Source organism: Mesoplodon densirostris, chromosome 3 (assembly GCF_025265405.1).
Source record: "Mesoplodon densirostris isolate mMesDen1 chromosome 3, mMesDen1 primary haplotype, whole genome shotgun sequence".
Taxonomy (NCBI): domain Eukaryota; kingdom Metazoa; phylum Chordata; class Mammalia; order Artiodactyla; family Ziphiidae; genus Mesoplodon; species Mesoplodon densirostris.
This window is the reverse complement of record NC_082663.1, coordinates 131,185,267-131,256,465: the sequence shown is the minus strand read 5'-3', so window position 1 is coordinate 131,256,465 and position 71,199 is coordinate 131,185,267. Positions and strand designations below refer to the sequence as shown.

General features: G+C 49.5%; 4 protein-coding genes and 2 pseudogenes across 4 annotated transcripts; all 6 read left to right on the top strand.

The window, feature by feature from the left end:
* Nucleotides 1-3,498: 3,498 nt before the first annotated feature.
* Nucleotides 3,499-4,914, top strand: LOC132486025 (Golgi-associated RAB2 interactor protein 3-like; the record flags this gene model as incomplete). The annotated part of the gene is made up of 2 exons (XM_060092678.1): nucleotides 3,499-4,077; nucleotides 4,852-4,914. Coding segments are annotated over 2 exons (642 nt in total), but the record flags the coding sequence as incomplete, so codon positions are not given.
* Nucleotides 4,915-11,311: 6,397 nt separating this feature from the next.
* LOC132486875 (Golgi-associated RAB2 interactor protein 3-like) lies at nucleotides 11,312-21,185 on the top strand (the record flags this gene model as incomplete). The annotated part of the gene is made up of 4 exons (XM_060094442.1): nucleotides 11,312-11,890; nucleotides 12,675-12,737; nucleotides 14,690-14,702; nucleotides 20,890-21,185. Coding segments are annotated over 4 exons (951 nt in total), but the record flags the coding sequence as incomplete, so codon positions are not given.
* Nucleotides 21,186-25,398: 4,213 nt separating this feature from the next.
* Nucleotides 25,399-29,009, top strand: LOC132486874 (Golgi-associated RAB2 interactor protein 3-like; annotated as a pseudogene).
* An 11,380-nt stretch (nucleotides 29,010-40,389) lies between these two features.
* On the top strand, nucleotides 40,390-42,684 carry LOC132486024 (Golgi-associated RAB2 interactor protein 3-like; the record flags this gene model as incomplete). The annotated part of the gene is made up of 4 exons (XM_060092677.1): nucleotides 40,390-40,968; nucleotides 41,743-41,821; nucleotides 42,011-42,168; nucleotides 42,283-42,684. Coding segments are annotated over 4 exons (1,218 nt in total), but the record flags the coding sequence as incomplete, so codon positions are not given.
* Nucleotides 42,685-46,918: 4,234 nt separating this feature from the next.
* On the top strand, nucleotides 46,919-49,258 carry LOC132486873 (Golgi-associated RAB2 interactor protein 3-like; annotated as a pseudogene).
* Nucleotides 49,259-53,213: 3,955 nt separating this feature from the next.
* LOC132485895 (Golgi-associated RAB2B interactor protein 3-like) lies at nucleotides 53,214-53,738 on the top strand (the record flags this gene model as incomplete). Its single annotated transcript, XM_060092500.1, has 1 exon — nucleotides 53,214-53,738. A coding segment is annotated over one exon (525 nt), but the record flags the coding sequence as incomplete, so codon positions are not given.
* Between the last annotated feature and the right edge of the window lie 17,461 nt (nucleotides 53,739-71,199).

Genomic DNA, 71,199 nt, shown 5'->3' with positions numbered 1-71,199 from the left:
AATGCTCTGTACTGATGAACTATGCAAATTATGTATGCATGTGGAAAGCGATTCTAAAAATAAAAAAAATCATAAATGAGATTATGAAATCTCATTTCATACTGAGATTATGCATTCTTAAATGCCCATCATAAAAAAGTCTTTCCAATTTAAAAAAAAGTTGTAAATAAATTTCATGAGTCCATGAAAATCATTCAATTGTTAACAACAGTTGATAACAGTTGGATTAGAGTAACTGTTGATAACAGTTAACCACCGTTGGATTTGAGAAGAATGCCTCTGAGAACCATGTGTGTTTTTTGTTTTTGGGTTTTCTTTTTTTGCGGTATGCGGGCCTCTCGCTGCTGTGGCCTCTCCCATTGCGGAGCACAGGCTCCGGACGCACAGGCTCAGCGGCCATGGCTCACGGGCCCAGCGGCTCCACGGCATGTAGGATCTTCCCGGACAGGGACACGAACCCGTGTCCCCTCCATCGGCAGGTGGACTCCCAACCACTGCGCCACCAGGGAAGCCCCATGTGTCTTTGTATGAACCGGGGAGTCATCTGCTAGCCTTGCAATTCTCTGCTCATTCCCTTCTGTGACAACAGGGTCTACTAGGATGGAAGTTGGGTTTCCAGTAAAACTTAGGGACTTTCTCTGCAGAGCAAATTAAGTGGTAGAGGTGGAGGAGGTGAGAAATAAGATACGGATTCTGGGAGGAGTGGTAGCTTGGGAGGATGAGAGGAAGCCCTTCTCAGTTGCTCTGGTGGGTGGCTGGAAAATCCCATCTTGTGATTTCCGATACACAAAGACCAATAGATTGCGGGGATCAATGTGTCCTTGGAGTTCACTCTTGAAGCAGTGGGTCTTGGTAAGAGGAGAGAAAGAGCCATGTTCTCTAAGACCTGAGAGGGATTTGGGGGAAGCCTTCCGGAAATGTGAGGAGTTACGGGGTAGAGGAGGGAGATAAAGGGGAACTCTTTCCCAAGCCTTTGACTCAGAGCCCCAGATTTTCACTATGCCAGAGGCTGAATCAGCCTACTTAAAACAGCTTCATCTTAGGATTCTGTACCCTTGGCTTTACCTTTTGTCTTTCTTAGCGTGTATTAGGCATTCTCACTCCCTCACCCCAAAGGACTTCTTTAACGTGAACCTAGTTAGTCCACTATGCAGGGCGTTCGCTGAGCAGACCCACAGTTGACACAGTTTACACCTCCAGTGCAGTAGTAAAGTGGAGGTGGGGACTTGCCCACCGCAACGTGCCCTGCCTGGCACTTTCTCTGGATTTCCTTTTCTATCTTGACAGTTCATCAAGAGACACGTGCACAGATACCTATGTATTTCAAAGCAACAGGCATCTTCCTCTGGAGGGAGACATCAATTTGGGTAGTAAGTCAGTACACCCTATCAGATCAAGGCCAGTATTTTGGACAGCAATATTCATCACCATGGTAGCAATTCTGCAGCTGCAAGTGCAATGAGGCAATGGATGGTTGATTACAGACTGACCAATGTCCCAAACTTCAAGTCTGGCAACACACATACATACTAGAAAGGGTTTTTTTTTCCCTACAGCAAAATAAGGTCCTTCACAGGATTGTTGAAGACGTGCTATGGTGGGAGGCATATTGAAGGCAGTGTCGTGGCTGGCACAGCAAGCGTGATGTGATGCTGGGGAACACAGCAGGGGCCACGCCATGCAAGGCTTTGAGGTCCATTTAAAGGATTTTGATTTCTGACCTTGGAGGGATGCAAAGCCATGATATGTTTTCAATAGGGGAGTGGCCTGATCAAATGTGCACTTTGTGGAGGGTACTGTGGTTTCTGTGAAAAGAAGTATTTGGCTGGGGGGGTTGTTAATATGGGACTTTATGTGACTTCCTATTTTTGGCCACAGGATCTATATAATGAGGAGATTGGAGAGTATGTTTTGAAAGACACCGTTCCATTTGAAATATCCACGTGGGGTGCATTTCTTCAACGAAGGACTTGTGGCCCCAGCTGCTGGGGGTGCATCCCACAGAAAGCCTTCAGCTGGCAGTGAGTTTGGAAATTGCCTGGGTTCCTCACCCGAGGTGCACGGCAAGAAATGATTGACGTGGAGTGTGAAGGTCAGGCCATCGTAGCCCAACACAGACCCTCTCGGAAGGGTCACTCCAGTTCAAGAGCTCAGCTTCGGGCTTCCCTGGTGGCGCAGTGGTTGGGAGTCCGCCTGCCGACACAGGGGACACGGGTTCGTGCCCCGGTCCAGGAGGACCCCACATGCCACGGAGCGGCTGGGCCCGTGAGCCATGGCTCCGGAGCCTGTGCTCCGCAACGAGAGAGGCCACAACAGTGAGAGGCCCACGTACCGCAAAAAAAAAAAAAAAAAAAAAAAAAAAGCAGGGGTCAAGGAGGGAAGGATTGGGAGTTTGGGATTAGCAGATACAAACTACAGGATGGATAAACAGCACGGTCCTACTGTAGAGCACAGAGAACTATATTCAGTATCCTGTGATAAACCATAATGGAAAAGAATATGAAAAAGAATGTATGTATACAAAAAACTGAATCAGAAATTAACAGAAGAAATTAACACAACACAAATTAACACAACATTGTAAATCAACTATACATCAATAAAAAAGAAGAAGGAAAAGAAAAAAAATACAAACCAAGTTTGGGTTCCCTTTGTGGGGAGGGAGCATGCAGAAGAGGGGCTGGCAGGGTTCTATTTCTTGCTCTGGGTGGCAGCTACAAGGGTGTTCACTTTCTTGTTACTCATTAAGCTATATTTATGGTTTCTGCACTTTCATGAATGTGTGTTATATTTCACAATAAAAAGTTTCTAAAACTGTAAAAAATATAAATATAAATGTAAATATAAACAAAAGTTAGCCTCCTTGAAAAGAGAAAATGGGTGAGAAAATTCTCCATATCCTGGAAATGACAGTACCAATGGGACTCTGACAGGTAGCACTCTTTCTAAGTTCCTGCCAGCACTGTGTTATATACGCTGGGGGCACAGAGAACAGCAATTCCCATAGGATGCCTGCCCTTAGCAAGGACACAGTCCACTTCCAGGATTTTATCCCCAGGACATCATTCAGCAGAAGCACGAAGATGATCCCTGCAGGGAGATTTGTAACAACAACAAGACTGGAAACCACCCAGATATTTACAAAAGCAGGAGGGTTTTCTCAACCTTTTGATTACAAAGACTATCCAGCCTACCCACACCTATACCCTGGCAGGGTCAGCCTGTTCCCTATGGACATGGTGGTTGGTTTAGGGGGAGGCTGGTGAGCCTGCCCCAAGGGGGTGGGGACTTGGAGGCTCAACCAAGGGGTGTGCGATGTGATGGTGACGGGTCACAAAGGACTTGCGGTATAAATATGGTCGGGCCAAGAGACTCTGGCAGAGTCCTGCAGGGAGGTGACGAGTTGCTTTCGTTCCCTCTCTCTCTCCGAGACTCAATTTGTGGCTGGTGGCTCTGTCTTGAACGAAGAGAGCCATGAGCAGTGGGAGTTCACCTCATTACATGGCCAATAGCTACTGTTCAGTGGGGGTGTTGAGGACCTCCATGGGGGTCCTGCAACGACAACTGTACGAGGGAGGAGAGTATGACATTTTCAAGTACGCTCCCATGTTTGAGAGCGACTTTATCCAGGTCAGCAAGGAAGGAGAACTGATTGACCTAGACATCCGCGTCCGAAGGGTGACTGTGGGCGTCGCATCCACCAGCCCCCTCTTCCCACTACCTGACGTCATGCTGCTGGCCCAAACAACGAAAGTCTGTGACGAGCATGTCAGATGCGCCGGGATCACCAAGGGGAGAGGTTGCAAGCCCCTGAAGACCCTAGAGCTCACCAGGCTGCTTCCCTTGAAGTTTGTCAAGATCTCCATCCACAACCGTGAGAAACAGCAGCTGTGCCTGAATCTTGCTACCGGCCGTACTTTCTATCTGCAGCTGTGCCCCTCTTCCGATGCACAAAAAGACCTCTTTTCCCATTGGGAAAAGCTTGTCTATATCCTGAGACCACCGGTAGTCAGTTACAGCAGTACCCCGATGCTCCAAACTGGAGATGCAGCGACTACAGAGGATGCCAAAATCCTAGTGGGAAGCACCCACAGAGACTCAAGAACCCGGGGCAGGGTGCTTTGGGAGAGCAGGGCCTTCATAGCCTTTGGTGCTCTCTGAGACTCGCCTGGGAAATACCTTCTATTGTTGAAAAGGGTCAGGGACAAACGAGCTATCACTATGGGATTCACCACACTGGAGAGGTTCCGAGTGCTTCTCCACCTTGTCCCACAGGGCTGAATTTCAGAGAGACCTTAGGTATCATATCAGCTGCACTGGTCTCATCACCAGGGCTGTAATCCCTTCTACAGCATCCTGATTGTCTGGTCGCTTCTTGAACACTTACCCCAGCCCAGGTAGTCTCATCAGTTGTGGAACATCATTCACAGTTAGGAAGTCCTTCCTTCGTTGTGTCTCCCCGTGACGCCGACATGCTGATTCAAATCAGCCCAACCCGTGTAGTCACCAAAATGCAGAAGGTGTGCATCCCTTGACCCAGGAACCCCACTTCTAGGAGTCTGTCCTGCAGAGAGAGAAGCACAAGGGTATAAAATTAAAGTGTATATCATGGAGAATTGTATCAGTGCTTTCCCTGACCCTGGGACTGTTCAAGTAAAATGGAGTGGCCGTTTGACAGTGGTGCAGTAGATGGGATCTTGCATCCAATGGGAGCTTAGACTGGGTGATTTCAAAGGTTATTCTAAGTATAAGCCCTTGAGTTGCTCAGCTCCAGGAGGAGAGAGGAGCAGACAGTTCAGATCTCACTTTCTGTCATCTCTATCTTACCTGATTCTCCTCCCCTTGGCTCAGACCACAGAGCTCCACAGAGAAAGGGATCAGGATGAGGCTGGGATTCACAAGCTTCGTGACGTGACTGGACCCACAAAAAGCGCCGAAGGATCAGCAGGAGGGATGACCGTGGGCCTGGCGGGAGCCACCATCAAGGATCCAGGAGAAATCGGATCCGGCGAGGCCATTGCAGGTGCCCCCATAGATCAAGTGCAGCCGTGAAAAGCGCCGAAGTATTCAGCGGCAGGAATAACCATGGGCCTGGAGGGAGCCATTATCAAGGATCCAGGAGAAAGCGGAGCCGGCGAGGCCATTGCAGGTGCCCCCCAAGGACCAACTGCAGCCGTGAAAAGCGCCGAAGGATCAGCGGCAGGGATGACCACCGGTCTGGCGGGAGCCACCATCAAGGATCCAGGAGAAAGTGGATCCGGTGAGGCCATTGCAGGTGCCCCCCATGGATCAACTGCAGCCGTGAAAAGCACCGAAGGATCAGCGGCAGGGTTGACCATGGGCCTGGCGGGAGCCACCATCAAGGAGCCACCATCAAGGATCCTGGAGAAAGCGGATCCGGCGAGGCCATTGCAGGTGCCCACATAGTTCAAGTGCAGCCGTGAAAAGCGACGAAGTATCAGCGGCAGGAATGACCATGGGCCTGGCAGGAGCCATTATCAACGATCCAGGAGAAAGCAGATCCGGCGAGGCTATTGCAGGTTTCCCGCATGGATCAAATGCAGCCGTGAAAAGCGCCGAAGTATCAGCGGCAGAAATGACCATGGGCCTGGCTGGAGCCACCATCAAGGATCCAGGAGAAAGCGGATCTGGCAAGGCCATTGCAGGTGCCCCCCATGGATCAACTGCAGCCGTGAAAAGCGCCAAAGGATCAGCGGCAGGGTTAACCATGGGCCTGGGGGGAGCCATTATCAAGGATCCAGGAGAAAGCGGATTCGGCGAGGCCATTGCAGGTGCCCCCATAGGTCAAGTGCAGCCGTGAAAAGTGCAGAAGGATCAGCGGCAGGAATGGCCATGGGCCTGGCTGGAGCCACCATCAAGGATCCAGGAGAAAGTGGATCTGGCGAGGTATTGCAGGTGCCCCCCATGGATCAACTGCAGCCGTGAAAAGCGCCGAAGGATCAGCGGCAGGGTTGACCATGGGCCTGGCGGGAGCCACCATCAAGGAGCCACCATCAAGGATCCTGGAGAAAGCAGATCCGGAGAGGCCATTGCAGGTGCCCACATAGTTCAAGTGCAGCCGTGAAAAGCGCCGAAGTATCAGCGGCAGGAATGACCATGGGCCTGGCGGGAGCCATTATCAAGGATCCAGGAGAAAGCAGATCTGGCGAGGCTATTGCAGGTTTCCCTCATGGATCAAATGCAGCCGTGAAAAGCGCCGAAGTATCAGCGGCAGAAATGACCATGGGCCTGGCTGGAGCCACCATCAAGGATCCAGGAGAAAGCGGATCCGGCGAGGCCATTGCAGGTGCCCCCCATGGATCAACTGCAGCCGTGAAAAGCGCCAAAGGATCAGCGGCAGGGTTAACCATGGGCCTGGGGGGAGCCATTATCAAGGATCCAGGAGAAAGCGGATCCAGCGAGGCCATTGCAGGTGCCCCCATAGATCAAGTGCAGCCGTGAAAAGTGCCGAAGTATTCAGCGGCAGGAATGACCATGGGCCTGGCGGAAGCCATTATCAAGGATCCAGGAGAAAGCGGATCCGGTGAGACCACTGCAGGTGCCCCCCATGGATTAAATGCAGCCGTGGAAAGCGCCGAAGGATCAGCGGCAGGAATGGCCATTGGCCTGGCTGGAGCCACCATCAAGGATCCAGGAGAAAGCGGATCTGGCGAGGCCATTGCAGGTGCCCCCCATGGATCAACTGCAGCCGTGACAAGTGCCAAAGGATCAGCGGCAGGGTTGACCATGGGCCTGGCGGGAGCCACCATCAAGGATCCAGGAGAAAGCGGATCCAGCGAGGACATTACAGGTGCTGCCAGTTTATCCTTGCAGGACATGAACCTGGTCTTGGCGGATGATGCCAGCACATCCTCGACGGTGGGAGATGGTCCAGAGAGCAGCATGAGCATGGTGTTGCCAGTTGCAGTCACAACCAGCAAGCGTGCTGCTGGAAGAGCTGAAGGGAAGGTCGCAGACCCCGTGGTCTCCACCTTGCAGACTGAAGGCTACATGTCTGAACGGGATGGAAGCCAGAAGGGCTTCCACCCCAGGGATGAAGCCTGGAGAGAAAAAAAGAAAAGAAGGACACGTCTTCATCGAGGAAAAGTTCCCATCACCGCAGGACACGTGAAGGTCACCACAGGACAGGAGGGGACAAGACCCAGAAATCATCCTCCCACTGGTCCTCATCTGGCCATGGAAACTCCAAAGTTGACAAAGGACGGGAGGACAGCTCGCAAACTGAGGAACAGCCAGTCCGCCACCAGTTCAGGGACTCTAAGTAAGACATCCAGTAAGATCCTCTCCTTCTTTAGGAGCTTCAGAGTCATTCCTGGTTCAGAAACAAGGCTCACACATGACCATTGAGAGGCAGACAAAGCCCCGGTTGGCTTCCATGTTTAGCACACATTTGCTAAAAGGGGAGAAAAAAACAAGGACATGATAAACACAAAATTCACAATACTGGATTTCTGTAGGGTAAAAAGAAGGGAGGGATGGTCTGGGAGGAAAAGCTCTTATGCAAAGCCGTATGTCCATGGGAATGTATTATCGTTTCCATTTTATTTTAACATCTCTGACATCAGGATGATTTTTATACTGCTGTCAGCCAAGTGGCAGTCACTGCCTTAGAAATATCTCAACCAATTTGTTTCACTGTTGTTTTCCTTTCAATATATGCACAAGAGATGGATGACAAAGTCTGAAAGAGATCTTTCAAGAACTATAAGATAAAGAAACTAAGGGACATAAATACTCACTATCCAGGAACACAAGAAAGGTTTAGAGGTATTGTTAAGGAATAACAGAATAATCCAAAATGCTCTGTACTGATGAACTATGCAAATTATGTATGCATGTGGAAAGCGATTCTAAAAATAAAAAAAATCATAAATGAGATTATGAAATCTCATTTCATACTGAGATTATGCATTCTTAAATGCCCATCATAAAAAAGTCTTTCCAATTTAAAAAAAAGTTGTAAATAAATTTCATGAGTCCATGAAAATCATTCAATTGTTAACAACAGTTGATAACAGTTGGATTAGAGTAACTGTTGATAACAGTTAACCACCGTTGGATTTGAGAAGAATGCCTCTGAGAACCATGTGTGTTTTTTGTTTTTGGGTTTTCTTTTTTTGCGGTATGCGGGCCTCTCGCTGCTGTGGCCTCTCCCATTGCGGAGCACAGGCTCCGGATGCACAGGCTCAGCGGCCATGGCTCACGGGCCCAGCGGCTCCACGGCATGTAGGATCTTCCCGGACAGGGACACGAACCCGTGTCCCCTCCATCGGCAGGTGGACTCCCAACCACTGCGCCACCAGGGAAGCCCCATGTGTCTTTGTATGAACCGGGGAGTCATCTGCTAGCCTTGCAATTCTCTGCTCATTCCCTTCTGTGACAACAGGGTCTACTAGGATGGAAGTTGGGTTTCCAGTAAAACTTAGGGACTTTCTCTGCAGAGCAAATTAAGTGGTAGAGGTGGAGGAGGTGAGAAATAAGATACGGATTCTGGGAGGAGTGGTAGCTTGGGAGGATGAGAGGAAGCCCTTCTCAGTTGCTCTGGTGGGTGGCTGGAAAATCCCATCTTGTGATTTCCGATACACAAAGACCAATAGATTGCGGGGATCAATGTGTCCTTGGAGTTCACTCTTGAAGCACTGGGTCTTGGTAAGAGGAGAGAAAGAGCCATGTTCTCTAAGACCTGAGAGGGATTTGGGGGAAGCCTTCCGGAAATGTGAGGAGTTACGGGGTAGAGGAGGGAGATAAAGGGGAACTCTTTCCCAAGCCTTTGACTCAGAGCCCCAGATTTTCACTATGCCAGAGGCTGAATCAGCCTACTTAAAACAGCTTCATCTTAGGATTCTGTACCCTTGGCTTTACCTTTTGTCTTTCTTAGCGTGTATTAGGCATTCTCACTCCCTCACCCCAAAGGACTTCTTTAACGTGAACCTAGTTAGTCCACTATGCAGGGCGTTCGCTGAGCAGACCCACAGTTGACACAGTTTACACCTCCAGTGCAGTAGTAAAGTGGAGGTGGGGACTTGCCCACCGCAACGTGCCCTGCCTGGCACTTTCTCTGGATTTCCTTTTCTATCTTGACAGTTCATCAAGAGACACGTGCACAGATACCTATGTATTTCAAAGCAACAGGCATCTTCCTCTGGAGGGAGACATCAATTTGGGTAGTAAGTCAGTACACCCTATCAGATCAAGGCCAGTATTTTGGACAGCAATATTCATCACCATGGTAGCAATTCTGCAGCTGCAAGTGCAATGAGGCAATGGATGGTTGATTACAGACTGACCAATGTCCCAAACTTCAAGTCTGGCAACACACATACATACTAGAAAGGGTTTTTTTTTCCCTACAGCAAAATAAGGTCCTTCACAGGATTGTTGAAGACGTGCTATGGTGGGAGGCATATTGAAGGCAGTGTCGTGGCTGGCACAGCAAGCGTGATGTGATGCTGGGGAACACAGCAGGGGCCACGCCATGCAAGGCTTTGAGGTCCATTTAAAGGATTTTGATTTCTGACCTTGGAGGGATGCAAAGCCATGATATGTTTTCAATAGGGGAGTGGCCTGATCAAATGTGCACTTTGTGGAGGGTACTGTGGTTTCTGTGAAAAGAAGTATTTGGCTGGGGGGGTTGTTAATATGGGACTTTATGTGACTTCCTATTTTTGGCCACAGGATCTATATAATGAGGAGATTGGAGAGTATGTTTTGAAAGACACCGTTCCATTTGAAATATCCACGTGGGGTGCATTTCTTCAACGAAGGACTTGTGGCCCCAGCTGCTGGGGGTGCATCCCACAGAAAGCCTTCAGCTGGCAGTGAGTTTGGAAATTGCCTGGGTTCCTCACCCGAGGTGCACGGCAAGAAATGATTGACGTGGAGTGTGAAGGTCAGGCCATCGTAGCCCAACACAGACCCTCTCGGAAGGGTCACTCCAGTTCAAGAGCTCAGCTTCGGGCTTCCCTGGTGGCGCAGTGGTTGGGAGTCCGCCTGCCGACACAGGGGACACGGGTTCGTGCCCCGGTCCGGGAGGACCCCACATGCCACGGAGCGGCTGGGCCCGTGAGCCATGGCTCTGGAGCCTGTGCTCCGCAACGAGAGAGGCCACAACAGTGAGAGGCCCACGTACCGCCAAAAAAAAAAAAAAAAAAAAAGCAGGGGTCAAGGAGGGAAGGATTGGGAGTTTGGGATTAGCAGATACAAACTACAGGATGGATAAACAGCACGGTCCTACTGTAGAGCACAGAGAACTATATTCAGTATCCTGTGATAAACCATAATGGAAAAGAATATGAAAAAGAATGTATGTATACAAAAAACTGAATCAGAAATTAACAGAAGAAATTAACACAACACAAATTAACACAACATTGTAAATCAACTATACATCAATAAAAAAGAAGAAGGAAAAGAAAAAAAATACAAACCAAGTTTGGGTTCCCTTTGTGGGGAGGGAGCATGCAGAAGAGGGGCTGGCAGGGTTCTATTTCTTGCTCTGGGTGGCAGCTACAAGGGTGTTCACTTTCTTGTTACTCATTAAGCTATATTTATGGTTTCTGCACTTTCATGAATGTGTGTTATATTTCACAATAAAAAGTTTCTAAAACTGTAAAAAATATAAATATAAATGTAAATATAAACAAAAGTTAGCCTCCTTGAAAAGAGAAAATGGGTGAGAAAATTCTCCATATCCTGGAAATGACAGTACCAATGGGACTCTGACAGGTAGCACTCTTTCTAAGTTCCTGCCAGCACTGTGTTATATACGCTGGGGGCACAGAGAACAGCAATTCCCATAGGATGCCTGCCCTTAGCAAGGACACAGTCCACTTCCAGGATTTTATCCCCAGGACATCATTCAGCAGAAGCACGAAGATGATCCCTGCAGGGAGATTTGTAACAACAACAAGACTGGAAACCACCCAGATATTTACAAAAGCAGGAGGGTTTTCTCAACCTTTTGATTACAAAGACTATCCAGCCTACCCACACCTATACCCTGGCAGGGTCAGCCTGTTCCCTATGGACATGGTGGTTGGTTTAGGGGGAGGCTGGTGAGCCTGCCCCAAGGGGGTGGGGACTTGGAGGCTCAACCAAGGGGTGTGCGATGTGATGGTGACGGGTCACAAAGGACTTGCGGTATAAATATGGTCGGGCCAAGAGACTCTGGCAGAGTCCTGCAGGGAGGTGACGAGTTGCTTTCGTTCCCTCTCTCTCTCCGAGACTCAATTTGTGGCTGGTGGCTCTGTCTTGAACGAAGAGAGCCATGAGCAGTGGGAGTTCACCTCATTACATGGCCAATAGCTACTGTTCAGTGGGGGTGTTGAGGACCTCCATGGGGGTCCTGCAACGACAACTGTACGAGGGAGGAGAGTATGACATTTTCAAGTACGCTCCCATGTTTGAGAGCGACTTTATCCAGGTCAGCAAGGAAGGAGAACTGATTGACCTAGACAACCGCGTCCGAAGGGTGACTGTGGGCGTCGCATCCACCAGCCCCCTCTTCCCACTACCTGACGTCATGCTGCTGGCCCGAACAACGAAAGTCTGTGAAGAGCATGTCAGATGCGCCCGGATCACCAAGGGGAGAGGTTGCAAGCCCGTGAAGACCCTAGAGCTCACCAGGCTGCTTCCCTTGAAGTCTGTCAAGATCTCCATCCACAACCGTGAGAAACAGCAGCTGTGCCTGAATCTTGCTACCGGCCGTACTTTCTATCTGCAGCTGTGCCCCTCTTCCGATGCACAAAAAGACCTCTTTTCCCATTGGGAAAAGCTTGTCTATATCCTGAGACCACCGGTAGTCAGTTACAGCAGTACCCCGATGCTCCAAACTGGAGATGCAGCGACTACAGAGGATGCCAAAATCCTAGTGGGAAGCACCCACAGAGACTCAAGAACACGGGGCAGGGTGCTTTGGGAGAGCAGGGCAAAGCTGGTCCTTCATAGCCTTTGGTGCTCTCTGAGACTCGCCTGGGAAATACCTTCTATTGTTGAAAAGGGTCAGGGACAAACGAGCTATCACTATGGGATTCACCACACTGGAGAGGTTCCGAGTGCTTCTCCACCTTGTCCCACAGGGCTGAATTTCAGAGAGACCTTAGGTATCATATCAGCTGCACTGGTCTCATCACCAGGGCTGTAATCCCTTCTACAGCATCCTGATTGTCTGGTCGCTTCTTGAACACTTACCCCAGCCCAGGTAGTCTCATCAGTTGTGGAACATCATTCACAGTTAGGAAGTCCTTCCTTCGTTGTGTCTCCCCGTGACGCCGACATGCTGATTCAAATCAGCCCAACCCGTGTAGTCACCAAAATGCAGAAGGTGTGCATCCCTTGACCCAGGAACCCCACTTCTAGGAGTCTGTCCTGCAGAGAGAGAAGCACAAGGGTATAAAATTAAAGTGTATATCATGGAGAATTGTATCAGTGCTTTCCCTGACCCTGGGACTGTTCAAGTAAAATGGAGTGGCCGTTTGACAGTGGTGCAGTAGATGGGATCTTGCATCCAATGGGAGCTTAGACTGGGTGATTTCAAAGGTTATTCTAAGTATAAGCCCTTGAGTTGCTCAGCTCCAGGAGGAGAGAGGAGCAGACAGTTCAGATCTCACTTTCTGTCATCTCTATCTTACCTGATTCTCCTCCCCTTGGCTCAGACCACAGAGCTCCACAGAGAAAGGGATCAGGATGAGGCTGGGATTCACAAGCTTCGTGACGTGACTGGACCCACAAAAAGCGCCGAAGGATCAGCAGGAGGGATGACCGTGGGCCTGGCGGGAGCCACCATCAAGGATCCAGGAGAAATCGGATCCGGCGAGGCCATTGCAGGTGCCCCCATAGATCAAGTGCAGCCGTGAAAAGCGCCGAAGTATTCAGCGGCAGGAATAACCATGGGCCTGGAGGGAGCCATTATCAAGGATCCAGGAGAAAGCGGAGCCGGCGAGGCCATTGCAGGTGCCCCCCAAGGATCAACTGCAGCCGTGAAAAGCGCCGAAGGATCAGCGGCAGGGATGACCACCGGTCTGGCGGGAGCCACCATCAAGGATCCAGGAGAAAGTGGATCCGGAGAGGCCATTGCAGGTGCCCCCCATGGATCAACTGCAGCCGTGAAAAGCACCGAAGGATCAGCGGCAGGGTTGACCATGGGCCTGGCGGGAGCCACCATCAAGGAGCCACCATCAAGGATCCTGGAGAAAGCGGATCTGGCGAGGCCATTGCAGGTGCCCACATAGTTCAAGTGCAGCCGTGAAAAGCGACGAAGTATCAGCGGCAGGAATGACCATGGGCCTGGCAGGAGCCATTATCAACGATCCAGGAGAAAGCAGATCCGGCGAGGCTATTGCAGGTTTCCCGCATGGATCAAATGCAGCCGTGAAAAGCGCCGAAGTATCAGCGGCAGAAATGACCATGGGCCTGGCTGGAGCCACCATCAAGGATCCAGGAGAAAGCGGATCTGGCAAGGCCATTGCAGGTGCCCCCCATGGATCAACTGCAGCCGTGAAAAGCGCCAAAGGATCAGCGGCAGGGTTAACCATGGGCCTGGGGGGAGCCATTATCAAGGATCCAGGAGAAAGCGGATTCGGCGAGGCCATTGCAGGTGCCCCCATAGATCAAGTGCAGCCGTGAAAAGTGCAGAAGGATCAGCGGCAGGAATGGCCATGGGCCTGGCTGGAGCCACCATCAAGGATCCAGGAGAAAGTGGATCTGGCGAGGTATTGCAGGTGCCCCCCATGGATCAACTGCAGCCGTGAAAAGCGCCGAAGGATCAGCGGCAGGGTTGACCATGGGCCTGGCGGGAGCCACCATCAAGGAGCCACCATCAAGGATCCTGGAGAAAGCAGATCCGGCGAGGCCATTGCAGGTGCCCACATAGTTCAAGTGCAGCCGTGAAAAGCGCCGAAGTATCAGCGGCAGGAATGACCATGGGCCTGGCGGGAGCCATTATCAAGGATCCAGGAGAAAGCAGATCTGGCGAGGCTATTGCAGGTTTCCCTCATGGATCAAATGCAGCCGTGAAAAGCGCCGAAGTATCAGCGGCAGAAATGACCATGGGCCTGGCTGGAGCCACCATCAAGGATCCAGGAGAAAGCGGATCCGGCGAGGCCATTGCAGGTGCCCCCCATGGATCAACTGCAGCCGTGAAAAGCGCCAAAGGATCAGCGGCAGGGTTAACCATGGGCCTGGGGGGAGCCATTATCAAGGATCCAGGAGAAAGCGGATCCAGCGAGGCCATTGCAGGTGCCCCCATAGATCAAGTGCAGCCGTGAAAAGTGCCGAAGTATTCAGCGGCAGGAATGACCATGGGCCTGGCGGAAGCCATTATCAAGGATCCAGGAGAAAGCGGATCCGGTGAGACCACTGCAGGTGCCCCCCATGGATTAAATGCAGCCGTGGAAAGCGCCGAAGGATCAGCGGCAGGAATGGCCATTGGCCTGGCTGGAGCCACCATCAAGGATCCAGGAGAAAGCGGATCTGGCGAGGCCATTGCAGGTGCCCCCCATGGATCAACTGCAGCCGTGACAAGTGCCAAAGGATCAGCGGCAGGGTTGACCATGGGCCTGGCGGGAGCCACCATCAAGGATCCAGGAGAAAGCGGATCCGGCGAGGACATTACAGGTGCTGCCAGTTTATCCTTGCAGGACATGAACCTGGTCTTGGCGGATGATGCCAGCACATCCTCGACGGTGGGAGATGGTCCAGAGAGCAGCATGAGCATGGTGTTGCCAGTTGCAGTCACAACCAGCAAGCGTGCTGCTGGAAGAGCTGAAGGGAAGGTCGCAGACCCCGTGGTCTCCACCTTGCAGACTGAAGGCTACATGTCTGAACGGGATGGAAGCCAGAAGGGCTTCCACCCCAGGGATGAAGCCTGGAGAGAAAAAAAGAAAAGAAGGACACGTCTTCATCGAGGAAAAGTTCCCATCACCGCAGGACACGTGAAGGTCACCACAGGACAGGAGGGGACAAGACCCAGAAATCATCCTCCCACTGGTCCTCTTCTGGCCATGGAAACTCCAAAGTTGACAAAGGACGGGAGGACAGCTCGCAAACTGAGGAACAGCCAGTCCGCCACCAGTTCAGGGACTCTAAGTAAGACATCCAGTAAGATCCTCTCCTTCTTTAGGAGCTTCAGAGTCATTCCTGGTTCAGAAACAAGGCTCACACATGACCACTGAGAGGCAGACAAAGCCCCGGTTGGCTTCCATGTTTAGCACACATTTGCTAAAAGGGGAGAAAAAAACAAGGACATGATAAACACAAAATTCACAATACTGGATTTCTGTAGGGTAAAAAGAAGGGAGGGATGGTCTGGGAGGAAAAGCTCTTATGCAAAGCGGTATGTCCATGGGAATGTATTATCGTTTCCATTTTATTTTAACATCTCTGACATCAGGATGATTTTTATACTGCTGTCAGCCAGTGGCAGTCACTGCCTTAGAAATATCTCAACCAATTTGTTTCACTGTTGTTTTCCTTTCAATATATGCACAAGAGATGGATGACAAAGTCTGAAAGAGATCTTTCAAGAACTATAAGATAAAGAAACTAAGGGACATAAATACTCACTATCCAGGAACACAAGAAAGGTTTAGAGGTATTGTTAAGGAATAACAGAATAATCCAAAATGCTCTGTACTGATGAACTATGCAAATTATGTATGCATGTGGAAAGCGATTCTAAAAATAAAAAAAATCATAAATGAGATTATGAAATCTCATTTCATACTGAGATTATGCATTCTTAAATGCCCATCATAAAAAAGTCTTTCCAATTTAAAAAAAAGTTGTAAATAAATTTCATGAGTCCATGAAAATCATTCAATTGTTAACAACAGTTGATAACAGTTGGATTAGAGTAACTGTTGATAACAGTTAACCACCGTTGGATTTGAGAAGAATGCCTCTGAGAACCATGTGTGTTTTTTGTTTTTGGGGTTTCTTTTTTTGCGGTATGCGGGCCTCTCGCTGCTGTGGCCTCTCCCATTGCGGAGCACAGGCTCCGGACGCACAGGCTCAGCGGCCATGGCTCACGGGCCCAGCGGCTCCACGGCATGTAGGATCTTCCCGGACAGGGACACGAACCCGTGTCCCCTCCATCGGCAGGTGGACTCCCAACCACTGCGCCACCAGGGAAGCCCCATGTGTCTTTGTATGAACCGGGGAGTCATCTGCTAGCCTTGCAATTCTCTGCTCATTCCCTTCTGTGACAACAGGGTCTACTAGGATGGAAGTTGGGTTTCCAGTAAAACTTAGGGACTTTCTCTGCAGAGCAAATTAAGTGGTAGAGGTGGAGGAGGTGAGAAATAAGATACGGATTCTGGGAGGAGTGGTAGCTTGGGAGGATGAGAGGAAGCCCTTCTCAGTTGCTCTGGTGGGTGGCTGGAAAATCCCATCTTGTGATTTCCGATACACAAAGACCAATAGATTGCGGGGATCAATGTGTCCTTGGAGTTCACTCTTGAAGCACTGGGTCTTGGTAAGAGGAGAGAAAGAGCCATGTTCTCTAAGACCTGAGAGGGATTTGGGGGAAGCCTTCCGGAAATGTGAGGAGTTACGGGGTAGAGGAGGGAGATAAAGGGGAACTCTTTCCCAAGCCTTTGACTCAGAGCCCCAGATTTTCACTATGCCAGAGGCTGAATCAGCCTACTTAAAACAGCTTCATCTTAGGATTCTGTACCCTTGGCTTTACCTTTTGTCTTTCTTAGCGTGTATTAGGCATTCTCACTCCCTCACCCCAAAGGACTTCTTTAACGTGAACCTAGTTAGTCCACTATGCAGGGCGTTCGCTGAGCAGACCCACAGTTGACACAGTTTACACCTCCAGTGCAGTAGTAAAGTGGAGGTGGGGACTTGCCCACCGCAACGTGCCCTGCCTGGCACTTTCTCTGGATTTCCTTTTCTATCTTGACAGTTCATCAAGAGACACGTGCACAGATACCTACGTATTTCAAAGCAACAGGCATCTTCCTCTGGAGGGAGACATCAATTTGGGTAGCAAGTCAGTACACCCTATCAGATCAAGGCCAGTATTTTGGACAGCAATATTCATCACCATGGTAGCAATTCTGCAGCTGCAAGTGCAATGAGGCAATGGATGGTTGATTACAGACTGACCAATGTCCCAAACTTCAAGTCTGGCAACACACATACATACTAGAAAGGGTTTTTTTTCCCTACAGCAAAATAAGGTCCTTCACAGGATTGTTGAAGACGTGCTATGGTGGGAGGCATATTGAAGGCAGTGTCGTGGCTGGCACAGCAAGCGTGATGTGATGCTGGGGAACACAGCAGGGGCCACGCCATGCAAGGCTTTGAGGTCCATTTAAAGGATTTTGATTTCTGACCTTGGAGGGATGCAAAGCCATGATATGTTTTCAATAGGGGAGTGGCCTGATCAAATGTGCACTTTGTGGAGGGTACTGTGGTTTCTGTGAAAAGAAGTATTTGGCTGGGGGGGTTGTTAATATGGGACTTTATGTGACTTCCTATTTTTGGCCACAGGATCTATATAATGAGGAGATTGGAGAGTATGTTTTGAAAGACACCGTTCCATTTGAAATATCCACGTGGGGTGCATTTCTTCAACGAAGGACTTGTGGCCCCAGCTGCTGGGGGTGCATCCCACAGAAAGCCTTCAGCTGGCAGTGAGTTTGGAAATTGCCTGGGTTCCTCACCCGAGGTGCACGGCAAGAAATGATTGACGTGGAGTGTGAAGGTCAGGCCATCGTAGCCCAACACAGACCCTCTCGGAAGGGTCACTCCAGTTCAAGAGCTCAGCTTCGGGCTTCCCTGGTGGCGCAGTGGTTGGGAGTCCGCCTGCCGACACAGGGGACACGGGTTCGTGCCCCGGTCCGGGAGGACCCCACATGCCACGGAGCGGCTGGGCCCGTGAGCCATGGCTCCGGAGCCTGTGCTCCGCAACGAGAGAGGCCACAACAGTGAGAGGCCCACGTACCGCAAAAAAAAAAAAAAAAAAAACAGCAGGGGTCAAGGAGGGAAGGATTGGGAGTTTGGGATTAGCAGATACAAACTACAGGATGGATAAACAGCAGGGTCCTACTGTAGAGCACAGAGAACTATATTCAGTATCCTGTGATAAACCATAATGGAAAAGAATATGAAAAAGAATGTATGTATACAAAAAACTGAATCAGAAATTAACAGAAGAAATTAACACAACACAAATTAACACAACATTGTAAATCAACTATACATCAATAAAAAAGAAGAAGGAAAAGAAAAAAAATACAAACCAAGTTTGGGTTCCCTTTGTGGGGAGGGAGCATGCAGAAGAGGGGCTGGCAGGGTTCTATTTCTTGCTCTGGGTGGCAGCTACAAGGGTGTTCACTTTCTTGTTACTCATTAAGCTATATTTATGGTTTCTGCACTTTCATGAATGTGTGTTATATTTCACAATAAAAAGTTTCTAAAACTGTAAAAAATATAAATATAAATGTAAATATAAACAAAAGTTAGCCTCCTTGAAAAGAGAAAATGGGTGAGAAAATTCTCCATATCCTGGAAATGACAGTACCAATGGGACTCTGACAGGTAGCACTCTTTCTAAGTTCCTGCCAGCACTGTGTTATATACGCTGGGGGCACAGAGAACAGCAATTCCCATAGGATGCCTGCCCTTAGCAAGGACACAGTCCACTTCCAGGATTTTATCCCCAGGACATCATTCAGCAGAAGCACGAAGATGATCCCTGCAGGGAGATTTGTAACAACAACAAGACTGGAAACCACCCAGATATTTACAAAAGCAGGAGGGTTTTCTCAACCTTTTGATTACAAAGACTATCCAGCCTACCCACACCTATACCCTGGCAGGGTCAGCCTGTTCCCTATGGACATGGTGGTTGGTTTAGGGGGAGGCTGGTGAGCCTGCCCCAAGGGGGTGGGGACTTGGAGGCTCAACCAAGGGGTGTGCGATGTGATGGTGACGGGTCACAAAGGACTTGCGGTATAAATATGGTCGGGCCAAGAGACTCTGGCAGAGTCCTGCAGGGAGGTGACGAGTTGCTTTCGTTCCCTCTCTCTCTCCGAGACTCAATTTGTGGCTGGTGGCTCTGTCTTGAACGAAGAGAGCCATGAGCAGTGGGAGTTCACCTCATTACATGGCCAATAGCTACTGTTCAGTGGGGGTGTTGAGGACCTCCATGGGGGTCCTGCAACGACAACTGTACGAGGGAGGAGAGTATGACATTTTCAAGTACGCTCCCATGTTTGAGAGCGACTTTATCCAGGTCAGCAAGGAAGGAGAACTGATTGACCTAGACAACCGCGTCCGAAGGGTGACTGTGGGCGTCGCATCCACCAGCCCCCTCTTCCCACTACCTGACGTCATGCTGCTGGCCCGAACAACGAAAGTCTGTGAAGAGCATGTCAGATGCGCCCGGATCACCAAGGGGAGAGGTTGCAAGCCCGTGAAGACCCTAGAGCTCACCAGGCTGCTTCCCTTGAAGTTTGTCAAGATCTCCATCCACAACCGTGAGAAACAGCAGCTGTGCCTGAATCTTGCTACCGGCCGTACTTTCTATCTGCAGCTGTGCCCCTCTTCCGATGCACAAAAAGACCTCTTTTCCCATTGGGAAAAGCTTGTCTATATCCTGAGAACACCGGTAGACAGTTACAGCAGTACCCCGATGCTCCAAACTGGAGATGCAGCGACTACAGAGGATGCCAAAATCCTAGTGGGAAGCACCCACAGAGACTCAAGAACACGGGGCAGGGTGCTTTGGGAGAGCAGGGCAAAGCTGGTCCTTCATAGCCTTTGGTGCTCTCTGAGACTCGCCTGGGAAATACCTTCTATTGTTGAAAAGGGTCAGGGACAAACGAGCTATCACTATGGGATTCACCACACTGGAGAGGTTCCGAGTGCTTCTCCACCTTGTCCCACAGGGCTGAATTTCGGAGAGACCTTAGGTATCATATCAGCTGCACTGGTCTCATCACCAGGGCTGTAATCCCTTCTACAGCATCCTGATTGTCTGGTCGCTTCTTGAACACTTACCCCAGCCCAGGTAGTCTCATCAGTTGTGGAACATCATTCACAGTTAGGAAGTCCTTCCTTTGTTGTGTCTCCCCGTGACGCCGACATGCTGATTCAAATCAGCCCAACCCGTGTAGTCACCAAAATGCAGAAGGTGTGCATCCCTTGACCCAGGAACCCCACTTCTAGGAGTCTGTCCTGCAGAGAGAGAAGCACAAGGGTATAAAATTAAAGTGTATATCATGGAGAATTGTATCAGTGCTTTCCCTGACCCTGGGACTGTTCAAGTAAAATGGAGTGGCCGTTTGACAGTGGTGCAGTAGATGGGATCTTGCATCCAATGGGAGCTTAGACTGGGTGATTTCAAAGGTTATTCTAAGTATAAGCCCTTGAGTTGCTCAGCTCCAGGAGGAGAGAGGAGCAGACAGTTCAGATCTCACTTTCTGTCACCTCTATCTTACCTGATTCTCCTCCCCTTGGCTCAGACCACAGAGCTCCACAGAGAAAGGGATCAGGATGAGGCTGGGATTCACAAGCTTCGTGACGTGACTGGACCCACAAAAAGCGCCGAACGATCAGCAGGAGGGATGACCGTGGGCCTGGCGGGAGCCACCATCAAGGATCCAGGAGAAATCGGATCCGGCGAGGCCATTGCAGGTGCCCCAATAGATCAAGTGCAGCCGTGAAAAGCGCCGAAGTATTCAGCGGCAGGAATAACCATGGGCCTGGAGGGAGCCATTATCAAGGATCCAGGAGAAAGCAGAGCCGGCGAGGCCATTGCAGGTGCCCCCCAAGGATTAACTGCAGCCGTGAAAAGTGCCGAAGGATCAGCGGCAGGGTTGACCATGGGCCTGGCGGGAGCCACCATCAAGGATCCAGGAGAAAGCGGATCCGGCGAGGACATTACAGGTGCTGCCAGCTTATCCTTGCAGGACACGAACCTGGTCTTGGCGGATGTTGCCAGCACATCCTCGACGGTGGCAGATGGTCCAGAGAGCAGCATGAGCATGGTGTTGCCAGTTGCAGTCACAACCAGCAAGCCTGCTGCTGGAAGAGCTGAAGGGAAGGTCGCAGACCCCGTGGTCTCCACCTTGCAGACTGAAGGCTACATGTCTGAACGGGATGGAAGCCAGAAGGGCTTCCACCCCAGGGATGAAGCCTGGAGAGAAAAAAAGAAAAGAAGGACACGTCTTCATCGAGGAAAAGTTCCCATCACCGCAGGACACGTGAAGGTCACCACAGGACAGGAGGGGACAAGACCCAGAAATCATCCTCCCACTGGTCCTCATCTGGCCATGGAAACTCCAAAGTTGACAAAGGACGGGAGGACAGCTCGCAAACTGAGGAACAGCCAGTCCGCCACCAGTTCAGGGACTCTAAGTAAGACATCCAGTAAGATCCTCTCCTTCTTTAGGAGCTTCAGAGTCATTCCTGGTTCAGAAACAAGGCTCACACATGACCACTGAGAGGCAGACAAAGCCCCGGTTGGCTTCCATGTTTAGCACACATTTGCTAAAAGGGGAGAAAAAAACAAGGACATGATAAACACAAAATTCACAATACTGGATTTCTGTAGGGTAAAAAGAAGGGAGGGATGGTCTGGGAGGAAAAGCTCTTATGCAAAGCCATATGTCCATGGGAATGTATTATCGTTTCCATTTTATTTTAACATCTCTGACATCAGGATGATTTTTATACTGCTGTCAGCCAAGTGGCAGTCACTGCCTTAGAAATATCTCAACCAATTTGTTTCACTGTTGTTTTCCTTTCAATATATGCACAAGAGATGGATGACAAAGTCTGAAAGAGATCTTTCAAAAACTATAAGATAAAGAAACTAAGGGACATAAATACTCACTATCCAGGAACACAAGAAAGGTTTAGAGGTATTGTTAAGGAATAACAGAATAATCCAAAATGCTCTGTACTGATGAACTATGCAAATTATGTATGCATGTGGAAAGCGATTCTAAAAATAAAAAAAATCATAAATGAGATTAGGAAATCTCATTTCATACTGAGATTATGCATTCTTAAATGCCCATCATAAAAAAGTCTTTCCAATTTAAAAAAAAGTTGTAAATAAATTTCATGAGTCCATGAAAATCATTCAATTGTTAACAACAGTTGATAACAGTTGGATTAGAGTAACTGTTGATAACAGTTAACCACCGTTGGATTTGAGAAGAATGCCTCTGAGAACCATGTGTGTTTTTTGTTTTTGGGGTTTCTTTTTTTGCGGTATGCGGGCCTCTCGCTGCTGTGGCCTCTCCCATTGCGGAGCACAGGCTCCGGACGCACAGGCTCAGCGGCCATGGCTCACGGGCCCAGCGGCTCCACGGCATGTAGGATCTTCCCGGACAGGGACACGAACCCGTGTCCCCTGCATCGGCACGTGGACTCCCAACCACTGCGCCACCAGGGAAGCCCCATGTGTCTTTGTATGAACCGGGGAGTCATCTGCTAGCCTTGCAATTCTCTGCTCATTCCCTTCTGTGACAACAGGGTCTACTAGGATGGAAGTTGGGTTTCCAGTAAAACTTAGGGACTTTCTCTGCAGAGCAAATTAAGTGGTAGAGGTGGAGGAGGTGAGAAATAAGATACGGATTCTGGGAGGAGTGGTAGCTTGGGAGGATGAGAGGAAGCCCTTCTCAGTTGCTCTGGTGGGTGGCTGGAAAATCCCATCTTGTGATTTCCGATACACAAAGACCAATAGATTGCGGGGATCAATGTGTCCTTGGAGTTCACTCTTGAAGCACTGGGTCTTGGTAAGAGGAGAGAAAGAGCCATGTTCTCTAAGACCTGAGAGGGATTTGGGGGAAGCCTTCCGGAAATGTGAGGAGTTACGGGGTAGAGGAGGGAGATAAAGGGGAACTCTTTCCCAAGCCTTTGACTCAGAGCCCCAGATTTTCACTATGCCAGAGGCTGAATCAGCCTACTTAAAACAGCTTCATCTTAGGATTCTGTACCCTTGGCTTTACCTTTTGTCTTTCTTAGCGTGTATTAGGCATTCTCACTCCCTCACCCCAAAGGACTTCTTTAACGTGAACCTAGTTAGTCCACTATGCAGGGCGTTCGCTGAGCAGACCCACAGTTGACACAGTTTACACCTCCAGTGCAGTAGTAAAGTGGAGGTGGGGACTTGCCCACCGCAACGTGCCCTGCCTGGCACTTTCTCTGGATTTCCTTTTCTATCTTGACAGTTCATCAAGAGACACGTGCACAGATACCTACGTATTTCAAAGCAACAGGCATCTTCCTCTGGAGGGAGACATCAATTTGGGTAGCAAGTCAGTACACCCTATCAGATCAAGGCCAGTATTTTGGACAGCAATATTCATCACCATGGTAGCAATTCTGCAGCTGCAAGTGCAATGAGGCAATGGATGGTTGATTACAGACTGACCAATGTCCCAAACTTCAAGTCTGGCAACACACATACATACTAGAAAGGTTTTTTTTTTCCCTACAGCAAAATAAGGTCCTTCACAGGATTGTTGAAGACGTGCTATGGTGGGAGGCATATTGAAGGCAGTGTCGTGGCTGGCACAGCAAGCGTGATGTGATGCTGGGGAACACAGCAGGGGCCACGCCATGCAAGGCTTTGAGGTCCATTTAAAGGATTTTGATTTCTGACCTTGGAGGGATGCAAAGCCATGATATGTTTTCAATAGGGGAGTGGCCTGATCAAATGTGCACTTTGTGGAGGGTACTGTGGTTTCTGTGAAAAGAAGTATTTGGCTGGGGGGGTTGTTAATATGGGACTTTATGTGACTTCCTATTTTTGGCCACAGGATCTATATAATGAGGAGATTGGAGAGTATGTTTTGAAAGACACCGTTCCATTTGAAATATCCACGTGGGGTGCATTTCTTCAACGAAGGACTTGTGGCCCCAGCTGCTGGGGGTGCATCCCACAGAAAGCCTTCAGCTGGCAGTGAGTTTGGAAATTGCCTGGGTTCCTCACCCGAGGTGCACGGCAAGAAATGATTGACGTGGAGTGTGAAGGTCAGGCCATCGTAGCCCAACACAGACCCTCTCGGAAGGGTCACTCCAGTTCAAGAGCTCAGCTTCGGGCTTCCCTGGTGGCGCAGTGGTTGGGAGTCCGCCTGCCGACACAGGGGACACGGGTTCGTGCCCCGGTCCGGGAGGACCCCACATGCCACGGAGCGGCTGGGCCCGTGAGCCATGGCTCCGGAGCCTGTGCTCCGCAACGAGAGAGGCCACAACAGTGAGAGGCCCACGTACCGCCAAAAAAAAAAAAAAAAAAAAAAAAAAAGCAGGGGTCAAGGAGGGAAGGATTGGGAGTTTGGGATTAGCAGATACAAACTACAGGATGGATAAACAGCACGGTCCTACTGTAGAGCACAGAGAACTATATTCAGTATCCTGTGATAAACCATAATGGAAAAGAATATGAAAAAGAATGTATGTATACAAAAAACTGAATCAGAAATTAACAGAAGAAATTAACACAACACAAATTAACACAACATTGTAAATCAACTATACATCAATAAAAAAGAAGAAGGAAAAGAAAAAAAATACAAACCAAGTTTGGGTTCCCTTTGTGGGGAGGGAGCATGCAGAAGAGGGGCTGGCAGGGTTCTATTTCTTGCTCTGGGTGGCAGCTACAAGGGTGTTCACTTTCTTGTTACTCATTAAGCTATATTTATGGTTTCTGCACTTTCATGAATGTGTGTTATATTTCACAATAAAAAGTTTCTAAAACTGTAAAAAATATAAATATAAATGTAAATATAAACAAAAGTTAGCCTCCTTGAAAAGAGAAAATGGGTGAGAAAATTCTCCATATCCTGGAAATGACAGTACCAATGGGACTCTGACAGGTAGCACTCTTTCTAAGTTCCTGCCAGCACTGTGTTATATACGCTGGGGGCACAGAGAACAGCAATTCCCATAGGATGCCTGCCCTTAGCAAGGACACAGTCCACTTCCAGGATTTTATCCCCAGGACATCATTCAGCAGAAGCACGAAGATGATCCCTGCAGGGAGATTTGTAACAACAAGACTGGAAACCACCCAGATATTTACAAAAGCAGGAGGGTTTTCTCAACCTTTTGATTACAAAGACTATCCAGCCTACCCACACCTATACCCTGGCAGGGTCAGCCTGTTCCCTATGGACATGGTGGTTGGTTTAGGGGGAGGCTGGTGAGCCTGCCCCAAGGGGGTGGGGACTTGGAGGCTCAACCAAGGGGTGTGCGATGTGATGGTGACGGGTCACAAAGGACTTGCGGTATAAATATGGTCGGGCCAAGAGACTCTGGCAGAGTCCTGCAGGGAGGTGACGAGTTGCTTTCGTTCCCTCTCTCTCTCCGAGACTCAATTTGTGGCTGGTGGCTCTGTCTTGAACGAAGAGAGCCATGAGCAGTGGGAGTTCACCTCATTACATGGCCAATAGCTACTGTTCAGTGGGGGTGTTGAGGACCTCCATAGGGGTCCTGCAACGACAACTGTACGAGGGAGGAGAGTATGACATTTTCAAGTACGCTCCCATGTTTGAGAGCGACTTTATCCAGGTCAGCAAGGAAGGAGAACTGATTGACCTAGACAACCGCGTCCGAAGGGTGACTGTGGGCGTCGCATCCACCAGCCCCCTCTTCCCACTACCTGACGTCATGCTGCTGGCCCGAACAACGAAAGTCTGTGAAGAGCATGTCAGATGCGCCCGGATCACCAAGGGGAGAGGTTGCAAGCCCGTGAAGACCCTAGAGCTCACCAGGCTGCTTCCCTTGAAGTTTGTCAAGATCTCCATCCACAACCGTGAGAAACAGCAGCTGTGCCTGAATCTTGCTATGGGCCGTACTTTCTATCTGCAGCTGTGCCCCTCTTCCGATGCACAAAAAGACCTCTTTTCCCATTGGGAAAAGCTTGTCTATATCCTGAGACCACCGGTAGACAGTTACAGCAGTACCCCGATGCTCCAAACTGGAGATGCAGCAACTACAGAGGATGCCAAAATCCTAGTGGGAAGCACCCACAGAGACTCAAGAACACGGGGCAGGGTGCTTTGGGAGAGCACGTCCTTCATAGCCTTTGGTGCTCTCTGAGACTCACCTGGGAAATACCTTCTATTGTTGAAAAGGGTCAGGGACAAACGAGCTATCACTATGGGATTCACCACACTGGAGAGGTTCCGAGTGCTTCTCCACCTTGTCCCACAGGGCTGAATTTCAGAGAGACCTTAGGTATCATATCAGCTGCACTGGTCTCATCACCAGGGCTGTAATCCCTTCTACAGCATCCTGATTGTCTGGTCGCTTCTTGAACACTTACCCCAGCCCAGGTAGTCTCATCAGTTGTGGAACATCATTCACAGTTAGGAAGTCCTTCCTTCGTTGTGTCTCCCCGTGACGCCGACATGCTGATTCAAATCAGCCCAACCCGTGTAGTCACCAAAATGCAGAAGGTGTGCATCCCTTGACCCAGGAACCCCACTTCTAGGAGTCTGTCCTGCAGAGAGAGAAGCACAAGGGTATAAAATTAAAGTGTATATCATGGAGAATTTTATCAGTGCTTTCCCTGACCCTGGGACTGTTCAAGTAAAATGGAGTGGCCGTTTGACAGTCGTGCAGTAGATGGGATCTTGCATCCAATGGGAGCTTAAACTGGGCGATTTCAAAGGTTATTCTAAGTATAAGCCCCTGAGTTGCTCAGCTCCAGGATGACAGAGGAGCAGACAGTTCAGATCTCACTTTCTGTCATCTCTATCTTACCTGATTCTCCTCCCCTTGGTTCAGACCACAGAGCTCCACAGAGAAAGGGATCAGGATGAGGCTGGGATTCACAAGCTTCGTGACGTGACTGGACCCACAAAAAGCGCCGAAGGATCAGCAGGAGGGATGACCGTGGGCCTGGCGGGAGCCACCATCAAGGATCCAGGAGAAAGCGGATCCGGCGAGGCCATTGCAGGTGCCCCCCTAGATCAAGCGCAGCCGTGAAAAGCACGGAAGTATTCAGCGGCAGGAATGACCATGGGCCTGGCGGGAGACATTATCAAGGATCCAGGAGAAAGTGGATCCGGCGAGGCCATTGCAGGTGCCCCCCATGGATCAACTGCAGCCGTGAAAAGCGCCGAAGGATCAGCGGCAGGGATGACCACCGGTCTGGCGGGAGCCACCATCAAGGATCCAGGAGAAAGTGGATCCGGTGAGGCCATTGCAGGTGCCCCCCATGGATCAACTGCAGCCGTGAAATGCATCGAAGGATCAGCGGCAGGGATGTCCATGGGCCTGGCTGGAGCCACCATCAAGGAAACAGGAGAAAGCGGATCTGGCAAGGCCATTGCAGGTGCCCCCCATGGATCAACTGCAGCCGTGAAAAGCGCCAAAGGATCAGCGGCAGGGTTAACCATGGGCCTGGGGGGAGCCATTATCAAGGATCCAGGAGAAAGCGGATTCGGCGAGGCCATTGCAGGTGCCCCCATAGATCAAGTGCAGCCGTGAAAAGTGCAGAAGGATCAGCGGCAGGAATGGCCATGGGCCTGGCTGGAGCCACCATCAAGGATCCAGGAGAAAGTGGATCTGGCGAGGTATTGCAGGTGCCCCCCATGGATCAACTGCAGCCGTGAAAAGCGCCGAAGGATCAGCGGCAGGGTTGACCATGGGCCTGGCGGGAGCCACCATCAAGGAGCCACCATCAAGGATCCTGGAGAAAGCAGATCCGGCGAGGCCATTGCAGGTGCCCACATAGTTCAAGTGCAGCCGTGAAAAGCGCCGAAGTATCAGCGGCAGGAATGACCATGGGCCTGGCGGGAGCCATTATCAAGGATCCAGGAGAAAGCAGATCTGGCGAGGCTATTGCAGGTTTCCCTCATGGATCAAATGCAGCCGTGAAAAGCGCCGAAGTATCAGCGGCAGAAATGACCATGGGCCTGGCTGGAGCCACCATCAAGGATCCAGGAGAAAGCGGATCCGGCGAGGCCATTGCAGGTGCCCCCCATGGATCAACTGCAGCCGTGAAAAGCGCCAAAGGATCAGCGGCAGGGTTAACCATGGGCCTGGGGGGAGCCATTATCAAGGATCCAGGAGAAAGCGGATCCAGCGAGGCCATTGAAGGTGCCCCCATAGATCAAGTGCAGCCGTGAAAAGTGCCGAAGTATTCAGCGGCAGGAATGACCATGGGCCTGGCGGAAGCCATTATCAAGGATCCAGGAGAAAGCGGATCCGGTGAGACCACTGCAGGTGCCCCCCATGGATTAAATGCAGCCGTGGAAAGCGCCGAAGGATCAGCGGCAGGAATGGCCATTGGCCTGGCTGGAGCCACCATCAAGGATCCAGGAGAAAGCGGATCTGGCGAGGCCATTGCAGGTGCCCCCCATGGATCAACTGCAGCCGTGACAAGTGCCAAAGGATCAGCGGCAGGGTTGACCATGGGCCTGGCGGGAGCCACCATCAAGGATCCAGGAGAAAGCGGATCCGGCGAGGACATTACAGGTGCTGCCAGTTTATCCTTGCAGGACATGAACCTGGTCTTGGCGGATGATGCCAGCACATCCTCGACGGTGGGAGATGGTCCAGAGAGCAGCATGAGCATGGTGTTGCCAGTTGCAGTCACAACCAGCAAGCGTGCTGCTGGAAGAGCTGAAGGGAAGGTCGCAGACCCCGTGGTCTCCACCTTGCAGACTGAAGGCTACATGTCTGAACGGGATGGAAGCCAGAAGGGCTTCCACCCCAGGGATGAAGCCTGGAGAGAAAAAAAGAAAAGAAGGACACGTCTTCATCGAGGAAAAGTTCCCATCACCGCAGGACACGTGAAGGTCACCACAGGACAGGAGGGGACAAGACCCAGAAATCATCCTCCCACTGGTCCTCATCTGGCCATGGAAACTCCAAAGTTGACAAAGGACGGGAGGACAGCTCGCAAACTGAGGAACAGCCAGTCCGCCACCAGTTCAGGGACTCTAAGTAAGACATCCAGTAAGATCCTCTCCTTCTTTAGGAGCTTCAGAGTCATTCCTGGTTCAGAAACAAGGCTCACACATGACCACTGAGAGGCAGACAAAGCCCCGGTTGGCTTCCATGTTTAGCACACATTTGCTAAAAGGGGAGAAAAAAACAAGGACATGATAAACACAAAATTCACAATACTGGATTTCTGTAGGGTAAAAAGAAGGGAGGGATGGTCTGGGAGGAAAAGCTCTTATGCAAAGCCGTATGTCCATGGGAATGTATTATCGTTTCCATTTTATTTTAACATCTCTGACATCAGGATGATTTTTATACTGCTGTCAGCCAAGTGGCAGTCACTGCCTTAGAAATATCTCAACCAATTTGTTTCACTGTTGTTTTCCTTTCAATATATGCACAAGAGATGGATGACAAAGTCTGAAAGAGATCTTTCAAGAACTATAAGATAAAGAAACTAAGGGACATAAATACTCACTATCCAGGAACACAAGAAAGGTTTAGAGGTATTGTTAAGGAATAACAGAATAATCCAAAATGCTCTGTACTGATGAACTATGCAAATTATGTATGCATGTGGAAAGCGATTCTAAAAATAAAAAAATCATAAATGAGATTATGAAATCTCATTTCATACTGAGATTATGCATTCTTAAATGCCCATCATAAAAAAGTCTTTCCAATTTAAAAAAAAGTTGTAAATAAATTTCATGAGTCCATGAAAATCATTCAATTGTTAACAACAGTTGATAACAGTTGGATTAGAGTAACTGTTGATAACAGTTAACCACCGTTGGATTTGAGAAGAATGCCTCTGAGAACCATGTGTGTTTTTTGTTTTTGGGGTTTCTTTTTTTGCGGTATGCGGGCCTCTCGCTGCTGTGGCCTCTCCCATTGCGGAGCACAGGCTCCGGACGCACAGGCTCAGCGGCCATGGCTCACGGGCCCAGCGGCTCCACGGCATGTAGGATCTTCCCGGACAGGGACACGAACCCGTGTCCCCTGCATCGGCACGTGGACTCCCAACCACTGCGCCACCAGGGAAGCCCCATGTGTCTTTGTATGAACCGGGGAGTCAACTGCTAGCCTTGCAATTCTCTGCTCATTCCCTTCTGTGACAACAGGGTCTACTAGGATGGAAGTTGGGTTTCCAGTAAAACTTAGGGACTTTCTCTGCAGAGCAAATTAAGTGGTAGAGGTGGAGGAGGTGAGAAATAAGATACGGATTCTGGGAGGAGTGGTAGCTTGGGAGGATGAGAGGAAGCCCTTCTCAGTTGCTCTGGTGGGTGGCTGGAAAATCCCATCTTGTGATTTCCGATACACAAAGACCAATAGATTGCGGGGATCAATGTGTCCTTGGAGTTCACTCTTGAAGCAGTGGGTCTTGGTAAGAGGAGAGAAAGAGCCATGTTCTCTAAGACCTGAGAGGGATTTAGGGGAAGCCTTCCGGAAATGTGAGGAGTTACGGGGTAGAGGAGGGAGATAAAGGGGAACTCTTTCCCAAGCCTTTGACTCAGAGCCCCAGATTTTCACTATGCCAGAGGCTGAATCAGCCTACTTAAAACAGCTTCATCTTAGGATTCTGTACCCTTGGCTTTACCTTTTGTCTTTCTTAGCGTGTATTAGGCATTCTCACTCCCTCACCCCAAAGGACTTCTTTAACGTGAACCTAGTTAGTCCACTATGCAGGGCGTTCGCTGAGCAGACCCACAGTTGACACAGTTTACACCTCCAGTGCAGTAGTAAAGTGGAGGTGGGGACTTGCCCACCGCAACGTGCCCTGCCTGGCACTTTCTCTGGATTTCCTTTTCTATCTTGACAGTTCATCAAGAGACACGTGCACAGATACCTACGTATTTCAAAGCAACAGGCATCTTCCTCTGGAGGGAGACATCAATTTGGGTAGCAAGTCAGTACACCCTATCAGATCAAGGCCAATATTTTGGACAGCAATATTCATCACCATGGTAGCAATTCTGCAGCTGCAAGTGCAATGAGGCAATGGATGGTTGATTACAAACTGACCAATGTCCCAAACTTCAAGTCTGGCAACACACATACATACTAGAAAGGGTTTTTTTTCCCTACAGCAAAATAAGGTCCTTCACAGGATTGTTGAAGACGTGCTATGGTGGGAGGCATATTGAAGGCAGTGTCGTGGCTGGCACAGCAAGCGTGATGTGATGCTGGGGAACACAGCAGGGGCCACGCCATGCAAGGCTTTGAGGTCCATTTAAAGGATTTTGATTTCTGACCTTGGAGGGATGCAAAGCCATGATATGTTTTCAATAGGGGAGTGGCCTGATCAAATGTGCACTTTGTGGAGGGTACTGTGGTTTCTGTGAAAAGAAGTATTTGGCTGGGGGGGTTGTTAATATGGGACTTTATGTGACTTCCTATTTTTGGCCACAGGATCTATATAATGAGGAGATTGGAGAGTATGTTTTGAAAGACACCGTTCCATTTGAAATATCCACGTGGGGTGCATTTCTTCAATGAAGGACTTGTGGCCCCAGCTGCTGGGGGTGCATCCCACAGAAAGCCTTCAGCTGGCAGTGAGTTTGGAAATTGCCTGGGTTCCTCACCCGAGGTGCACGGCAAGAAATGATTGACGTGGAGTGTGAAGGTCAGGCCATCGTAGCCCAACACAGACCCTCTCGGAAGGGTCACTCCAGTTCAAGAGCTCAGCTTCGGGCTTCCCTGGTGGCGCAGTGGTTGGGAGTCCGCCTGCCGACACAGGGGACACGGGTTCGTGCCCCGGTCCGGGAGGACCCCACATGCCACGGAGCGGCTGGGCCCGTGAGCCATGGCTCCGGAGCCTGTGCTCCGCAACGAGAGAGGCCACAACAGTGAGAGGCCCACGTACCGCAAAAAAAAAAAAAAAAAGCAGGGGTCAAGGAGGGAAGGATTGGGAGTTTGGGATTAGCAGATACAAACTACAGGATGGATAAACAGCACGGTCCTACTGTAGAGCACAGAGAACTATATTCAGTATCCTGTGATAAACCATAATGGAAAAGAATATGAAAAAGAATGTATGTATACAAAAAACTGAATCAGAAATTAACAGAAGAAATTAACACAACACAAATTAACACAACATTGTAAATCAACTATACATCAATATAAAAGAAGAAGGAAAAGAAAAAAAATACAAACCAAGTTTGGGTTCCCTTTGTGGGGAGGGAGCATGCAGAAGAGGGGCTGGCAGGGTTCTATTTCTTGCTCTGGGTGGCAGCTACAAGGGTGTTCACTTTCTTGTTACTCATTAAGCTATATTTATGGTTTCTGCACTTTCATGAATGTGTGTTATATTTCACAATAAAAAGTTTCTAAAACTGTAAAAAATATAAATATAAATGTAAATATAAACAAAAGTTAGCCTCCTTGAAAAGAGAAAATGGGTGAGAAAATTCTCCATATCCTGGAAATGACAGTACCAATGGGACTCTGACAGGTAGCACTCTTTCTAAGTTCCTGCCAGCACTGTGTTATATACGCTGGGGGCACAGAGAACAGCAATTCCCATAGGATGCCTGCCCTTAGCAAGGACACAGTCCACTTCCAGGATTTTATCCCCAGGACATCATTCAGCAGAAGCACGAAGATGATCCCTGCAGGGAGATTTGTAACAACAACAAGACTGGAAACCACCCAGATATTTACAAAAGCAGGAGGGTTTTCTCAACCTTTTGATTACAAAGACTATCCAGCCTACCCACACCTATACCCTGGCAGGGTCAGCCTGTTCCCTATGGACATGGTGGTTGGTTTAGGGGGAGGCTGGTGAGCCTGCCCCAAGGGGGTGGGGACTTGGAGGCTCAACCAAGGGGTGTGCGATGTGATGGTGACGGGTCACAAAGGACTTGCGGTATAAATATGGTCGGGCCAAGAGACTCTGGCAGAGTCCTGCAGGGAGGTGACGAGTTGCTTTCGTTCCCTCTCTCTCTCCGAGACTCAATTTGTGGCTGGTGGCTCTGTCTTGAACGAAGAGAGCCATGAGCAGTGGGAGTTCACCTCATTACATGGCCAATAGCTACTGTTCAGTGGGGGTGTTGAGGACCTCCATGGGGGTCCTGCAACGACAACTGTACGAGGGAGGAGAGTATGACATTTTCAAGTACGCTCCCATGTTTGAGAGCGACTTTATCCAGGTCAGCAAGGAAGGAGAACTGATTGACCTAGACAACCGCGTCCGAAGGGTGACTGTGGGCGTCGCATCCACCAGCCCCCTCTTCCCACTACCTGACGTCATGCTGCTGGCCCGAACAACGAAAGTCTGTGAAGAGCATGTCAGATGCACCGGGATCACCAAGGGGAGAGGTTGCAAGCCCGTGAAGACCCTAGAGCTCACCAGGCTGCTTCCCTTGAAGTTTGTCAAGATCTCCATCCACAACCGTGAGAAACAGCAGCTGTGCCTGAATCTTGCTATGGGCCGTACTTTCTATCTGCAGCTGTGCCCCTCTTCCGATGCACAAAAAGACCTCTTTTCCCATTGGGAAAAGCTTGTCTATATCCTGAGACCACCGGTAGTCAGTTACAGCAGTACCCCGATGCTCCAAACTGGAGATGCAGCGACTACAGAGGATGCCAAAATCCTAGTGGGAAGCACCCACAGAGACTCAAGAACCCGGGGCAGGGTGCTTTGGGAGAGCAGGGCCTTCATAGCCTTTGGTGCTCTCTGAGACTCGCCTGGGAAATACCTTCTATTGTTGAAAAGGGTCAGGGACAAACGAGCTATCACTATGGGATTCACCACACTGGAGAGGTTCCGAGTGCTTCTCCACCTTGTCCCACAGGGCTGAATTTCAGAGAGACCTTAGGTATCATATCAGCTGCACTGGTCTCATCACCAGGGCTGTAATCCCTTCTACAGCATCCTGATTGTCTGGTCGCTTCTTGAACACTTACCCCAGCCCAGGTAGTCTCATCAGTTGTGGAACATCATTCACAGTTAGGAAGTCCTTCCTTCGTTGTGTCTCCCCGTGACGCCGACATGCTGATTCAAATCAGCCCAACCCGTGTAGTCACCAAAATGCAGAAGGTGTGCATCCCTTGACCCAGGAACCCCACTTCTAGGAGTCTGTCCTGCAGAGAGAGAAGCACAAGGGTATAAAATTAAAGTGTATATCATGGAGAATTGTATCAGTGCTTTCCCTGACCCTGGGACTGTTCAAGTAAAATGGAGTGGCCGTTTGACAGTCGTGCAGTAGATGGGATCTTGCATCCAACGGGAGCTTAGACTGCGTGATTTCAAAGGTTATTCTAAGTATAAGCCCCTGAGTTGCTCACCTCCAGGATGACAGAGGAGCAGACAGTTCAGATCTCACTTTCTGTCATCTCTATCTTACCTGATTCTCCTCCCCTTGGTTCAGACCACAGAGCTCCACAGAGAAAGGGATCAGGATGAGGCTGGGATTCACAAGCTTCGTGACGTGACTGGACCCACAAAAAGCGCCGAAGGATCAGCAGGAGGGATGACCGTGGGCCTGGCGGGAGCCACCATCAAGGATCCAGGAGAAATCGGATCCGGCGAGGCCATTGCAGGTGCCCCCATAGATCAAGTGCAGCCGTGAAAAGCAACGAAGTATTCAGCAGCAGGAATGACCATGGGCCTGGCGGGAGACATTATCAAGGATCCAGGAGAAAGTGGATCCGGCGAGGCCATTGCAGGTGCCCCCCATGGATCAACTGCAGCCGTGAAAAGCGCCGAAGGATCAGCGGCAGGGATGACCACCGGTCTGGCGGGAGCCACCATCAAGGATCCAGGAGAAAGCGGATCTGGCAAGGCCATTGCAGGTGACCCCCATGGATCAACTGCAGCCGTGAAAAGCGCCAAAGGATCAGCGGCAGGGTTAACCATGGGCCTGGGGGGAGCCATTATCAAGGATCCAGGAGAAAGCGGATTCGGCGAGGCCATTGCAGGTGCCCCCATAGATCAAGTGCAGCCGTGAAAAGTGCAGAAGGATCAGCGGCAGGAATGGCCATGGGCCTGGCTGGAGCCACCATCAAGGATCCAGGAGAAAGTGGATCTGGCGAGGTATTGCAGGTGCCCCCCATGGATCAACTGCAGCCGTGAAAAGCGCCGAAGGATCAGCGGCAGGGTTGACCATGGGCCTGGCGGGAGGCACCATCAAGGAGCCACCATCAAGGATCCTGGAGAAAGCAGATCCGGCGAGGCCATTGCAGGTGCCCACATAGTTCAAGTGCAGCCGTGAAAAGCGCCGAAGTATCAGCGGCAGGAATGACCATGGGCCTGGCGGGAGCCATTATCAAGGATCCAGGAGAAAGCAGATCTGGCGAGGCTATTGCAGGTTTCCCTCATGGATCAAATGCAGCCGTGAAAAGCGCCGAAGTATCAGCGGCAGAAATGACCATGGGCCTGGCTGGAGCCACCATCAAGGATCCAGGAGAAAGCGGATCCGGCGAGGCCATTGCAGGTGCCCCCCATGGATCAACTGCAGCCGTGAAAAGCGCCAAAGGATCAGCGGCAGGGTTAACCATGGGCCTGGGGGGAGCCATTATCAAGGATCCAGGAGAAAGCGGATCCAGCGAGGCCATTGCAGGTGCCCCCATAGATCAAGTGCAGCCGTGAAAAGTGCCGAAGTATTCAGCGGCAGGAATGACCATGGGCCTGGCGGAAGCCATTATCAAGGATCCAGGAGAAAGCGGATCCGGTGAGACCACTGCAGGTGCCCCCCATGGATTAAATGCATTCGTGGAAAGCGCCGAAGGATCAGTGGCAGGAATGGCCATTGGCCTGGCTGGAGCCACCATCAAGGATCCAGGAGAAAGCGGATCTGGCGAGGCCATTGCAGGTGCCCCCCATGGATCAACTGCAGCCGTGACAAGTGCCAAAGGATCAGCGGCAGGGTTGACCATGGGCCTGGCGGGAGCCACCATCAAGGATCCAGGAGAAAGCGGATCCGGCGAGGACATTACAGGTGCTGCCAGTTTATCCTTGCAGGACATGAACCTGGTCTTGGCGGATGATGCCAGCACATCCTCGACGGTGGGAGATGGTCCAGAGAGCAGCATGAGCATGGTGTTGCCAGTTGCAGTCACAACCAGCAAGCGTGCTGCTGGAAGAGTTGAAGGGAAGGTCGCAGACCCCGTGGTCTCCACCTTGCAGACTGAAGGCTACATGTCTGAACGGGATGGAAGCCAGAAGGGCTTCCACCCCAGGGATGAAGCCTGGAGAGAAAAAAAGAAAAGAAGGACACGTCTTCATCGAGGAAAAGTTCCCATCACCGCAGGACACGTGAAGGTCACCACAGGACAGGAGGGGACAAGACCCAGAAATCATCCTCCCACTGGTCCTCATCTGGCCATGGAAACTCCAAAGTTGACAAAGGACGGGAGGACAGCTCGCAAACTGAGGAACAGCCAGTCCGCCACCAGTTCAGGGACTCTAAGTAAGACATCCAGTAAGATCCTCTCCTTCTTTAGGAGCTTCAGAGTCATTCCTGGTTCAGAAACAAGGCTCACACATGACCATTGAGAGGCAGACAAAGCCCCGGTTGGCTTCCATGTTTAGCACACATTTGCTAAAAGGGGAGAAAAAAACAAGGACATGATAAACACAAAATTCACAATACTGGATTTCTGTAGGGTAAAAAGAAGGGAGGGATGGTCTGGGAGGAAAAGCTCTTATGCAAAGCCGTATGTCCATGGGAATGTATTATCGTTTCCATTTTATTTTAACATCTCTGACATCAGGATGATTTTTATACTGCTGTCAGCCAAGTGGCAGTCACTGCCTTAGAAATATCTCAACCAATTTGTTTCACTGTTGTTTTCCTTTCAATATATGCACAAGAGATGGATGACAAAGTCTGAAAGAGATCTTTCAAGAACTATAAGATAAAGAAACTAAGGGACATAAATACTCACTATCCAGGAACACAAGAAAGGTTTAGAGGTATTGTTAAGGAATAACAGAATAATCCAAAATGCTCTGTACTGATGAACTATGCAAATTATGTATGCATGTGGAAAGCGATTCTAAAAATAAAAAAAATCATAAATGAGATTATGAAATCTCATTTCATACTGAGATTATGCATTCTTAAATGCCCATCATAAAAAAGTCTTTCCAATTTAAAAAAAAGTTGTAAATAAATTTCATGAGTCCATGAAAATCATTCAATTGTTAACAACAGTTGATAACAGTTGGATTAGAGTAACTGTTGATAACAGTTAACCACCGTTGGATTTGAGAAGAATGCCTCTGAGAACCATGTGTGTTTTTTGTTTTTGGGGTTTCTTTTTTTGCGGTATGCGGGCCTCTCGCTGCTGTGGCCTCTCCCATTGCAGAGCACAGGCTCCGGACGCACAGGCTCAGCGGCCATGGCTCACGGGCCCAGCGGCTCCACGGCATGTAGGATCTTCCCGGACAGGGACACGAACCCGTGTCCCCTCCATCGGCAGGTGGACTCCCAACCACTGCGCCACCAGGGAAGCCCCATGTGTCTTTGTATGAACCGGGGAGTCATCTGCTAGCCTTGCAATTCTCTGCTCATTCCCTTCTGTGACAACAGGGTCTACTAGGATGGAAGTTGGGTTTCCAGTAAAACTTAGGGACTTTCTCTGCAGAGCAAATTAAGTGGTAGAGGTGGAGGAGGTGAGAAATAAGATACGGATTCTGGGAGGAGTGGTAGCTTGGGAGGATGAGAGGAAGCCCTTCTCAGTTGCTCTGGTGGGTGGCTGGAAAATCCCATCTTGTGATTTCCGATACACAAAGACCAATAGATTGCGGGGATCAATGTGTCCTTGGAGTTCACTCTTGAAGCAGTGGGTCTTGGTAAGAGGAGAGAAAGAGCCATGTTCTCTAAGACCTGAGAGGGATTTGGGGGAAGCCTTCCGGAAATGTGAGGAGTTACGGGGTAGAGGAGGGAGATAAAGGGGAACTCTTTCCCAAGCCTTTGACTCAGAGCCCCAGATTTTCACTATGCCAGAGGCTGAATCAGCCTACTTAAAACAGCTTCATCTTAGGATTCTGTACCCTTGGCTTTACCTTTTGTCTTTCTTAGCGTGTATTAGGCATTCTCACTCCCTCACCCCAAAGGACTTCTTTAACGTGAACCTAGTTAGTCCACTATGCAGGGCGTTCGCTGAGCAGACCCACAGTTGACACAGTTTACACCTCCAGTGCAGTAGTAAAGTGGAGGTGGGGACTTGCCCACCGCAACGTGCCCTGCCTGGCACTTTCTCTGGATTTCCTTTTCTATCTTGACAGTTCATCAAGAGACACGTGCACAGATACCTACGTATTTCAAAGCAACAGGCATCTTCCTCTGGAGGGAGACATCAATTTGGGTAGCAAGTCAGTACACCCTATCAGATCAAGGCCAATATTTTGGACAGCAATATTCATCACCATGGTAGCAATTCTGCAGCTGCAAGTGCAATGAGGCAATGGATGGTTGATTACAGACTGACCAATGTCCCAAACTTCAAGTCTGGCAACACACATACATACTAGAAAGGGTTTTTTTTCCCTACAGCAAAATAAGGTCCTTCACAGGATTGTTGAAGACGTGCTATGGTGGGAGGCATATTGAAGGCAGTGTCGTGGCTGGCACAGCAAGCGTGATGTGATGCTGGGGAACACAGCAGGGGCCACGCCATGCAAGGCTTTGAGGTCCATTTAAAGGATTTTGATTTCTGACCTTGGAGGGATGCAAAGCCATGATATGTTTTCAATAGGGGAGTGGCCTGATCAAATGTGCACTTTGTGGAGGGTACTGTGGTTTCTGTGAAAAGAAGTATTTGGCTGGGGGGGTTGTTAATATGGGACTTTATGTGACTTCCTATTTTTGGCCACAGGATCTATATAATGAGGAGATTGGAGAGTATGTTTTGAAAGACACCGTTCCATTTGAAATATCCACGTGGGGTGCATTTCTTCAACGAAGGACTTGTGGCCCCAGCTGCTGGGGGTGCATCCCACAGAAAGCCTTCAGCTGGCAGTGAGTTTGGAAATTGCCTGGGTTCCTCACCCGAGGTGCACGGCAAGAAATGATTGACGTGGAGTGTGAAGGTCAGGCCATCGTAGCCCAACACAGACCCTCTCGGAAGGGTCACTCCAGTTCAAGAGCTCAGCTTCGGGCTTCCCTGGTGGCGCAGTGGTTGGGAGTCCGCCTGCCGACACAGGGGACACGGGTTCGTGCCCCGGTCCGGGAGGACCCCACATGCCACGGAGCGGCTGGGCCCGTGAGCCATGGCTCCGGAGCCTGTGCTCCGCAACGAGAGAGGCCACAACAGTGAGAGGCCCACGTACCGCAAAAAAAAAAAAAAAAAAAAAAAAAAAGCAGGGGTCAAGGAGGGAAGGATTGGGAGTTTGGGATTAGCAGATACAAACTACAGGATGGATAAACAGCACGGTCCTACTGTAGAGCACAGAGAACTATATTCAGTATCCTGTGATAAACCATAATGGAAAAGAATATGAAAAAGAATGTATGTATACAAAAAACTGAATCAGAAATTAACAGAAGAAATTAACACAACACAAATTAACACAACATTGTAAATCAACTATACATCAATAAAAAAGAAGAAGGAAAAGAAAAAAAATACAAACCAAGTTTGGGTTCCCTTTGTGGGGAGGGAGCATGCAGAAGAGGGGCTGGCAGGGTTCTATTTCTTGCTCTGGGTGGCAGCTACAAGGGTGTTCACTTTCTTGTTACTCATTAAGCTATATTTATGGTTTCTGCACTTTCATGAATGTGTGTTATATTTCACAATAAAAAGTTTCTAAAACTGTAAAAAATATAAATATAAATGTAAATATAAACAAAAGTTAGCCTCCTTGAAAAGAGAAAATGGGTGAGAAAATTCTCCATATCCTGGAAATGACAGTACCAATGGGACTCTGACAGGTAGCACTCTTTCTAAGTTCCTGCCAGCACTGTGTTATATACGCTGGGGGCACAGAGAACAGCAATTCCCATAGGATGCCTGCCCTTAGCAAGGACACAGTCCACTTCCAGGATTTTATCCCCAGGACATCATTCAGCAGAAGCACGAAGATGATCCCTGCAGGGAGATTTGTAACAACAACAAGACTGGAAACCACCCAGATATTTACAAAAGCAGGAGGGTTTTCTCAACCTTTTGATTACAAAGACTATCCAGCCTACCCACACCTATACCCTGGCAGGGTCAGCCTGTTCCCTATGGACATGGTGGTTGGTTTAGGGGGAGGCTGGTGAGCCTGCCCCAAGGGGGTGGGGACTTGGAGGCTCAACCAAGGGGTGTGCGATGTGATGGTGACGGGTCACAAAGGACTTGCGGTATAAATATGGTCGGGCCAAGAGACTCTGGCAGAGTCCTGCAGGGAGGTGACGAGTTGCTTTCGTTCCCTCTCTCTCTCCGAGACTCAATTTGTGGCTGGTGGCTCTGTCTTGAACGAAGAGAGCCATGAGCAGTGGGAGTTCACCTCATTACATGGCCAATAGCTACTGTTCAGTGGGGGTGTTGAGGACCTCCATGGGGGTCCTGCAACGACAACTGTACGAGGGAGGAGAGTATGACATTTTCAAGTACGCTCCCATGTTTGAGAGCGACTTTATCCAGGTCAGCAAGGAAGGAGAACTGATTGACCTAGACATCCGCGTCCGAAGGGTGACTGTGGGCGTCGCATCCACCAGCCCCCTCTTCCCACTACCTGACGTCATGCTGCTGGCCCAAACAACGAAAGTCTGTGACGAGCATGTCAGATGCGCCGGGATCACCAAGGGGAGAGGTTGCAAGCCCCTGAAGACCCTAGAGCTCACCAGGCTGCTTCCCTTGAAGTTTGTCAAGATCTCCATCCACAACCGTGAGAAACAGCAGCTGTGCCTGAATCTTGCTACCGGCCGTACTTTCTATCTGCAGCTGTGCCCCTCTTCCGATGCACAAAAAGACCTCTTTTCCCATTGGGAAAAGCTTGTCTATATCCTGAGACCACCGGTAGTCAGTTACAGCAGTACCCCGATGCTCCAAACTGGAGATGCAGCGACTACAGAGGATGCCAAAATCCTAGTGGGAAGCACCCACAGAGACTCAAGAACACGGGGCAGGGTGCTTTGGGAGAGCAGGGCCTTCATAGCCTTTGGTGCTCTCTGAGACTCGCCTGGGAAATACCTTCTATTGTTGAAAAGGGTCAGGGACAAACGAGCTATCACTATGGGATTCACCACACTGGAGAGGTTCCGAGTGCTTCTCCACCTTGTCCCACAGGGCTGAATTTCAGAGAGACCTTAGGTATCATATCAGCTGCACTGGTCTCATCACCAGGGCTGTAATCCCTTCTACAGCATCCTGATTGTCTGGTCGCTTCTTGAACACTTACCCCAGCCCAGGTAGTCTCATCAGTTGTGGAACATCATTCACAGTTAGGAAGTCCTTCCTTCGTTGTGTCTCCCCGTGACGCCGACATGCTGATTCAAATCAGCCCAACCCGTGTAGTCACCAAAATGCAGAAGGTGTGCATCCCTTGACCCAGGAACCCCACTTCTAGGAGTCTGTCCTGCAGAGAGAGAAGCACAAGGGTATAAAATTAAAGTGTATATCATGGAGAATTGTATCAGTGCTTTCCCTGACCCTGGGACTGTTCAAGTAAAATGGAGTGGCCGTTTGACAGTGGTGCAGTAGATGGGATCTTGCATCCAATGGGAGCTTAGACTGGGTGATTTCAAAGGTTATTCTAAGTATAAGCCCTTGAGTTGCTCAGCTCCAGGAGGAGAGAGGAGCAGACAGTTCAGATCTCACTTTCTGTCATCTCTATCTTACCTGATTCTCCTCCCCTTGGCTCAGACCACAGAGCTCCACAGAGAAAGGGATCAGGATGAGGCTGGGATTCACAAGCTTCGTGACGTGACTGGACCCACAAAAAGCGCCGAAGGATCAGCAGGAGGGATGACCGTGGGCCTGGCGGGAGCCACCATCAAGGATCCAGGAGAAAGCGGATCCGGCGAGGCCACTGCAGGTGCCCCCATAGATCAAGTGCAGCCGTGAAAAGCACCGAAGTATTCAGCGGCAGGAATGACCATGGGCCTGGCGGGAGCCATTATCAAGGATCCAGGAGAAAGTGGATCCGGCGAGGCCATTGCAGGTGCCCCCCATGGATCAACTGCAGCCGTGAAAAGCGCCGAAGGATCAGCGGCAGGGATGACCACCGGTCTGGCGGGAGCCACCATGAAGGATCCAGGAGAAAGCGGATCCGGCGAGGCCATTGCAGGTGCCCCCATAGATCAAGTGCAGCCGTGAAAAGTGCCGAAGTCTTCAGCGGCAGGAATGACCATGGGCCTGGCGGAAGCCATTATCAAGGATCCAGGAGAAAGCGGATCCGGTGAGGCCACTGCAGGTGCCCCCCATGGATTAAATGCAGCCGTGGAAAGCGCCGAAGGATCAGCGGCAGGAATGGCCATTGGCCTGGCTGGAGCCACCATCAAGGATCCAGGAGAAAGCGGATCCGGCGAGGACATTACAGGTGCTGCCAGCTTATCCTTGCAGGACACGAACCTCGTCTTGGCGGATGTTGCCAGCACATCCTCGACGGTGGCAGATGGTCCAGAGAGCAGCATGAGCATGGTGTTGCCAGTTGCAGTCACAACCAGCAAGCCTGCTGCTGGAAGAGCTGAAGGGAAGGTCGCAGACCCCGTGGTCTCCACCTTGCAGACTGAAGGCTACATGTCTGAACGGGATGGAAGCCAGAAGGGCTTCCACCCCAGGGATGAAGCCTGGAGAGAAAAAAAGAAAAGAAGGACACGTCTTCATCGAGGAAAAGTTCCCATCACCGCAGGACACGTGAAGGTCACCACAGGACAGGAGGGGACAAGACCCAGAAATCATCCTCCCACTGGTCCTCATCTGGCCATGGAAACTCCAAAGTTGACAAAGGACGGGAGGACAGCTCGCAAACTGAGGAACAGCCAGTCCGCCACCAGTTCAGGGACTCTAAGTAAGACATCCAGTAAGATCCTCTCCTTCTTTAGGAGCTTCAGAGTCATTCCTGGTTCAGAAACAAGGCTCACACATGACCATTGAGAGGCAGACAAAGCCCTGGTTGGCTTCCATGTTTAGCACACATTTGCTAAAAGGGGAGAAAAAAACAAGGACATGATAAACACAAAATTCACAATACTGGATTTCTGTAGGGTAAAAAGAAGGGAGGGATGGTCTGGGAGGAAAAGCTTCAACAGAGTGGGAATTTTTCTATTATGCAAAGGGTATGTCCATGGGAATGTATTATCGTTTCCATTTTATTTTAACATCTCTGACATCAGGATGATTTTTATACTGCTGTCAGCCAAGTGGCAGTCACTGCCTTAGAAATATCTCAACCAATTTGTTTCACTGTTGTTTTCCTTTCAATATATGCACAAGAGATGGATGACAAAGTCTGAAAGAGATCTTTCAAGAACTATAAGATAAAGAAACTAAGGGACATAAATACTCACTATCCAGGAACACAAGAAAGGTTTAGAGGTATTGTTAAGGAATAACAGAATAATCCAAAATGCTCTGTACTGATGAACTATGCAAATTATGTATGCATGTGGAAAGCGATTCTAAAAATAAAAAAAATCATAAATGAGATTATGAAATCTCATTTCATACTGAGATTATGCATTCTTAAATGCCCATCATAAAAAAGTCTTTCCAATTTAAAAAAAAGTTGTAAATAAATTTCATGAGTCCATGAAAATCATTCAATTGTTAACAACAGTTGATAACAGTTGGATTAGAGTAACTGTTGATAACAGTTAACCACCGTTGGATTTGAGAAGAATGCCTCTGAGAACCATGTGTGTTTTTTGTTTTTGGGGTTTCTTTTTTTGCGGTATGCGGGCCTCTCGCTGCTGTGGCCTCTCCCATTGCAGAGCACAGGCTCCGGACGCACAGGCTCAGCGGCCATGGCTCACGGGCCCAGCGGCTCCACGGCATGTAGGATCTTCCCGGACAGGGACACGAACCCGTGTCCCCTCCATCGGCAGGTGGACTCCCAACCACTGCGCCACCAGGGAAGCCCCATGTGTCTTTGTATGAACCGGGGAGTCATCTGCTAGCCTTGCAATTCTCTGCTCATTCCCTTCTGTGACAACAGGGTCTACTAGGATGGAAGTTGGGTTTCCAGTAAAACTTAGGGACTTTCTCTGCAGAGCAAATTAAGTGGTAGAGGTGGAGGAGGTGAGAAATAAGATACGGATTCTGGGAGGAGTGGTAGCTTGGGAGGATGAGAGGAAGCCCTTCTCAGTTGCTCTGGTGGGTGGCTGGAAAATCCCATCTTGTGATTTCCGATACACAAAGACCAATAGATTGCGGGGATCAATGTGTCCTTGGAGTTCACTCTTGAAGCAGTGGGTCTTGGTAAGAGGAGAGAAAGAGCCATGTTCTCTAAGACCTGAGAGGGATTTGGGGGAAGCCTTCCGGAAATGTGAGGAGTTACGGGGTAGAGGAGGGAGATAAAGGGGAACTCTTTCCCAAGCCTTTGACTCAGAGCCCCAGATTTTCACTATGCCAGAGGCTGAATCAGCCTACTTAAAACAGCTTCATCTTAGGATTCTGTACCCTTGGCTTTACCTTTTGTCTTTCTTAGCGTGTATTAGGCATTCTCACTCCCTCACCCCAAAGGACTTCTTTAACGTGAACCTAGTTAGTCCACTATGCAGGGCGTTCGCTGAGCAGACCCACAGTTGACACAGTTTACACCTCCAGTGCAGTAGTAAAGTGGAGGTGGGGACTTGCCCACCGCAACGTGCCCTGCCTGGCACTTTCTCTGGATTTCCTTTTCTATCTTGACAGTTCATCAAGAGACACGTGCACAGATACCTACGTATTTCAAAGCAACAGGCATCTTCCTCTGGAGGGAGACATCAATTTGGGTAGCAAGTCAGTACACCCTATCAGATCAAGGCCAATATTTTGGACAGCAATATTCATCACCATGGTAGCAATTCTGCAGCTGCAAGTGCAATGAGGCAATGGATGGTTGATTACAGACTGACCAATGTCCCAAACTTCAAGTCTGGCAACACACATACATACTAGAAAGGGTTTTTTTTCCCTACAGCAAAATAAGGTCCTTCACAGGATTGTTGAAGACGTGCTATGGTGGGAGGCATATTGAAGGCAGTGTCGTGGCTGGCACAGCAAGCGTGATGTGATGCTGGGGAACACAGCAGGGGCCACGCCATGCAAGGCTTTGAGGTCCATTTAAAGGATTTTGATTTCTGACCTTGGAGGGATGCAAAGCCATGATATGTTTTCAATAGGGGAGTGGCCTGATCAAATGTGCACTTTGTGGAGGGTACTGTGGTTTCTGTGAAAAGAAGTATTTGGCTGGGGGGGTTGTTAATATGGGACTTTATGTGACTTCCTATTTTTGGCCACAGGATCTATATAATGAGGAGATTGGAGAGTATGTTTTGAAAGACACCGTTCCATTTGAAATATCCACGTGGGGTGCATTTCTTCAACGAAGGACTTGTGGCCCCAGCTGCTGGGGGTGCATCCCACAGAAAGCCTTCAGCTGGCAGTGAGTTTGGAAATTGCCTGGGTTCCTCACCCGAGGTGCACGGCAAGAAATGATTGACGTGGAGTGTGAAGGTCAGGCCATCGTAGCCCAACACAGACCCTCTCGGAAGGGTCACTCCAGTTCAAGAGCTCAGCTTCGGGCTTCCCTGGTGGCGCAGTGGTTGGGAGTCCGCCTGCCGACACAGGGGACACGGGTTCGTGCCCCGGTCCGGGAGGACCCCACATGCCACGGAGCGGCTGGGCCCGTGAGCCATGGCTCCGGAGCCTGTGCTCCGCAACGAGAGAGGCCACAACAGTGAGAGGCCCACGTACCGCAAAAAAAAAAAAAAAAAAAAAAAAAAGCAGGGGTCAAGGAGGGAAGGATTGGGAGTTTGGGATTAGCAGATACAAACTACAGGATGGATAAACAGCACGGTCCTACTGTAGAGCACAGAGAACTATATTCAGTATCCTGTGATAAACCATAATGGAAAAGAATATGAAAAAGAATGTATGTATACAAAAAACTGAATCAGAAATTAACAGAAGAAATTAACACAACACAAATTAACACAACATTGTAAATCAACTATACATCAATAAAAAAGAAGAAGGAAAAGAAAAAAAATACAAACCAAGTTTGGGTTCCCTTTGTGGGGAGGGAGCATGCAGAAGAGGGGCTGGCAGGGTTCTATTTCTTGCTCTGGGTGGCAGCTACAAGGGTGTTCACTTTCTTGTTACTCATTAAGCTATATTTATGGTTTCTGCACTTTCATGAATGTGTGTTATATTTCACAATAAAAAGTTTCTAAAACTGTAAAAAATATAAATATAAATGTAAATATAAACAAAAGTTAGCCTCCTTGAAAAGAGAAAATGGGTGAGAAAATTCTCCATATCCTGGAAATGACAGTACCAATGGGACTCTGACAGGTAGCACTCTTTCTAAGTTCCTGCCAGCACTGTGTTATATACGCTGGGGGCACAGAGAACAGCAATTCCCATAGGATGCCTGCCCTTAGCAAGGACACAGTCCACTTCCAGGATTTTATCCCCAGGACATCATTCAGCAGAAGCACGAAGATGATCCCTGCAGGGAGATTTGTAACAACAACAGGACTGGAAACCACCCAGATATTTACAAAAGCAGGAGGGTTTTCTCAACCTTTTGATTACAAAGACTATCCAGCCTACCCACACCTATACCCTGGCAGGGTCAGCCTGTTCCCTATGGACATGGTGGTTGGTTTAGGGGGAGGCTGGTGAGCCTGCCCCAAGGGGGTGGGGACTTGGAGGCTCAACCAAGGGGTGTGCGATGTGATGGTGACGGGTCACAAAGGACTTGCGGTATAAATATGGTCGGGCCAAGAGACTCTGGCAGAGTCCTGCAGGGAGGTGACGAGTTGCTTTCGTTCCCTCTCTCTCTCCGAGACTCAATTTGTGGCTGGTGGCTCTGTCTTGAACGAAGAGAGCCATGAGCAGTGGGAGTTCACCTCATTACATGGCCAATAGCTACTGTTCAGTGGGGGTGTTGAGGACCTCCATAGGGGTCCTGCAACGACAACTGTACGAGGGAGGAGAGTATGACATTTTCAAGTACGCTCCCATGTTTGAGAGCGACTTTATCCAGGTCAGCAAGGAAGGAGAACTGATTGACCTAGACAACCGCGTCCGAACGGTGACTGTGGGCGTCGCATCCACCAGCCCCCTCTTCCCACTACCTGACGTCATGCTGCTGGCCCAAACAACGAAAGTCTGTGACGAGCATGTCAGATGCGCCGGGATCACCAAGGGGAGAGGTTGCAAGCCCCTGAAGACCCTAGAGCTCACCAGGCTGCTTCCCTTGAAGTTTGTCAAGATCTCCATCCACAACCGTGAGAAACAGCAGCTGTGCCTGAATCTTGCTACCGGCCGTACTTTCTATCTGCAGCTGTGCCCCTCTTCCGATGCACAAAAAGACCTCTTTTCCCATTGGGAAAAGCTTGTCTATATCCTGAGACCACCGGTAGTCAGTTACAGCAGTACCCCGATGCTCCAAACTGGAGATGCAGCGACTACAGAGGATGCCAAAATCCTAGTGGGAAGCACCCACAGAGACTCAAGAACACGGGGCAGGGTGCTTTGGGAGAGCAGGGCCTTCATAGCCTTTGGTGCTCTCTGAGACTCGCCTGGGAAATACCTTCTATTGTTGAAAAGGGTCAGGGACAAACGAGCTATCACTATGGGATTCACCACACTGGAGAGGTTCCGAGTGCTTCTCCACCTTGTCCCACAGGGCTGAATTTCAGAGAGACCTTAGGTATCATATCAGCTGCACTGGTCTCATCACCAGGGCTGTAATCCCTTCTACAGCATCCTGATTGTCTGGTCGCTTCTTGAACACTTACCCCAGCCCAGGTAGTCTCATCAGTTGTGGAACATCATTCACAGTTAGGAAGTCCTTCCTTCGTTGTGTCTCCCCGTGACGCCGACATGCTGATTCAAATCAGCCCAACCCGTGTAGTCACCAAAATGCAGAAGGTGTGCATCCCTTGACCCAGGAACCCCACTTCTAGGAGTCTGTCCTGCAGAGAGAGAAGCACAAGGGTATAAAATTAAAGTGTATATCATGGAGAATTGTATCAGTGCTTTCCCTGACCCTGGGACTGTTCAAGTAAAATGGAGTGGCCGTTTGACAGTGGTGCAGTAGATGGGATCTTGCATCCAATGGGAGCTTAGACTGGGTGATTTCAAAGGTTATTCTAAGTATAAGCCCTTGAGTTGCTCAGCTCCAGGAGGAGAGAGGAGCAGACAGTTCAGATCTCACTTTCTGTCATCTCTATCTTACCTGATTCTCCTCCCCTTGGCTCAGACCACAGAGCTCCACAGAGAAAGGGATCAGGATGAGGCTGGGATTCACAAGCTTCGTGACGTGACTGGACCCACAAAAAGCGCCGAAGGATCAGCAGGAGGGATGACCGTGGGCCTGGCGGGAGCCACCATCAAGGATCCAGGAGAAAGCGGATCCGGCGAGGCCACTGCAGGTGCCCCCATAGATCAAGTGCAGCCGTGAAAAGCACCGAAGTATTCAGCGGCAGGAATGACCATGGGCCTGGCGGGAGCCATTATCAAGGATCCAGGAGAAAGTGGATCCGGCGAGGCCATTGCAGGTGCCCCCCATGGATCAACTGCAGCCGTGAAAAGCGCCGAAGGATCAGCGGCAGGGATGACCACCGGTCTGGCGGGAGCCACCATCAAGGATCCAGGAGAAAGCGGATCCGGCGAGGACATTACAGGTGCTGCCAGCTTATCCTTGCAGGACACGAACCTGGTCTTGGCGGATGTTGCCAGCACATCCTCGACGGTGGCAGGTGGTCCAGAGAGCAGCATGAGCATGGTGTTGCCAGTTGCAGTCACAACCAGCAAGCCTGCTGCTGGAAGAGCTGAACGGAAGGTCGCAGACCCCGTGGTCTCCACCTTGCAGACTGAAGGCTACATGTCTGAACGGGATGGAAGCCAGAAGGGCTTCCACCCCAGGGATGAAGCCTGGAGAGAAAAAAAGAAAAGAAGGACACGTCTTCATCGAGGAAAAGTTCCCATCACCGCAGGACACGTGAAGGTCACCACAGGACAGGAGGGGACAAGACCCAGAAATCATCCTCCCACTGGTCCTCATCTGGCCATGGAAACTCCAAAGTTGACAAAGGACGGGAGGACAGCTCGCAAACTGAGGAACAGCCAGTCCGCCACCAGTTCAGGGACTCTACGTAAGACATCCAGTAAGATCCTCTCCTTCTTTAGGAGCTTCAGAGTCATTCCTGGTTCAGAAACAAGGCTCACACATGACCACTGAGAGGCAGACAAAGCCCCGGTTGGCTTCCATGTTTAGCACACATTTGCTAAAAGGGGAGAAAAAAACAAGGACATGATAAACACAAAATTCACAATACTGGATTTCTGTAGGGTAAAAAGAAGGGAGGGATGGTCTGGGAGGAAAAGCTCTTATGCAAAGCCGTATGTCCATGGGAATGTATTATCGTTTCCATTTTATTTTAACATCTCTGACATCAGGATGATTTTTATACTGCTGTCAGCCAAGTGGCAGTCACTGCCTTAGAAATATCTCAACCAATTTGTTTCACTGTTGTTTTCCTTTCAATATATGCACAAGAGATGGATGACAAAGTCTGAAAGAGATCTTTCAAGAACTGTAAGATAAAGAAACTAAGGGACATAAATACTCACTATCCAGGAACACAAGAAAGGTTTAGAGGTATTGTTAAGGAATAACAGAATAATCCAAAATGCTCTGTACTGATGAACTATGCAAATTATGTATGCATGTGGAAAGCGATTCTAAAAATAAAAAAAATCATAAATGAGATTATGAAATCTCATTTCATACTGAGATTATGCATTCTTAAATGCCCATCATAAAAAAGTCTTTCCAATTTAAAAAAAAGTTGTAAATAAATTTCATGAGTCCATGAAAATCATTCAATTGTTAACAACAGTTGATAACAGTTGGATTAGAGTAACTGTTGATGACAGTTAACCACCGTTGGATTTGAGAAGAATGCCTCTGAGAACCATGTGTGTTTTTTGTTTTTGGGGTTTCTTTTTTTGCGGTATGCGGGCCTCTCGCTGCTGTGGCCTCTCCCATTGCAGAGCACAGGCTCCGGACGCACAGGCTCAGCGGCCATGGCTCACGGGCCCAGCGGCTCCACGGCATGTAGGATCTTCCCGGACAGGGACACGAACCCGTGTCCCCTCCATCGGCAGGTGGACTCCCAACCACTGCGCCACCAGGGAAGCCCCATGTGTCTTTGTATGAACCGGGGAGTCATCTGCTAGCCTTGCAATTCTCTGCTCATTCCCTTCTGTGACAACAGGGTCTACTAGGATGGAAGTTGGGTTTCCAGTAAAACTTAGGGACTTTCTCTGCAGAGCAAATTAAGTGGTAGAGGTGGAGGAGGTGAGAAATAAGATACGGATTCTGGGAGGAGTGGTAGCTTGGGAGGATGAGAGGAAGCCCTTCTCAGTTGCTCTGGTGGGTGGCTGGAAAATCCCATCTTGTGATTTCCGATACACAAAGACCAATAGATTGCGGGGATCAATGTGTCCTTGGAGTTCACTCTTGAAGCACTGGGTCTTGGTAAGAGGAGAGAAAGAGCCATGTTCTCTAAGACCTGAGAGGGATTTGGGGGAAGCCTTCCGGAAATGTGAGGAGTTACGGGGTAGAGGAGGGAGATAAAGGGGAACTCTTTCCCAAGCCTTTGACTCAGAGCCCCAGATTTTCACTATGCCAGAGGCTGAATCAGCCTACTTAAAACAGCTTCATCTTAGGATTCTGTACCCTTGGCTTTACCTTTTGTCTTTCTTAGCGTGTATTAGGCATTCTCACTCCCTCACCCCAAAGGACTTCTTTAACGTGAACCTAGTTAGTCCACTATGCAGGGCGTTCGCTGAGCAGACCCACAGTTGACACAGTTTACACCTCCAGTGCAGTAGTAAAGTGGAGGTGGGGACTTGCCCACCGCAACGTGCCCTGCCTGGCACTTTCTCTGGATTTCCTTTTCTATCTTGACAGTTCATCAAGAGACACGTGCACAGATACCTACGTATTTCAAAGCAACAGGCATCTTCCTCTGGAGGGAGACATCAATTTGGGTAGCAAGTCAGTACACCCTATCAGATCAAGGCCAATATTTTGGACAGCAATATTCATCACCATGGTAGCAATTCTGCAGCTGCAAGTGCAATGAGGCAATGGATGGTTGATTACAGACTGACCAATGTCCCAAACTTCAAGTCTGGCAACACACATACATACTAGAAAGGGTTTTTTTTCCCTACAGCAAAATAAGGTCCTTCACAGGATTGTTGAAGACGTGCTATGGTGGGAGGCATATTGAAGGCAGTGTCGTGGCTGGCACAGCAAGCGTGATGTGATGCTGGGGAACACAGCAGGGGCCACGCCATGCAAGGCTTTGAGGTCCATTTAAAGGATTTTGATTTCTGACCTTGGAGGGATGCAAAGCCATGATATGTTTTCAATAGGGGAGTGGCCTGATCAAATGTGCACTTTGTGGAGGGTACTGTGGTTTCTGTGAAAAGAAGTATTTGGCTGGGGGGGTTGTTAATATGGGACTTTATGTGACTTCCTATTTTTGGCCACAGGATCTATATAATGAGGAGATTGGAGAGTATGTTTTGAAAGACACCGTTCCATTTGAAATATCCACGTGGGGTGCATTTCTTCAACGAAGGACTTGTGGCCCCAGCTGCTGGGGGTGCATCCCACAGAAAGCCTTCAGCTGGCAGTGAGTTTGGAAATTGCCTGGGTTCCTCACCCGAGGTGCACGGCAAGAAATGATTGACGTGGAGTGTGAAGGTCAGGCCATCGTAGCCCAACACAGACCCTCTCGGAAGGGTCACTCCAGTTCAAGAGCTCAGCTTCGGGCTTCCCTGGTGGCGCAGTGGTTGGGAGTCCGCCTGCCGACACAGGGGACACGGGTTCGTGCCCCGGTCCGGGAGGACCCCACATGCCACGGAGCGGCTGGGCCCGTGAGCCATGGCTCCGGAGCCTGTGCTCCGCAACGAGAGAGGCCACAACAGTGAGAGGCCCACGTACCGCAAAAAAAAAAAAAAAAAGCAGGGGTCAAGGAGGGAAGGATTGGGAGTTTGGGATTAGCAGATACAAACTACAGGATGGATAAACAGCACGGTCCTACTGTAGAGCACAGAGAACTATATTCAGTATCCTGTGATAAACCATAATGGAAAAGAATATGAAAAAGAATGTATGTATACAAAAAACTGAATCAGAAATTAACAGAAGAAATTAACACAACACAAATTAACACAACATTGTAAATCAACTATACATCAATAAAAAAGAAGAAGGAAAAGAAAAAAAATACAAACCAAGTTTGGGTTCCCTTTGTGGGGAGGGAGCATGCAGAAGAGGGGCTGGCAGGGTTCTATTTCTTGCTCTGGGTGGCAGCTACAAGGGTGTTCACTTTCTTGTTACTCATTAAGCTATATTTATGGTTTCTGCACTTTCATGAATGTGTGTTATATTTCACAATAAAAAGTTTCTAAAACTGTAAAAAATATAAATATAAATGTAAATATAAACAAAAGTTAGCCTCCTTGAAAAGAGAAAATGGGTGAGAAAATTCTCCATATCCTGGAAATGACAGTACCAATGGGACTCTGACAGGTAGCACTCTTTCTAAGTTCCTGCCAGCACTGTGTTATATACGCTGGGGGCACAGAGAACAGCAATTCCCATAGGATGCCTGCCCTTAGCAAGGACACAGTCCACTTCCAGGATTTTATCCCCAGGACATCATTCAGCAGAAGCACGAAGATGATCCCTGCAGGGAGATTTGTAACAACAACAGGACTGGAAACCACCCAGATATTTACAAAAGCAGGAGGGTTTTCTCAACCTTTTGATTACAAAGACTATCCAGCCTACCCACACCTATACCCTGGCAGGGTCAGCCTGTTCCCTATGGACATGGTGGTTGGTTTAGGGGGAGGCTGGTGAGCCTGCCCCAAGGGGGTGGGGACTTGGAGGCTCAACCAAGGGGTGTGCGATGTGATGGTGACGGGTCACAAAGGACTTGCGGTATAAATATGGTCGGGCCAAGAGACTCTGGCAGAGTCCTGCAGGGAGGTGACGAGTTGCTTTCGTTCCCTCTCTCTCTCCGAGACTCAATTTGTGGCTGGTGGCTCTGTCTTGAACGAAGAGAGCCATGAGCAGTGGGAGTTCACCTCATTACATGGCCAATAGCTACTGTTCAGTGGGGGTGTTGAGGACCTCCATGGGGGTCCTGCAACGACAACTGTACGAGGGAGGAGAGTATGACATTTTCAAGTACGCTCCCATGTTTGAGAGCGACTTTATCCAGGTCAGCAAGGAAGGAGAACTGATTGACCTAGACAACCGCGTCCGAAGGGTGACTGTGGGCGTCGCATCCACCAGCCCCCTCTTCCCACTACCTGACGTCATGCTGCTGGCCCGAACAACGAAAGTCTGTGAAGAGCATGTCAGATGCGCCGGGATCACCAAGGGGAGAGGTTGCAAGCCCGTGAAGACCCTAGAGCTCACCAGGCTGCTTCCCTTGAAGTTTGTCAAGATCTCCATCCACAACCGTGAGAAACAGCAGCTGTGCCTGAATCTTGCTACCGGCCGTACTTTCTATCTGCAGCTGTGCCCCTCTTCCGATGCACAAAAAGACCTCTTTTCCCATTGGGAAAAGCTTGTCTATATCCTGAGACCACCGGTAGTCAGTTACAGCAGTACCCAGATGCTCCAAACTGGAGATGCAGCGACTACAGAGGATGCCAAAATCCTAGTGGGAAGCACCCACAGAGACTCAAGAACACGGGGCAGGGTGCTTTGGGAGAGCAGGGCCTTCAAAGCCTTTGGTGCTCTCTGAGACTCACCTGGGAAATACCTTCTATTGTTGAAAAGGGTCAGGGACAAACGAGCTATCACTATGGGATTCACCACACTGGAGAGGTTCCGAGTGCTTCTCCACCTTGTCCCACAGGGCTGAATTTCAGAGAGACCTTAGGTATCATATCAGCTGCACTGGTCTCATCACCAGGGCTGTAATCCCTTCTACAGCATCCTGATTGTCTGGTCGCTTCTTGAACACTTACCCCAGCCCAGGTAGTCTCATCAGTTGTGGAACATCATTCACAGTTAGGAAGTCCTTCCTTCGTTGTGTCTCCCCGTGACGCCGACATGCTGATTCAAATCAGCCCAACCCGTGTAGTCACCAAAATGCAGAAGGTGTGCATCCCTTGACCCAGGAACCCCACTTCTAGGAGTCTGTCCTGCAGAGAGAGAAGCGCAAGGGTATAAAATTAAAGTGTATATCATGGAGAATTGTATCAGTGCTTTCCCTGACCCTGGGACTGTTCAAGTAAAATGGAGTGGCCGTTTGACAGTCGTGCAGTAGATGGGATCTTGCATCCAATGGGAGCTTAGACTGGGTGATTTCAAAGGTTATTCTAAGTATAAGCCCTTGAGTTGCTCAGCTCCAGGATGACAGAGGAGCAGACAGTTCAGATCTCACTTTCTGTCATCTCTATCTTACCTGATTCTCCTCCCCTTGGCTCAGACCACAGAGCTCCACAGAGAAAGGGATCAGGATGAGGCTGGGATTCACAAGCTTCGTGACGTGACTGGACCCACAAAAAGCGCCGAAGGATCAGCAGGAGGGATGACCGTGGGCCTGGCGGGAGCCACCATCAAGGATCCAGGAGAAAGCGGAATCGGCGAGGCCACTGCAGGTGCCCCCATAGATCAAGTGCAGCCGTGAAAAGCACCGAAGTATTCAGCGGCAGGAATGACCATGGGCCTGGCGGGAGCCATTATCAAGGATCCAGGAGGAAGTGGATCCGGCGAGGCCATTGCAGGTGCCCCCCATGGATCAACTGCAGCCGTGAAAAGCGCCGAAGGATCAGCGGCAGGGATGTCCATGGGCCTGGCGGGAGCCATTATCAAGGATCCAGGAGAAAGCGGATCCGGCGAGGCCATTGCAGGTGCCCCCATAGATCAAGTGCAGCCGTGAAAAGTGCCGAAGTATTCAGCGGCAGGAATGACCATGGGCCTGGCGGGAGCCATTATCAAGGATCCAGGAGAAAGCGGAGCCGGCGAGGCCATTGCAGGTGCCCCCCATGGATCAAATGCAGCCGTGAAAAGTGCCGAAGGATCAGCGGCAGGAATGGCCATGGGCCTGGCTGGAGCCACCATCAAGGATCCAGGAGAAAGCGGATCTGGCGAGGCCATTGCAGGTTTCCCCCATGGCTCAAATGCAGCCGTGAAAAGCGCCGAAGAATCAGCGGCAGGGTTGACCATGGGCCTGGCGGGAGCCACCATCAAGGAGCCACCATCAAGGATCCTGGAGAAAGCGGATCCGGCGAGGCCATTGCAGGTGCCCACATAGTTCAACTGCAGCCGTGAAAAGCGACGAAGTATCAGCGGCAGGAATGACCAGGGGCCTGGCGGGAGCCATTATCAAGGATCCAGGAGAAAGCAGATCCGGCGAGGCTATTGCAGGTTTCCCGCATGGATCAAATGCAGCCGTGAAAAGCGCCGAAGTATCAGCAGCAGAAATGACCATGGGCCTGGCTGGAGCCACCATCAAGGATCCAGGAGAAAGCAGATCTGGCGAGGCCATTGCAGGTGCCCCCCATGGATCAACTGCAGCCGTGAAAAGCGCCAAAGGATCAGCGGCAGGGTTAACCATGGGCCTGGGGGGAGCCATTATCAAGGATCCAGGAGAAAGCGGATCCGGCGAGGCCATTGCAGGTGCCCCCATAGATCAAGTGCAGCCGTGAAAAGTGCCGAAGTATTCAGCGGCAGGAATGACCATGGGCCTGGCGGAAGCCATTATCAAGGATCCAGGAGAAAGCGGATCCAGTGAGGCCACTGCAGGTGCCCCCCATGGATTAAATGCAGCCGTTGAAAGCGCCGAAGGATCAGCGGCAGGAATGGCCATTGGCCTGGCTGGAGCCACCATCAAGGATCCAGGAGAAAGCGGATCTGGTGAGGCCACTGCAGGTGCCCCCCATGGATCAACTGCAGCCGTGAAAAGTGCCGAAGGATCAGCGGCAGGGTTGACCATGGGCCTGGCGGGAGCCACCATCAAGGATCCAGGAGAAAGCGGATCCGGCGAGGACATTACAGGTGCTGCCAGCTTATCGTTGCAGGACACGAACCTGGTCTTGGCGGATGTTGCCAGCACATCCTCGACGGTGGCAGATGGTCCAGAGAGCAGCATGAGCATGGTGTTGCCAGTTGCAGTCACAACCAGCAAGCCTGCTGCTGGAAGAGCTGAACGGAAGGTCGCAGACCCCGTGGTCTCCACCTTGCAGACTGAAGGCTACATGTCTGAACGGGATGGAAGCCAGAAGGGCTTCCACCCCAGGGATGAAGCCTGGAGAGAAAAAAAGAAAAGAAGGACACGTCTTCATCGAGGAAAAGTTCCCATCACCGCAGGACACGTGAAGGTCACCACAGGACAGGAGGGGACAAGACCCAGAAATCATCCTCCCACTGGTCCTCATCTGGCCATGGAAACTCCAAAGTTGACAAAGGACGGGAGGACAGCTCGCAAACTGAGGAACAGCCAGTCCGCCACCAGTTCAGGGACTCTAAGTAAGACATCCAGTAAGATCCTCTCCTTCTTTAGGAGCTTCAGAGTCATTCCTGGTTCAGAAACAAGGCTCACACATGACCATTGAGAGGCAGACAAAGCCCCGGTTGGCTTCCATGTTTAGCACACATTTGCTAAAAGGGGAGAAAAAAACAAGGACATGATAAACACAAAATTCACAATACTGGATTTCTGTAGGGTAAAAAGAAGGGAGGGATGGTCTGGGAGGAAAAGCTTCAACAGAGTGGGAATTTTTCTATTATGCAAAGGGTATGTCCATGGGAATGTATTATCGTTTCCATTTTATTTTAACATCTCTGACATCAGGATGATTTTTATACTGCTGTCAGCCAAGTGGCAGTCACTGCCTTAGAAATATCTCAACCAATTTGTTTCACTGTTGTTTTCCTTTCAATATATGCACAAGAGATGGATGACAAAGTCTGAAAGAGATCTTTCAAGAACTATAAGATAAAGAAACTAAGGGACATAAATACTCACTATCCAGGAACACAAGAAAGGTTTAGAGGTATTGTTAAGGAATAACAGAATAATCCAAAATGCTCTGTACTGATGAACTATGCAAATTATGTATGCATGTGGAAAGCGATTCTAAAAATAAAAAAAATCATAAATGAGATTATGAAATCTCATTTCATACTGAGATTATGCATTCTTAAATGCCCATCATAAAAAAGTCTTTCCAATTTAAAAAAAAGTTGTAAATAAATTTCATGAGTCCATGAAAATCATTCAATTGTTAACAACAGTTGATAACAGTTGGATTAGAGTAACTGTTGATAACAGTTAACCACCGTTGGATTTGAGAAGAATGCCTCTGAGAACCATGTGTGTTTTTTGTTTTTGGGGTTTCTTTTTTTGCGGTATGCGGGCCTCTCGCTGCTGTGGCCTCTCCCATTGCAGAGCACAGGCTCCGGACGCACAGGCTCAGCGGCCATGGCTCACGGGCCCAGCGGCTCCACGGCATGTAGGATCTTCCCGGACAGGGACACGAACCCGTGTCCCCTCCATCGGCAGGTGGACTCCCAACCACTGCGCCACCAGGGAAGCCCCATGTGTCTTTGTATGAACCGGGGAGTCATCTGCTAGCCTTGCAATTCTCTGCTCATTCCCTTCTGTGACAACAGGGTCTACTAGGATGGAAGTTGGGTTTCCAGTAAAACTTAGGGACTTTCTCTGCAGAGCAAATTAAGTGGTAGAGGTGGAGGAGGTGAGAAATAAGATACGGATTCTGGGAGGAGTGGTAGCTTGGGAGGATGAGAGGAAGCCCTTCTCAGTTGCTCTGGTGGGTGGCTGGAAAATCCCATCTTGTGATTTCCGATACACAAAGACCAATAGATTGCGGGGATCAATGTGTCCTTGGAGTTCACTCTTGAAGCAGTGGGTCTTGGTAAGAGGAGAGAAAGAGCCATGTTCTCTAAGACCTGAGAGGGATTTGGGGGAAGCCTTCCGGAAATGTGAGGAGTTACGGGGTAGAGGAGGGAGATAAAGGGGAACTCTTTCCCAAGCCTTTGACTCAGAGCCCCAGATTTTCACTATGCCAGAGGCTGAATCAGCCTACTTAAAACAGCTTCATCTTAGGATTCTGTACCCTTGGCTTTACCTTTTGTCTTTCTTAGCGTGTATTAGGCATTCTCACTCCCTCACCCCAAAGGACTTCTTTAACGTGAACCTAGTTAGTCCACTATGCAGGGCGTTCGCTGAGCAGACCCACAGTTGACACAGTTTACACCTCCAGTGCAGTAGTAAAGTGGAGGTGGGGACTTGCCCACCGCAACGTGCCCTGCCTGGCACTTTCTCTGGATTTCCTTTTCTATCTTGACAGTTCATCAAGAGACACGTGCACAGATACCTACGTATTTCAAAGCAACAGGCATCTTCCTCTGGAGGGAGACATCAATTTGGGTAGCAAGTCAGTACACCCTATCAGATCAAGGCCAATATTTTGGACAGCAATATTCATCACCATGGTAGCAATTCTGCAGCTGCAAGTGCAATGAGGCAATGGATGGTTGATTACAGACTGACCAATGTCCCAAACTTCAAGTCTGGCAACACACATACATACTAGAAAGGGTTTTTTTTCCCTACAGCAAAATAAGGTCCTTCACAGGATTGTTGAAGACGTGCTATGGTGGGAGGCATATTGAAGGCAGTGTCGTGGCTGGCACAGCAAGCGTGATGTGATGCTGGGGAACACAGCAGGGGCCACGCCATGCAAGGCTTTGAGGTCCATTTAAAGGATTTTGATTTCTGACCTTGGAGGGATGCAAAGCCATGATATGTTTTCAATAGGGGAGTGGCCTGATCAAATGTGCACTTTGTGGAGGGTACTGTGGTTTCTGTGAAAAGAAGTATTTGGCTGGGGGGGTTGTTAATATGGGACTTTATGTGACTTCCTATTTTTGGCCACAGGATCTATATAATGAGGAGATTGGAGAGTATGTTTTGAAAGACACCGTTCCATTTGAAATATCCACGTGGGGTGCATTTCTTCAACGAAGGACTTGTGGCCCCAGCTGCTGGGGGTGCATCCCACAGAAAGCCTTCAGCTGGCAGTGAGTTTGGAAATTGCCTGGGTTCCTCACCCGAGGTGCACGGCAAGAAATGATTGACGTGGAGTGTGAAGGTCAGGCCATCGTAGCCCAACACAGACCCTCTCGGAAGGGTCACTCCAGTTCAAGAGCTCAGCTTCGGGCTTCCCTGGTGGCGCAGTGGTTGGGAGTCCGCCTGCCGACACAGGGGACACGGGTTCGTGCCCCGGTCCGGGAGGACCCCACATGCCACGGAGCGGCTGGGCCCGTGAGCCATGGCTCCGGAGCCTGTGCTCCGCAACGAGAGAGGCCACAACAGTGAGAGGCCCACGTACCGCAAAAAAAAAAAAAAAAAGCAGGGGTCAAGGAGGGAAGGATTGGGAGTTTGGGATTAGCAGATACAAACTACAGGATGGATAAACAGCACGGTCCTACTGTAGAGCACAGAGAACTATATTCAGTATCCTGTGATAAACCATAATGGAAAAGAATATGAAAAAGAATGTATGTATACAAAAAACTGAATCAGAAATTAACAGAAGAAATTAACACAACACAAATTAACACAACATTGTAAATCAACTATACATCAATAAAAAAGAAGAAGGAAAAGAAAAAAAATACAAACCAAGTTTGGGTTCCCTTTGTGGGGAGGGAGCATGCAGAAGAGGGGCTGGCAGGGTTCTATTTCTTGCTCTGGGTGGCAGCTACAAGGGTGTTCACTTTCTTGTTACTCATTAAGCTATATTTATGGTTTCTGCACTTTCATGAATGTGTGTTATATTTCACAATAAAAAGTTTCTAAAACTGTAAAAAATATAAATATAAATGTAAATATAAACAAAAGTTAGCCTCCTTGAAAAGAGAAAATGGGTGAGAAAATTCTCCATATCCTGGAAATGACAGTACCAATGGGACTCTGACAGGTAGCACTCTTTCTAAGTTCCTGCCAGCACTGTGTTATATACGCTGGGGGCACAGAGAACAGCAATTCCCATAGGATGCCTGCCCTTAGCAAGGACACAGTCCACTTCCAGGATTTTATCCCCAGGACATCATTCAGCAGAAGCACGAAGATGATCCCTGCAGGGAGATTTGTAACAACAACAGGACTGGAAACCACCCAGATATTTACAAAAGCAGGAGGGTTTTCTCAACCTTTTGATTACAAAGACTATCCAGCCTACCCACACCTATACCCTGGCAGGGTCAGCCTGTTCCCTATGGACATGGTGGTTGGTTTAGGGGGAGGCTGGTGAGCCTGCCCCAAGGGGGTGGGGACTTGGAGGCTCAACCAAGGGGTGTGCGATGTGATGGTGACGGGTCACAAAGGACTTGCGGTATAAATATGGTCGGGCCAAGAGACTCTGGCAGAGTCCTGCAGGGAGGTGACGAGTTGCTTTCGTTCCCTCTCTCTCTCCGAGACTCAATTTGTGGCTGGTGGCTCTGTCTTGAACGAAGAGAGCCATGAGCAGTGGGAGTTCACCTCATTACATGGCCAATAGCTACTGTTCAGTGGGGGTGTTGAGGACCTCCATGGGGGTCCTGCAACGACAACTGTACGAGGGAGGAGAGTATGACATTTTCAAGTACGCTCCCATGTTTGAGAGCGACTTTATCCAGGTCAGCAAGGAAGGAGAACTGATTGACCTAGACAACCGCGTCCGAAGGGTGACTGTGGGCGTCGCATCCACCAGCCCCCTCTTCCCACTACCTGACATCATGCTGCTGGCCCAAACAACGAAAGTCTGTGACGAGCATGTCAGATGCGCCGGGATCACCAAGGGGAGAGGTTGCAAGCCCGTGAAGACCCTAGAGCTCACCAGGCTGCTTCCCTTGAAGTTTGTCAAGATCTCCATCCACAACCGTGAGAAACAGCAGCTGTGCCTGAATCTTGCTACCGGCCGTACTTTCTATCTGCAGCTGTGCCCCTCTTCCGATGCACAAAAAGACCTCTTTTCCCATTGGGAAAAGCTTTTCTATATCCTGAGACCACCGGTAGTCAGTTACAGCAGTACCCCGATGCTCCAAACTGGAGATGCAGCGACTACAGAGGATGCCAAAATCCTAGTGGGAAGCACCCACAGAGACTCAAGAACCCGGGGCAGGGTGCTTTGGGAGAGCAGGGCCTTCATAGCCTTTGGTGCTCTCTGAGACTCGCCTGGGAAATACCTTCTATTGTTGAAAAGGGTCAGGGACAAACGAGCTATCACTATGGGATTCACCACACTGGAGAGGTTCCGAGTGCTTCTCCACCTTGTCCCACAGGGCTGAATTTCAGAGAGACCTTAGGTATCATATCAGCTGCACTGGTCTCATCACCAGGGCTGTAATCCCTTCTACAGCATCCTGATTGTCTGGTCGCTTCTTGAACACTTACCCCAGCCCAGGTAGTCTCATCAGTTGTGGAACATCATTCACAGTTAGGAAGTCCTTCCTTCGTTGTGTCTCCCCGTGATGCCGACATGCTGATTCAAATCAGCCCAACCCGTGTAGTCACCAAAATGCAGAAGGTGTGCATCCCTTGACCCAGGAACCCCACTTCTAGGAGTCTGTCCTGCAGAGAGAGAAGCACAAGGGTATAAAATTAAAGTGTATATCATGGAGAATTGTATCAGTGCTTTCCCTGACCCTGGGACTGTTCAAGTAAAATGGAGTGGCCGTTTGACAGTGGTGCAGTAGATGGGATCTTGCATCCAATGGGAGCTTAGACTGGGTGATTTCAAAGGTTATTCTAAGTATAAGCCCTTGAGTTGCTCAGCTCCAGGAGGAGAGAGGAGCAGACAGTTCAGATCTCACTTTCTGTCATCTCTATCTTACCTGATTCTCCTCCCCTTGGCTCAGACCACAGAGCTCCACAGAGAAAGGGATCAGGATGAGGCTGGGATTCACAAGCTTCGTGACGTGACTGGACCCACAAAAAGCGCCGAAGGATCAGCAGGAGGGATGACCGTGGGCCTGGCGGGAGCCACCATCAAGGATCCAGGAGAAAGCGGATCCGGCGAGGCCACTGCAGGTGCCCCCATAGATCAAGTGCAGCCGTGAAAAGCACCGAAGTATTCAGCGGCAGGAATGACCATGGGCCTGGCGGGAGCCATTATCAAGGATCCAGGAGAAAGTGGATCCGGCGAGGCCATTGCAGGTGCCCCCCATGGATCAACTGCAGCCGTGAAAAGCGCCGAAGGATCAGCGGCAGGGATGACCACCGGTCTGGCGGGAGCCACCATCAAGGATCCAGGAGAAAGCGGATCCGGCGAGGACATTACAGTTGCTGCCAGCTTATCCTTACAAGACACGAACCTGGTCTTGGCGGATGTTGCCAGCACATCCTCGACGGTGGCAGATGGTCCAGAGAGCAGCATGAGCATGGTGTTGCCAGTTGCAGTCACAACCAGCAAGCCTGCTGCTGGAAGAGCTGAACGGAAGGTCGCAGACCCCGTGGTCTCCACCTTGCAGACTGAAGGCTACATGTCTGAACGGGATGGAAGCCAGAAGGGCTTCCACCCCAGGGATGAAGCCTGGAGAGAAAAAAAGAAAAGAAGGACACGTCTTCATCGAGGAAAAGTTCCCATCACCGCAGGACACGTGAAGGTCACCACAGGACAGGAGGGGACAAGACCCAGAAATCATCCTCCCACTGGTCCTCATCTGGCCATGGAAACTCCAAAGTTGACAAAGGACGGGAGGACAGCTCGCAAACTGAGGAACAGCCAGTCCGCCACCAGTTCAGGGACTCTACGTAAGACATCCAGTAAGATCCTCTCCTTCTTTAGGAGCTTCAGAGTCATTCCTGGTTCAGAAACAAGGCTCACACATGACCACTGAGAGGCAGACAAAGCCCCGGTTGGCTTCCATGTTTAGCACACATTTGCTAAAAGGGGAGAAAAAAACAAGGACATGATAAACACAAAATTCACAATACTGGATTTCTGTAGGGTAAAAAGAAGGGAGGGATGGTCTGGGAGGAAAAGCTCTTATGCAAAGCCGTATGTCCATGGGAATGTATTATCGTTTCCATTTTATTTTAACATCTCTGACATCAGGATGATTTTTATACTGCTGTCAGCCAAGTGGCAGTCACTGCCTTAGAAATATCTCAACCAATTTGTTTCACTGTTGTTTTCCTTTCAATATATGCACAAGAGATGGATGACAAAGTCTGAAAGAGATCTTTCAAGAACTGTAAGATAAAGAAACTAAGGGACATAAATACTCACTATCCAGGAACACAAGAAAGGTTTAGAGGTATTGTTAAGGAATAACAGAATAATCCAAAATGCTCTGTACTGATGAACTATGCAAATTATGTATGCATGTGGAAAGCGATTCTAAAAATAAAAAAAATCATAAATGAGATTATGAAATCTCATTTCATACTGAGATTATGCATTCTTAAATGCCCATCATAAAAAAGTCTTTCCAATTTAAAAAAAAGTTGTAAATAAATTTCATGAGTCCATGAAAATCATTCAATTGTTAACAACAGTTGATAACAGTTGGATTAGAGTAACTGTTGATGACAGTTAACCACCGTTGGATTTGAGAAGAATGCCTCTGAGAACCATGTGTGTTTTTTGTTTTGGGGGTTTCTTTTTTTGCGGTATGCGGGCCTCTCGCTGCTGTGGCCTCTCCCATTGCAGAGCACAGGCTCCGGACGCACAGGCTCAGCGGCCATGGCTCACGGGCCCAGCGGCTCCACGGCATGTAGGATCTTCCCGGACAGGGACACGAACCCGTGTCCCCTCCATCGGCAGGTGGACTCCCAACCACTGCGCCACCAGGGAAGCCCCATGTGTCTTTGTATGAACCGGGGAGTCATCTGCTAGCCTTGCAATTCTCTGCTCATTCCCTTCTGTGACAACAGGGTCTACTAGGATGGAAGTTGGGTTTCCAGTAAAACTTAGGGACTTTCTCTGCAGAGCAAATTAAGTGGTAGAGGTGGAGGAGGTGAGAAATAAGATACGGATTCTGGGAGGAGTGGTAGCTTGGGAGGATGAGAGGAAGCCCTTCTCAGTTGCTCTGGTGGGTGGCTGGAAAATCCCATCTTGTGATTTCCGATACACAAAGACCAATAGATTGCGGGGATCAATGTGTCCTTGGAGTTCACTCTTGAAGCAGTGGGTCTTGGTAAGAGGAGAGAAAGAGCCATGTTCTCTAAGACCTGAGAGGGATTTGGGGGAAGCCTTCCGGAAATGTGAGGAGTTACGGGGTAGAGGAGGGAGATAAAGGGGAACTCTTTCCCAAGCCTTTGACTCAGAGCCCCAGATTTTCACTATGCCAGAGGCTGAATCAGCCTACTTAAAACAGCTTCATCTTAGGATTCTGTACCCTTGGCTTTACCTTTTGTCTTTCTTAGCGTGTATTAGGCATTCTCACTCCCTCACCCCAAAGGACTTCTTTAACGTGAACCTAGTTAGTCCACTATGCAGGGCGTTCGCTGAGCAGACCCACAGTTGACACAGTTTACACCTCCAGTGCAGTAGTAAAGTGGAGGTGGGGACTTGCCCACCGCAACGTGCCCTGCCTGGCACTTTCTCTGGATTTCCTTTTCTATCTTGACAGTTCATCAAGAGACACGTGCACAGATACCTACGTATTTCAAAGCAACAGGCATCTTCCTCTGGAGGGAGACATCAATTTGGGTAGCAAGTCAGTACACCCTATCAGATCAAGGCCAATATTTTGGACAGCAATATTCATCACCATGGTAGCAATTCTGCAGCTGCAAGTGCAATGAGGCAATGGATGGTTGATTACAGACTGACCAATGTCCCAAACTTCAAGTCTGGCAACACACATACATACTAGAAAGGGTTTTTTTTCCCTACAGCAAAATAAGGTCCTTCACAGGATTGTTGAAGACGTGCTATGGTGGGAGGCATATTGAAGGCAGTGTCGTGGCTGGCACAGCAAGCGTGATGTGATGCTGGGGAACACAGCAGGGGCCACGCCATGCAAGGCTTTGAGGTCCATTTAAAGGATTTTGATTTCTGACCTTGGAGGGATGCAAAGCCATGATATGTTTTCAATAGGGGAGTGGCCTGATCAAATGTGCACTTTGTGGAGGGTACTGTGGTTTCTGTGAAAAGAAGTATTTGGCTGGGGGGGTTGTTAATATGGGACTTTATGTGACTTCCTATTTTTGGCCACAGGATCTATATAATGAGGAGATTGGAGAGTATGTTTTGAAAGACACCGTTCCATTTGAAATATCCACGTGGGGTGCATTTCTTCAACGAAGGACTTGTGGCCCCAGCTGCTGGGGGTGCATCCCACAGAAAGCCTTCAGCTGGCAGTGAGTTTGGAAATTGCCTGGGTTCCTCACCCGAGGTGCACGGCAAGAAATGATTGACGTGGAGTGTGAAGGTCAGGCCATCGTAGCCCAACACAGACCCTCTCGGAAGGGTCACTCCAGTTCAAGAGCTCAGCTTCGGGCTTCCCTGGTGGCGCAGTGGTTGGGAGTCCGCCTGCCGACACAGGGGACACGGGTTCGTGCCCCGGTCCGGGAGGACCCCACATGCCACGGAGCGGCTGGGCCCGTGAGCCATGGCTCCGGAGCCTGTGCTCCGCAACGAGAGAGGCCACAACAGTGAGAGGCCCACGTACCGCAAAAAAAAAAAAAAAAAAAAACAGCAGGGGTCAAGGAGGGAAGGATTGGGAGTTTGGGATTAGCAGATACAAACTACAGGATGGATAAACAGCAGGGTCCTACTGTAGAGCACAGAGAACTATATTCAGTATCCTGTGATAAACCATAATGGAAAAGAATATGAAAAAGAATGTATGTATACAAAAAACTGAATCAGAAATTAACAGAAGAAATTAACACAACACAAATTAACACAACATTGTAAATCAACTATACATCAATAAAAAAGAAGAAGGAAAAGAAAAAAAATACAAACCAAGTTTGGGTTCCCTTTGTGGGGAGGGAGCATGCAGAAGAGGGGCTGGCAGGGTTCTATTTCTTGCTCTGGGTGGCAGCTACAAGGGTGTTCACTTTCTTGTTACTCATTAAGCTATATTTATGGTTTCTGCACTTTCATGAATGTGTGTTATATTTCACAATAAAAAGTTTCTAAAACTGTAAAAAATATAAATATAAATGTAAATATAAACAAAAGTTAGCCTCCTTGAAAAGAGAAAATGGGTGAGAAAATTCTCCATATCCTGGAAATGACAGTACCAATGGGACTCTGACAGGTAGCACTCTTTCTAAGTTCCTGCCAGCACTGTGTTATATACGCTGGGGGCACAGAGAACAGCAATTCCCATAGGATGCCTGCCCTTAGCAAGGACACAGTCCACTTCCAGGATTTTATCCCCAGGACATCATTCAGCAGAAGCACGAAGATGATCCCTGCAGGGAGATTTGTAACAACAACAAGACTGGAAACCACCCAGATATTTACAAAAGCAGGAGGGTTTTCTCAACCTTTTGATTACAAAGACTATCCAGCCTACCCACACCTATACCCTGGCAGGGTCAGCCTGTTCCCTATGGACATGGTGGTTGGTTTAGGGGGAGGCTGGTGAGCCTGCCCCAAGGGGGTGGGGACTTGGAGGCTCAACCAAGGGGTGTGCGATGTGATGGTGACGGGTCACAAAGGACTTGCGGTATAAATATGGTCGGGCCAAGAGACTCTGGCAGAGTCCTGCAGGGAGGTGACGAGTTGCTTTCGTTCCCTCTCTCTCTCCGAGACTCAATTTGTGGCTGGTGGCTCTGTCTTGAACGAAGAGAGCCATGAGCAGTGGGAGTTCACCTCATTACATGGCCAATAGCTACTGTTCAGTGGGGGTGTTGAGGACCTCCATGGGGGTCCTGCAACGACAACTGTACGAGGGAGGAGAGTATGACATTTTCAAGTACGCTCCCATGTTTGAGAGCGACTTTATCCAGGTCAGCAAGGAAGGAGAACTGATTGACCTAGACAACCGCGTCCGAAGGGTGACTGTGGGCGTCGCATCCACCAGCCCCCTCTTCCCACTACCTGACATCATGCTGCTGGCCCAAACAACGAAAGTCTGTGACGAGCATGTCAGATGCGCCGGGATCACCAAGGGGAGAGGTTGCAAGCCCGTGAAGACCCTAGAGCTCACCAGGCTGCTTCCCTTGAAGTTTGTCAAGATCTCCATCCACAACCGTGAGAAACAGCAGCTGTGCCTGAATCTTGCTACCGGCCGTACTTTCTATCTGCAGCTGTGCCCCTCTTCCGATGCACAAAAAGACCTCTTTTCCCATTGGGAAAAGCTTTTCTATATCCTGAGACCACCGGTAGTCAGTTACAGCAGTACCCCGATGCTCCAAACTGGAGATGCAGCGACTACAGAGGATGCCAAAATCCTAGTGGGAAGCACCCACAGAGACTCAAGAACCCGGGGCAGGGTGCTTTGGGAGAGCAGGGCCTTCATAGCCTTTGGTGCTCTCTGAGACTCGCCTGGGAAATACCTTCTATTGTTGAAAAGGGTCAGGGACAAACGAGCTATCACTATGGGATTCACCACACTGGAGAGGTTCCGAGTGCTTCTCCACCTTGTCCCACAGGGCTGAATTTCAGAGAGACCTTAGGTATCATATCAGCTGCACTGGTCTCATCACCAGGGCTGTAATCCCTTCTACAGCATCCTGATTGTCTGGTCGCTTCTTGAACACTTACCCCAGCCCAGGTAGTCTCATCAGTTGTGGAACATCATTCACAGTTAGGAAGTCCTTCCTTCGTTGTGTCTCCCCGTGATGCCGACATGCTGATTCAAATCAGCCCAACCCGTGTAGTCACCAAAATGCAGAAGGTGTGCATCCCTTGACCCAGGAACCCCACTTCTAGGAGTCTGTCCTGCAGAGAGAGAAGCACAAGGGTATAAAATTAAAGTGTATATCATGGAGAATTGTATCAGTGCTTTCCCTGACCCTGGGACTGTTCAAGTAAAATGGAGTGGCCGTTTGACAGTGGTGCAGTAGATGGGATCTTGCATCCAATGGGAGCTTAGACTGGGTGATTTCAAAGGTTATTCTAAGTATAAGCCCTTGAGTTGCTCAGCTCCAGGAGGAGAGAGGAGCAGACAGTTCAGATCTCACTTTCTGTCATCTCTATCTTACCTGATTCTCCTCCCCTTGGCTCAGACCACAGAGCTCCACAGAGAAAGGGATCAGGATGAGGCTGGGATTCACAAGCTTCGTGACGTGACTGGACCCACAAAAAGCGCCGAAGGATCAGCAGGAGGGATGACCGTGGGCCTGGCGGGAGCCACCATCAAGGATCCAGGAGAAAGCGGATCCGGCGAGGCCACTGCAGGTGCCCCCATAGATCAAGTGCAGCCGTGAAAAGCACCGAAGTATTCAGCGGCAGGAATGACCATGGGCCTGGCGGGAGCCATTATCAAGGATCCAGGAGAAAGTGGATCCGGCGAGGCCATTGCAGGTGCCCCCCATGGATCAACTGCAGCCGTGAAAAGCGCCGAAGGATCAGCGGCAGGGATGACCACCGGTCTGGCGGGAGCCACCATCAAGGATCCAGGAGAAAGCGGATCCGGCGAGGACATTACAGTTGCTGCCAGCTTATCCTTACAAGACACGAACCTGGTCTTGGCGGATGTTGCCAGCACATCCTCGACGGTGGCAGATGGTCCAGAGAGCAGCATGAGCATGGTGTTGCCAGTTGCAGTCACAACCAGCAAGCCTGCTGCTGGAAGAGCTGAACGGAAGGTCGCAGACCCCGTGGTCTCCACCTTGCAGACTGAAGGCTACATGTCTGAACGGGATGGAAGCCAGAAGGGCTTCCACCCCAGGGATGAAGCCTGGAGAGAAAAAAAGAAAAGAAGGACACGTCTTCATCGAGGAAAAGTTCCCATCACCGCAGGACACGTGAAGGTCACCACAGGACAGGAGGGGACAAGACCCAGAAATCATCCTCCCACTGGTCCTCATCTGGCCATGGAAACTCCAAAGTTGACAAAGGACGGGAGGACAGCTCGCAAACTGAGGAACAGCCAGTCCGCCACCAGTTCAGGGACTCTACGTAAGACATCCAGTAAGATCCTCTCCTTCTTTAGGAGCTTCAGAGTCATTCCTGGTTCAGAAACAAGGCTCACACATGACCACTGAGAGGCAGACAAAGCCCCGGTTGGCTTCCATGTTTAGCACACATTTGCTAAAAGGGGAGAAAAAAACAAGGACATGATAAACACAAAATTCACAATACTGGATTTCTGTAGGGTAAAAAGAAGGGAGGGATGGTCTGGGAGGAAAAGCTCTTATGCAAAGCCGTATGTCCATGGGAATGTATTATCGTTTCCATTTTATTTTAACATCTCTGACATCAGGATGATTTTTATACTGCTGTCAGCCAAGTGGCAGTCACTGCCTTAGAAATATCTCAACCAATTTGTTTCACTGTTGTTTTCCTTTCAATATATGCACAAGAGATGGATGACAAAGTCTGAAAGAGATCTTTCAAGAACTGTAAGATAAAGAAACTAAGGGACATAAATACTCACTATCCAGGAACACAAGAAAGGTTTAGAGGTATTGTTAAGGAATAACAGAATAATCCAAAATGCTCTGTACTGATGAACTATGCAAATTATGTATGCATGTGGAAAGCGATTCTAAAAATAAAAAAAATCATAAATGAGATTATGAAATCTCATTTCATACTGAGATTATGCATTCTTAAATGCCCATCATAAAAAAGTCTTTCCAATTTAAAAAAAAGTTGTAAATAAATTTCATGAGTCCATGAAAATCATTCAATTGTTAACAACAGTTGATAACAGTTGGATTAGAGTAACTGTTGATGACAGTTAACCACCGTTGGATTTGAGAAGAATGCCTCTGAGAACCATGTGTGTTTTTTGTTTTGGGGGTTTCTTTTTTTGCGGTATGCGGGCCTCTCGCTGCTGTGGCCTCTCCCATTGCAGAGCACAGGCTCCGGACGCACAGGCTCAGCGGCCATGGCTCACGGGCCCAGCGGCTCCACGGCATGTAGGATCTTCCCGGACAGGGACACGAACCCGTGTCCCCTCCATCGGCAGGTGGACTCCCAACCACTGCGCCACCAGGGAAGCCCCATGTGTCTTTGTATGAACCGGGGAGTCATCTGCTAGCCTTGCAATTCTCTGCTCATTCCCTTCTGTGACAACAGGGTCTACTAGGATGGAAGTTGGGTTTCCAGTAAAACTTAGGGACTTTCTCTGCAGAGCAAATTAAGTGGTAGAGGTGGAGGAGGTGAGAAATAAGATACGGATTCTGGGAGGAGTGGTAGCTTGGGAGGATGAGAGGAAGCCCTTCTCAGTTGCTCTGGTGGGTGGCTGGAAAATCCCATCTTGTGATTTCCGATACACAAAGACCAATAGATTGCGGGGATCAATGTGTCCTTGGAGTTCACTCTTGAAGCAGTGGGTCTTGGTAAGAGGAGAGAAAGAGCCATGTTCTCTAAGACCTGAGAGGGATTTGGGGGAAGCCTTCCGGAAATGTGAGGAGTTACGGGGTAGAGGAGGGAGATAAAGGGGAACTCTTTCCCAAGCCTTTGACTCAGAGCCCCAGATTTTCACTATGCCAGAGGCTGAATCAGCCTACTTAAAACAGCTTCATCTTAGGATTCTGTACCCTTGGCTTTACCTTTTGTCTTTCTTAGCGTGTATTAGGCATTCTCACTCCCTCACCCCAAAGGACTTCTTTAACGTGAACCTAGTTAGTCCACTATGCAGGGCGTTCGCTGAGCAGACCCACAGTTGACACAGTTTACACCTCCAGTGCAGTAGTAAAGTGGAGGTGGGGACTTGCCCACCGCAACGTGCCCTGCCTGGCACTTTCTCTGGATTTCCTTTTCTATCTTGACAGTTCATCAAGAGACACGTGCACAGATACCTACGTATTTCAAAGCAACAGGCATCTTCCTCTGGAGGGAGACATCAATTTGGGTAGCAAGTCAGTACACCCTATCAGATCAAGGCCAATATTTTGGACAGCAATATTCATCACCATGGTAGCAATTCTGCAGCTGCAAGTGCAATGAGGCAATGGATGGTTGATTACAGAC